Raw genomic sequence first — 67,500 nt, 5'->3', positions numbered from 1 at the left:
AGAGAGGAATGCAGGGGCTCAAGAGAGGGATGCAGAGGCTCAGGTGAGAGATGTAGAGGCACAAGATAGGGATGCAGAGGCTCTTGAGAGTGATGCAGAGGTTCAGGAGAGGGATGCAGAGGCTTAAGCGAGAGATGCAAAGGCTCATGAAAGGGATGCAAAGGCTCATGAGAGGGATGCAAGAGTTCAAAAAAGAGATGCAGTAGCTCAAGAAAGGGATGCAGAGGCTTAAGAGGGTGATGCAGAGGCTCAAGAGAGTGATGCGGAGGCTCAATAGAGGGATGCAGGGGCTCAAAAGAGTGATAGAGAGGTTCAGGAGAGTGATTCAGAGGTTTCCGAGAGTGATGCAAAGGCTAAAGAGAGTGATTCAGAGGCTTACGAGAGTGATGCAGAGGCTTAAAAGAGTGGTGCAGTGGCTCAAGGAAGGGATGCAGAGGCTCAAGAGAGGGATGGAAAGGCTCAAGAGAGGGATATAGAGGCTCAAGAGAGGGATGCAGAGGCTAAAGTGAGTGATGCAGAGGCACAAGAGAAAGATGCAGAGGCACTTGAGAGTGATGCAGAGGCTCAAGAGAGTGATGCAGAGGCTTAAGAGAGTGAGGCAGAGGCTTAGGAGAGGGATGCAGAGGATCAGGAGAGTAATGCAGAGGCTAAAGAAAGTGATGCAGAGGCTCAAGAGAGTGATGCAGAGGCTTGAGAGAGGGATGCAGAGGCTCAAGAGAGTGATTCAGAGGCTTAAGAGAGTGATGCAGGTGCTCAAGGGAGTGATGCAGAGTCTCAAGAGAGTAATGCAGGGACTCAAGAGAGTGATGCAGAGGCTCAAGAGAGTGATTCAGAGGCTTAAGAGAGTGATGCAGAGGCTCAAGAGAGGGATGCAGATGCTCAAGAGAGTGATGCAGAGGCTTAATAGAGGGATGCAGAGGCTCAAGAGAGTGATGCAGAGGCTTAGGAGAAGGATGCAGTGGCTCAAGACAATGATGCGTTACTCTGCGTTACTCTCAAGAGCCTCTGCATCCCTCTCTTGTGCCTCTGCATCCCTCACTTGAGCCTCTGCATCCCTCTCTTAAGCCTCTATATCACTCTCTTAAGCCTCTGCATCACTCTCGTAAGCCTCTGAATCACTCTCTTGAGCCTCTGCATCCCTCTCTTGAACTCCTGCATTCCTCTCATGAGTCTCTGCGTCCCTCTCTTGAGCCTTTGCATCACTCTCTTAAGCCTCTGCATCCCTCTCTTAAGCCTCTGCATCACTCTCAAGAGCCTCTGCATCCCTCTCTTGAGCCTCTGCATCCTTCTCCTGGGCCCCTGCATCCCCTCTCTTGAGCCTTTGCATCCCTCTCTTAAGCCTCTGCATCACTCTCTTAAGCCTCTGCATCACTCTCTTAAGCCTCTGAATAACTCTCTTGAGCCTCTGCATCACTCTCTTGAGCAACTGCATCCCTCTCTCAAGTCTCTGCATCACTCTCTTGAGCCTCTTCATCACCCTCTTAAGCCTCTGCGTTACTCTCTTGAGCCTCTGCATCCCTCCCCTACTACTCAGCCTCACTCTTTTAAGCCTCTGCATCACTCTCTTGAGAGTCTGCATCCCTCTCTTGATCCTCTGCATCAATCACTTCAGCCTCTTCATCCCTCTCTTGAGCCTCTGCAACAATCTCTTCAGCCTCTGCATCACTCTCTTAAGCCTCTGAATCCCTCTCTTGAGGCCTCTGCATAACTCTCTCGAGCCTCTGCTAAACTCTCTTGATTCCCTGCATCACTCTCGTAAGCCTCTGAATCACTCTCTTGAGCCTCTGCATCCCTCTCTTAGGCCTCTGCATCCCTCTCTTAAGCCTCTGCATCACTCCCTTACGCCTCTGCATCACTCTCCTCAGCCTCTGCATCACTCTCCTAAGCCTCTGCTTCCCTCTCTTGATCCTCTGCATCACTCTCTTGAGCTTCTGCATCACTCTCTTGATCGTCTGCATCACTCTCTTGAGCCTATGCATCACTCTCTTGAGCCTCTCTATCACTCTCTTGAGCCTCTGCATCACTTTCTTGAGCCTTTGCATCACTCTCTTAAACCTCTGCATCCCTCTCTTGATTCTCTGCATCACTCTCCTGAGCCTTTACATCATTCTCTTGAGCCTCTGCATCACTCTCTTGAGCCTCTGCATCACACTCTTAAGCCTCTGCCTTTCTCTCTTGAGCCTCTGCATCACTCTCTTGAGCCTCTGCATCCTTCTCTGGAGCCTCAGCATCTCTCTCTTGAGCCTTTTGCAGCACTCTCTTGAGCCTCTGCATTACTCTCTTAAGCCTCTACATCCCTCTTCTGACCCTCTGCATCCCTCTCCTAAGCCTCTGTATCACTCTCTTGAGCCTATGTATCACCCTCTTTAGCCTCTGCATCACTCTCTTGAGCCTCTACATCCCTTTTCTGAGCCTCTGCATCCTTCTCTTAAGCCTCTGCATCACTCTCTTGAGCCTATGCATCACTCTCTTGAGCCTCTGCATCACTCTCTTGAACCTCTGTATCCCTTTCTTAAGCCTTGCAACACTCTCCTCAGCCTCTGCATCAATCTCTTAAGCCTCTGCATCTCTCTCTTGATCATCTGCATTACTCTCGTAAGCCTCTGTATCACTCTTTTGAGACTCTGCATCATTCTCTTCCGCCTCTGCATCCCTCTCTTAAGCCTCTGCATCATTCTCTTCAGCCTCTGCATCCTTCTCTTAAGCCTCTGCATCATTCTCTTCAGCCTCTGCATTCCTCTCTTAAGCCTCTGCATCACTCTTATAAGCATCTGCATCACTCTCGTAAGCCTCTGAATCACTCTGTTGAGCCTCTGCATCACTCTCTTGAGCCTCTCTATCACTCTTTTGAGCCTCTGCATCCCTCTCTTAAGCCTCTGCAACACTCTCTTCAGACTCTGCATCACTCTCTTAAGCCTCTGCATCAGTTTTTTGAGCCTTTGCATCACTTTCTTAAGCCTCTGCATCCCTTTCTTGAGCCTTTGCATCACTCTCTTGAACTCCTGCATCCCTCTCATGAGCCTCTGCATCATTCTCCTGAGTCTTTGCATCACTCTCTTAAGCCTCTGCATCCCTCTCCTGATATTCTGCGTCACTCTCAAGAGCCTCTGCATCCCTCTCTTTTGCCTCTGCATCCCTCAATAGAGCCTCTGCATCCGTCTGCTGAGCCCCTGCATCCCTCTCATGAGCCTCTGCATCCCTCTCATGAGCCTCTGCATCACTGTCAAGAGCCTCTGCATCCCTCTCTTGTGTCTCTGCATCCCTCACATGAGCCTCTACATCCCTCTCTTGAGCCTCTGCATCCCTCTCTTGGGCCTCTGCATCCCTCTATTGAGCCTCTGCCTCTTTCTCTTAAGCCTCTGCATCACTCTCTTAAGCCTCTGCATCACTCTCTTGATTCTCTGCATCACTCTCTTGAGCCTCTGCATCATACTCTTGAGCCTCTGCATCCCTCTCTTCAGCCTCTGCATCACTCTTTTTAACCTCTGAATCCCTCTCTTGAGGCCACTGCATCACTCTCTCGAGCCTCTGCATCACTCTCTTGATTCTCTGCATCACTCTCTTGAGCCTCTGCATGCCTCTCTTGATCCTCTGCATCACTCTCTTGAGCCTCTGCATCATTCTCTTGAGCCTTTGCATCCCTCTCTTAAGCCTCTACATCATTCTCTTGATCCTCTGCATCACTCTCTTCAGCTCTCTGCCTTTCTCTCTTGAGCCTCTGCATCACTCTCGTGAGCCTCTGCCTTTCTCTCTTGATCCTCTGTATCACTCTCTTGAGCCTCTGCATCATTCTCTTGAGCCTCTACGTCCCTCTCGTAAGTCTCTACATCATTCTCTTGATCCCCTGCATCACTCTCTTGAGCCTCTGCATCACTCTCTTAAACCTCTGCATCACTCGCTTAAGCCACTGCATCACTCTCGTAAACTTCTGAATCACTCTGTTGAGCCTCTGCATCACTCTCTTGAGCCTCTCCATCACTCTCTTGAGCATCTGCATCCCTCTCTTAAGCCTCTGCATCACTCTCTTGATCCTCTGCATCCCTCTCTTAAGCCTCTGCATCAATCTCTTGAGCCCCTTCATCATTCTCTTGAGCCTCTGCATCCCTCTCTTAAGCCTCAACATCATTCTCTTGTGCCTCTGCACCACTCTCTTGAACCTCTGCATCCCTCTCTTGAGCCTCTGCATCCCTCTCTTAAGCCTCTGCATCACTCTCTTGAGCCATTGCATCATTCTCCTGAGCCTCTGCATCCCTCTCTTAAGCCTCAACATCATTCTCTTGTGCCTCTGGATCACTCTCTTAAGCCTCTGCATTTCTCTCTTCAGACTCTTCATCACTCTCTTGAGCCCTCTGCATCACTCTCATGAGCCTCTTCATCCCTCTTTTGAGCCTCTGCATCCCTCTCTTAAGCCTCGGCATTATTTTCTTCAGCCTCTGCATCCCTCTCTTAAGCCTTTGCATTATTCTCTTCAGCCTCTGCATTCCTCTCCTAAGCCTCTGCATCACTCTCTTGATCCTCTGCATCCCTCTCTTAAGCCTCTGCATCATTCTCTTGAACCCCTGCATCATTCTCTTGAGCCTCTGCATCCCTCTCTTAAGCCTCAACATCATTCTCTTGTGCCTCTGCATCACTCTCTTTAACCTCTGCATCCCTCGCTTGAGCCTCTGCATCCCTCCCGTAAGCCTCTGCATCACTCTCTTGAGCCTTTGCATCATTCTCTTGAGCCTCTGCATCCCTCGCTTAAGCCTCAACATCATTCTCTTGTGCCTCTGCATCACTCTCTTGAACCTCTGCATCACTCTCTTAAGCCTCTGCATTTCTCTCTTCAGCCTCTGCATCACTCTCTTGAGCCTCTGCATCACTGTCTTGAGCCTCTTCATCCCTCTCTTGAACCTCTGCATCCCTCGCTTAAGCCTCAACATCACTCTCTTGAGGCTTTGCATCACTCTCTTGAGCCTCTGCATCCCTCTCTTAAGCCTCTGCAACACTCTCTTCAGCCTCTGCATCCCTCTCTTAAGCCTATGCATCTCTCTCTTGAGCCTCTGCATCCCTCTCTTAAGCCTCTGCAACACTCTCGTCAGCCTCTGCATCACTCTCTTGAGCCTTTGCATCACTCTCTTGAGCCTAATCAATTATGTGTTTGCATAATTTTTATCGTATATTTAATGAATTAATACCAATAAACTGAAAATTCACAGAAACATGGAAAAACAGCAAAATATTGCCTAATTCGATGATATTTTATTTAAATCACATAAAGGAAAAGGGGATGATAAACGTCGAAATATTGCTAAATTCGATGATTTTTAGTACGAAACAAAATGCAAGAAACTTGCATAAAAATGCAACATTTGCGAAATTCTGAGATTTGTAGGCCAAATTTCATATGGTGAGACAACATGAAGTAGTATCGAAATATTGGTAAAAACGAATATATTTACGTAAAATCACACCACATGAAAAACCTGAAAAAAGTCACTATTTTACCATATGTGTTTCCATTACAATTAACTAAAATGTTCGTGATTTTCCGTTTATATAACCGACGGAAGATGTACACGTAAAACCGCTCTAATCCGGGTGAAACGTCGATATATGCAATAAAAACAGAAATTCTCCCCTTTTCATTATCTTATCAAGTATTTTAACGAGAAACAAATAGATGATTGAAAATGAAGTATTTAAGGTTGTTATCTAATCAATTATGTGTTTGTATCATTTTTATCGTATATTTAATGAATTAATAACAATAAACTGGAAATTCACAGAAACGTGGAAAAACAGCAAAATATTGCCAAATTCGATGATATTTTGTTTATACCACATAAAGGAAAAGGGGGATGATAAACGTCAAAATATTACTAAATTCGATGATTTAAAGTACGAAACAAAATGCAAGAAAACTTGCTTAAAATGCAATATTATGCGAAATTCTGAGATATGAAGGCCAAATCACATATCGTGATACTAAATGAAAAAGTATCGAAATATTGTTAAAAATGAATATCTATACGTAATATAAAACTCAAAAAAAAAACGTGAAAAAAGTCACTATTATACCAAATTTGAGGTTTTAACTTCGAATCATAAAGCGAGGTTTCGTATTATTTAGATCCAAGAAAAGGCATATGACAATGTTGTTTCCAATACAAATGATAAAAATCAATGTGTTTTCTTTAGAATGAGCTAAAATGTTCCTGATTTTACATTTATATTACCGATGGAAGACGTACACGTAAAACCGCACAATTCCGGCTAAAACGTCGATATATGCAATAAAATCCGAACTCCTCCCCTTTTAAATATCTTACTCAGTATTTCATCGAGAAACAAATAGATGATTGAAGATGAAGTATTCAAGTTTATTATCAAATCAATTACGTGTTTGCATAATTTTTATCGTATATTTAATGAAATAATACCAAAAAACTGAAAATTCACAAAAACGTGGAAAAACGGCAAAATATTGCCTAATTCGATGATATTTTGTTTAAATCACATAAAGGAAAACGGGATGATAAACGTCAAAATATTGCTAAATTCGATGATGTTTAGTACGAAACAAAATGCAAGAAAACTTGCTTAACATGCAATATTATGCGAAATTCTGAGATTTGAATGCCAAATCACAAATCGTAATACTACATGAAAAAGTATCGAAATATTGGTAAAAATGAATATATTTACGTAATATCAATCTACATGAAAAACGTGAAAAAGTCACTATTATACCAAATTTGAAGATTTTAACTTCGAATCATAACGCGAGGTTTCGTATAATTTAGATCCAAGAAAAGACATATGACAATGTTGTTTCCAATACAAATGATAAAAAACAATGTGTTTTCATTAGAATGAACTAAATTGTTCCTGATTTTCCGTTTATATTACCAATGGAAGATGTACACGTAAAACCGCTCTATTCCGGCTGAAACGTCGTTAAATGCAATAAAAACCGAACTTCTCCCCTTTTCAATATCTTACTCAGTATCATTCTCTTCAGCCTTTGCATTCCACTCTTAAGCCTCTGCATCACTCTCGTAAGCCTCTGAATCACTCTGTTGAGCCTCTGCATCACTCTCTTGAGCCTCTCCATCACTCACTTGAGCTTCTACATCCCTCTCTTAAGCCTATGAAACACTCTCTTCAGCCTCTGCATCACTCTCTTAAGCCTCTGCATCCCTTTTTTGAGCCTCTGCATCACTTTCTTAAGCCTCTGCATCCCTTTCTTGAGCTTTTGCATCACTCTCGTGAATTCCTGCATCACTCTCGTTAATTCCTGCATCCCTCTCATAAGCCTCTGCATCATTCTCCTGAGCCTTTGCATCACTCTCTTAAGCCTCTGCATCCCTCTCTTGAGCCTCTGCGTCACTCTCAAGAGCCTCTGCATCCCTCTCTTGTGCCTCTGCATCCCTCACTTGAGCCTCTGCATCGGTCTGCTGAGCCCCTGCATCCCTCTCTTGAGAATCTGCATCCCTCGCCTGAGCCTCTGCATCCCTCTCTTAAGCCTCTGTATCACTCTCTTAAGCCTCTGCATCACTCTCGTAAGCCTCTGATCACTCTCTTGAGCCTCTGCATCCCTCTCCTGAACTCCTGCATTCCTCTCATGAGTTTCTGCATCCCTCTCTTGAGCCTTTGCATCACTCTCTTAAGCCTCTGCATCCCTCTCTTAAGCCTCTGCATCACTCTCAAGAGCCTCTGCATCCCTCTCTTGTGCCTCTGCATCCCTCACTTGAGCCTCTGCATCCCTCTCTTGAGCCTCTGCATCCTTCTCTTGGGCCCCTGCATCCCCTCTCTTAAGCCTCTGCATCCCTCTCTTAAGCCTCTGTATCACTCTCTTAAGTCTCTGAATAACTCTCTTGAGCCTCTGCATCACTCTCTTGAGCACCTGCATCCCTCTCTCAAGTCTCTGCATCACTCTCTTGAGCCTCTGCATCACTCTCTTAAGCCTCTGAATCACTCTCTTGAGCCTCTGCATCACTCTCTTGAGTCCCTGCATTACTCTCTTGAGACTCTGCATCACTCCCTTGACCACCTGCATCACTCATTTAAGCCTCTGAATCACTCTCTTGATCCTCTGCATCCCTCTCCTAAGCCTCTGCCTCACTTTCTTAAGCCTCTGCATCACTCTCTTGAGCCTCTGCATCACTCTCAAGTGCCTCTGCATCTTTCTCTTGTGCCTCTGCATCACTCACTTTAGCCTCTGCATCCCTCTCTTGAGCCTCCGTATCCCTCTCTTGAGCCTTTCCATCCCTCTCTTGAGCCTATGCATCCCTTCCTTCAGCCACTGCACCACTCTTTTAAGCCTCTCCATCACTCTCGTAAGCCTCTGAATCACTCCCTTAAGCCTTTGCATCACTCTCGGAAACCTCTGAATCACTCTCCTGAGCCTTTCTATCACTCTTTTGAGCCCCTGCATCCCTTTTTTGAGCCTCCGCATCACTCTCTTGAGCCTCTGCATCACCCGCTTAAGCCTCTGCATCCCTTTCTTGAGCTTCTGCATCTCTTTTTTGAACTCCTGCATCCCTCTCATGAGCCTTTGCATCCCTCTCATGAGCCTTTGCATCTCTCGCTTAAGCCTCTGCATCCCTCTCCTGAACCTCTGCATCACTCTCAAGAGCCTCTGCATCCCACTCTTGAGCCCCTGCATCCCTCATTTGAGCCTCTGCATCCCTCTCTTGAGCCTCTGCATCCTTCTCTTAAGCCTCTGCATCACTCTCTTTAGCCTCTGCATCACTTTCGTAAGCCTCTGAATCACTCTCTTGAGCCTCTGCATCACTCTCTTGAGCCTCTACATCCCTCTCCTTAGCCTCAAATTAACTCTCTTCAGCCTCTGCATCACTCTCTTGAACCTCTGCATCACTCGCTTGAGCCTCTGCATCCCTCTCTTAAGCCTCTGCAACACTCTCTTCAGCCTCTGCATCATTCTCTTAAGCCTCTGCATCCCTCTCTTGATCATCTGCATCACTCTCGTAAGCCTCTGCATCACTCTCTTGAGACTCTGCATAACTCTCCTGAGCCTCTGCATCACTCTTGAGCCTCTGCATCCCTCTCATGAGCCTCTTCAACACTTTCTTCAGCCTCTGCATCACTCTCTTAAGCCTCTGAATCCCTCTCTTCAGGTCTCTGCATCACTCTCTCGAGCCTCGAGCCTCAGCATCCCTCTCTTGAGGGATGCTGAGGCTCCAGAGAGAGATGCAGAGGCTCCAGTGAGCGATGTAGAGGCTTAAGAGAGAGATGCAAAGGCTCAGGAGAATGATGCAGAGGCTCAAGAGAGTGATGCAGAGGATCAAAAGAGGGCTGCAGAGGCTCAAGAGAGTGATGCAGAGGCTCAAGAAAGTGATGCAGAGGTTCAAGAGAGTGATGCAGAGGAGCAAGAGAGTGATGCAGAGGCTCAAGAGAGTGATGCAGAGGCTTAAGAGAGTGATGCAGAGGCTCAAGTGAGGGATGCAGAGGCTCAAGAGAGGGATGCAGAGGAGCAAGAGAGTGATGCAGAGGCTCAAGAGAGTGATGCAGAGGCTTAAGAGAGTGATGCAGAGGCTCAAGAGAGGGATGCAGAGGCTGAAGAGAGTGATGCAGAGGATCAAGAGAGTGATGCAGAGGCTGAAGAGAGTGATGCAGAGGATCAAGAGAGGGAAGCAGAGGCTTATGAGAGTGATGCAGAGGCTCTAGAGAGTGATTCAGAGGTTCAAGAGAGTGAGTCAGAGGCTCAAGAGAGAGATGCTGAGGCTCCAGAGAGTGATGCAGAGGCTCAAGAGAGTGATGCAGAGGCTCTAGAGAGTGATTCAGAGGCTCAAGAGAGTGATGCAGAGGCTCAAGAGAGAGATGCTGAGGCTCCAGGGCGTGATGCAGAGGCTCAAGAGAGTGATGCAGAGACTCAAGAGAGTGATGCAGAGGCTAAAGAGAGTGATGCAGAGGCTGAAGAGTGAGATGCAGAGGCATAAGAGAGTGGTGCAGAAGAGTAATGCAGAGGCTCAAGAGAGTGATGCAGAGGCTCAAGAGAGTGATGCAGAGGATAAAGAGAGTGATGCAGAGGCATAAGAGAGAGATGCAGAGGCTTAAGAGAGTGATGCAGAGGCTCAAGAGAGTGATGCAGAGGCTAAAGAGAGTGATGCAGAGACTGAAGAGAGAGATGCAGAGGCTTAAGAGAGTGATGCAGAGGCTCAAGAGAGTAATGCAGAGGCTCCAGAGAGTGATGTAGAGGCTCAACGGACTAAAGGACTAGCAACGGGAGGGAGGAAAAACAGAGGGAAGGGCGACAGTGAGAAGCGTCGGAAGGAATGAGAACGAAGGGATGGATCTGCGGCGTGAGGGAAGACGATGGGAAGGGCGGGATGGGATAGGGGCGGGAGTGGGAAGGGCAGAAGGATGGAGGATGAGAAGGTTTATGAGAGGGAGGAAAAGGGAAGGAGAAGGTGCCAGAACGAGAGGAGGGATTTTGGTAGTAAAATAGGAGAGGGAGTGGGGAGGGTGTTGATAGATGGTTATGATAAATGGATAGAAACATGGAAAATTTATATAGGTATATAGATGGATGGATACATTGATAGCTAAATATATATATTGACGGATAGACGGATGCATAGATGAGTTGATGGACGGAAAGACAGATGACTATATGGATGGATAGAAAGATGAGCTGATGGACGCATTCATAGATAGATAGATGTATATAATGATAAATGGTTGGTTTAATGGGAAGATAGATTGATGGATTGACAGATATAAGTAGACTGATAGATGGATACATTGATGGATACATTTGTGCTAGGTGAACAGTCGAATCAGGATAAAGAATATCTTTCGATTTGCTATTGCATCAACCGGGATTCGATCGGGGACCATTAGGATTATAACCAACGAACTCTCTCCATTTAGACTCTAGGCCTCCAGTTTGTGTGTGTGTGTGTGTGTGTGTGTGTGTGTGTGTGTGTGTGTGTGTGTGTGTGTGTGTGTGTGTGTGTGTGTGTGTGTGTGTGTGTGTGTGTGTGTGTGTGTGTGTGTGTGTGTGTTTGTGTGTGTGTGTGTGTGTGTGTGTGTGTGTGTGTGTGTGTGTGTGTGTGTGTGTGTGTGTGTGTGTGTGTGTGTGTGTGTGTGTGTGTGTGTGTGTGTGTTTGTGTGTGTGTTAGTTAGAGAGAAATAGATGTAGTAGATATAAAAGAGGATAAATACATTTATTTGATAGGCGGGGTCTAAGAGCTAATAACTCGATTCTGCAGATACATATAGTAAATATAATGATAAAACACACACACACACACGCGCACACACACACACACACACACACACACACACACACACACACACACACACACACACACACACACACACACACACACACACACACACACACACACACACACACACACACACACACACACACACACACGTACCGATTTTCAAAAAAGGTGATAGGGAGGAGGCACTTAACTACAGACCCGTATCACTGACAAGAATCCCCTGCAAAATACTTGAAAGAATAATTAGGCTAAGACTTGTTGAACACCTGGAGAGCATTGGGTTTGTAAACAAGCACCAACATGGGTTCTGGACAGGGAAATTATGCCTAACAAACCTTTTAGAATTCTATGATAAAGTAACAAGGATAAGGCAGGACAGAGAAGGCTGGGCAGACTGCATATTTCTTGACTGCCAAAAGGCCTTTGATACAGTACCGCACATGAGACTGCTATACAAACTTGAGAGGCAGGCAGGAGTAAGCGGAAAGGCCCTAGTATGGGTGAAGAACTACCTAACAGGAAGGAGCCAGAGGGTAATGGTAAGGGGCGAGAAGTCGGACTGGCGAACAGTAACAAGTGGAGTACCTCAAGGATCGGTGCTGGGACCAATCCTCTTTTTAATTTACGTAAATGATATGTTTACAGGAGTGGAATCATACATGTCAATGTTTGCGGATGACGCAAAATTAATGAGAAGAGTTGTGACAGACGAGGATTGTAGGATCCTCCAAGAGGACTTAAAAAGGCTGCAGAGATGGTCAAGGAAATGGCTACTGGAGTTTAACACCAGTAAATGTAAAGTTATGGAAATGGGATCAGGTGACAGGAGACCAAAGGGACAGTACACAATGAAGGGGAACAGCCTACCTGTAACGATTCGAGAAAGAGACCTGGGAGTGGATGTGACACCTAATTTAACTCCTGAGGCACATATAAATAGGATAACGACAGCAGCGTACTCTACACTGGCGAAAATTAGAACTTCATTCAGAAACCTAAATGAGGAGGCTTTTAGGGCGCTTTACACTGCCTACGTGAGACCCGTCTTAGAGTATGCCGCGCCATCGTGGAGCCCCCACCTGAAGAAACACATAAAGAAACTGGAGAAGGTTCAGAGGTTTGCGACGAGGCTTGTCCCAGAGTTACGAGGGATGGGATATGAAGAGCGGTTGAAGGAACTGAACCTTACGACACTAGAGAAAAGAAGGGAGAGAGGAGATATGATAGAGACATATAAAATACTCAGGGGAATTGACAAAGTGGAAATAGATGAAATGTTCACACGTAATAATAACAGAACGAGGGGACATGGGTGGAAACTGGAAACTCAGATGAGTCACAGAGATGTTAGGAAGTTTTCTTTTAGCGTGAGAGTAGTGGAAAAATGGAATGCACTTGGGGAACAGGTTGTGGAAGCAAATACTATTCATACTTTTAAAACTAGGTTTGATAGGGAAATGGGACAGGAGTCATTGCTGTAAACAACCGATAGCTGGAAAGGCGGGATCCAAGAGTCAATGCTCGATCCTGCAAGCACAAATAGGTGAGTACAAATAGGTGAGTACACACACAGAGGCGGGACCAAAGAGCCAGAGCTCAACCCCTGCAAACAGAACCAGGTGAGAATACACACACACACACACACACACACACACACACACACACACACACACACACACACACACACACACACACACACACACACACACACACACACACACACACACACACACACACACACACACACGCACACACACACACACATCAGGTGACAAAGATTAAGCAAGAAAGAGAAGGATGGGCGGACTGCATTTTTTTGGACTGTCGGAAAGCCTTTGACACAGTACCCCATAAAAGGTTGATGCATAAGCTGGAGAAACAGGCAGGAGTAACTGGTAGGGCGCTCCAGTGGATAAGGGAGTACCTAAGCAATAGGAAGCAGAGAGTTATAGTGAGGGGTGAGACCTCAGAATGGCGGGAAGTCACCAGTGGAGTCCCACAAGGCTCTGTGCTTGGACCTATCCTGTTTCTGATATACGTAAATGATCTCCCAGAGGGTATAGACTCATTCCTCTCAATGTTTGCTGACGACGCCAAAATTATGAGAAGGATTAAGACAGAGGAGGACAGCTTGAGGCTTCAAGAAGACCTGGGCAAGCTGCAGGAATGGTCGAACAAATGGATGTTAGAGTTTAACCCAAGCAAATGTAATGTAATGAAGATAGGAGTAGGAAGCAGGAGACCAGATACAAGGTATCACTTGGGAGATGAAATACTTCAAGAGTCAGAGAGAGAGAAAGACCTGGGGGTTGATATCACGCCAGACCTGTCCCCTGAAGCTCATATCAATAGGATAACATCAGCAGCATATGCCAGGTTGGCTAACATAAGAACGGCCTTTAGAAACTTGTGTAAGGAATCTTTCAGATCATTATATACCACATATGTCAGACCAATCCTGGAGTATGCGGCTCCAGCATGGAGTCCATATCTAGTCAAGCATAAGAGTAAACTGGAAAAGGTTCAAAGGTTTGCCACCAGACTAGTACCCGAGCTGAGAGGTATGAGCTACGAGGAGAGACTACGGGAATTGAACCTCACTTCGTTGGAAGACAGAAGAGTTAGGGGGGACATGATCACCACATTCAAGATTCTCAAGGGAATCGACAGGGTTGATAAAGATAGGCTATTTAACACAAGGGGCACACGCACTAGGGGACACAGGTGGAAACTGAGTGCCCAAATGAGCCACAGAGATATTAGAAAGAACTTTTTTAGTGTCAGAGTGGTTGACAAATGGAATGCATTAGGAAGCAATGTGGTGGAGGCTGACTCCATACACAGTTTCAAGTGTAGATATGATAGAGCCCAATAGGCTCAGGAACCTGTACACCTGTTGATTGACGGTTGAGAGGCGGGACCAAAGAGCCAGAGCTCAACCCCCACAAGCACAACTAGGTGAGTACAACTAGGTGAGTACATACACACACACACACACACACAGAGGCGGGACCAAAGAGCCAGAGCTCAACCGCTGCAAACAGAACCAGGTGAGAATACACACACACACACACACACACACACACACACACACACACACACACACACACACACACACACACACACACACACACACACACACACACACATACATACACATACACACAGAGGCGGGACCAAACAGCTAGAGCTCAACCCCTGCAAACAGAACCAGGTGAGAATACACACACACACACACACACACACACACACACACACACACACACACACACACACACACACACACACACACACACACACACACACACACACACACACACACACACACACACACTAGTTGATAATGGACTGTTTTGTGTTCGTAACCATGTGTATTATTGTCATGACCGACAGACACGTGAAGCTATATGTGTTTATGTGTACCTGTAATTAAACTGACATGTGTACGGTAATTATCTGTATGTGTCCATTTTAAAAGTACATATTAGTGAATGTTTATTTATGTAAATTGATTGACATATGTACGTATGCGCGCGTTTAGTGTTACTGTAATTTATATGGTTAATATGTATACGTTTGAATGACATAGTTTCCCATTATTGTCACATTTTTTGTTACTGTTTCTCTCTTTATCTCTCTCTTCAGCCTTTGCATCACTCTCTGGAGCCTCTGCATCCCTCTCTTGATCCTCTGCATCACTCCCAAGAGCCTCTGCACCCCTCTCTTGTGCCTTTTTATTCCTCACTTGAGCCTCTGCATCCCTCTCTTCAGCCTCTGCATCACTCTCTTGAACTCCTGCATCCCTCACATGAGCCTCTGCATCCCTCACTTGAGTCTTTGCATCACTCTCTTAAGCCTCTGCATCCCTCTCTTGAGCCTCTGCGTCACTGTCAAGAGCCTCTGCATCCCTCTCTTGTGCCTCTGCATCCCTCACTAGAGCCTCTGCATCCGTCTGCTGACCCCCTGCATCCCTCTCATGAACCTCTGCATCCCTCTCATGAGCCTCTGCATCCCTCTCATGAGCCTTTCCATCACTCTCTTAAGCCTCCTCATCCCTCTCTTGTGCCTCTGCATCCCTCACATGAGCCTCTGCATTCCTCTCTTGAGCCTCTGCATCCCTCTCTTGGGCCTCTGCATCCCTCTATTGAGCCTCTGCCTCCCTCTCTTAAGCCTCTGCAACACTCTCTTAAGCCTCTGCATCACTCTCTTGATTCTCTGCATCACTCTCTTGAGCCTCTGCATCATACTCATGAGCCTCTGCATCCCTCTCTTCAGCCTCTGCATCACTTTTTTAAGCCTCTGAATCCCTCTCTTGAGGCCACTGCATCACTCTCTCGAGCCTCTGCATCACTCTCTTGATCCTCTGCATCACTCTCTTGAGCCTCTGCATAGCTCTCTTAAGCCTCTGCATGCCTCTCTTGATCCTCTGTATAACTCTCTTGAGCCTCTGCATCATTCTCATGAGCCTCTGCATCCCTCTCTTAAGCCTCTACATCATTCTCTTGAGCCTCTGCATCACTCTCTGGAGCCTCTGCATCACTCTCTTAGGCCTCTGCCTTTCTCTCTTGAGCCTCTGCATCACTCTCCTGAGCCTCTGCCTTTCTCTCTTGAGAATCTGCTTCACTCTCTTGAGCCTCTGCATCACTCTCTTGAGCCTCTGCATCATTCTCTTGAGCCTCTGCATCCCTCTTTTAAGCCTCTGCATCACTCTCTTGAGCCTCTGCATCCCTCTATTAAGCCTCTGCATCACTCTCTTGACCCTCTGCATCCCTCTCTTGAGCCTTTGCATCACTCTCTTGAGCCTCTGCATCCCTCTCTTGAGCCTTTTCATCCCGCTCTTGAGCCTTTGCATCATTCTCTTGAGCCTCTGCATCCCTCACTTGAGCCTCTGCATCACTTTCAAGTGCAACTGCATCTTTCTCTTTTGCCTCTGCATCCCTCACTTTAGCCTCTGCATCCCTCTCTTGAGCCTCTGCATCCCTCTCTTGAGCCTTTTCATCCCGCTCTTGAGCCTCTGCATCCCTCTATTGAGCCTCTGCATCTCTCTCTTGAGCCTCTGCATCACTCTCTTAAGCCTCTGCATCACTCTCGTGAACCTCTGAATCATTCTCTTGAGCCTCTGCATCCTTCTCTTAAGCCTCTACACCATTCTCTTGAGCCTCTGCATCCCTCTCTTGAGCGTTTGCATCACTCTCTTGAGCCTCTGCATCATTCTCTTGAGCCTCTGCATCCTTCTCTTGAGCCTCTGCATCACTCTCAAGTGCCTCTGCATCTTTCTCTTTTGCCTCTGCATCCCTCACTTTAGCCTCTGCATCCCTCTCTTGAGCCTCTGCATGCCTCTCTTGAGCCTTTTCATCCCGCTCTTGAGCCTCTGCATCCCTCTATTGAGCCTCTGCATCCCTCTCTTGAGCCTCTGCATCACTCCCTTAAGTCTCTGCATCACTCTCGTAAACCTTTGAATCACACTCTTGAGCCTCTGCTTCCCTTTTTTGAGCCTCTGCATCACTTTCTTAAGCCTCTGCATCACTCTCAAGTGCCTCTGCATCTTTCTCTTTTGCCTCTGCATCCCTCACTTTAGCCTCTGCATCCCTCTCTTGAGCCTCTGCATGCCTCTCTTGAGCCTTTTCATCCCGCTCTTGAGCCTCTGCATCCCTCTATTGAGCCTCTGCATCCCTCTCTTAAGCCTCTGCAACACTCTCTTGAGCCTTTGCATCCCTCTCTTAAGCCTCTGCATCACTCTCTTGAGCCTCTGCATCCCTCTCTTTAACTCCTGCATCCCTCTCATGAGCCTCTGCATCCCTCTCTTAAGCCTCTGCATCACTCTCTTGAGCTTCTGCATCCCTCTCTTGAACTCCTGCATCCCTCTCATGAGCCTCTGCATTCCTCTTTTGAGCCTCTGCATCACTTTCTTAGCCTCTGCATCCCTCTCATGTGCCTCTGCATCCCTCTCATGTGCCTCTGCATCTCTCTCTTGAGCCTTTGCATCACTCGCTTAAGCCTCTGCATCCCTCTCTTGACCTTCTGCATCACTCTCAAGAGCCTCTGCATCCCTCTCTTGTGCCTCTGCATTCCTCACTTGAGCCTCTGCATCCCTCTCTTGAGCCCCTGCATCCCTCTCTTGAGCCTCTGCATCCCTCTCTTGAGCCTCTGCATCCCTCTCTTAAGCCTCTGCATCACTCTCTTAAGCCTCAGCATCACTCTCGTAAGCCTCTGAATCTTTCTCCTGAGCCTTTGCATCCCTCTCTTGAGCTCTGCATCACTCTCTTCAGCCTCTGCATCCCTCTCTTGAGCCTCAGCATCACTCTCATGAGCCTCTGCATCACTCTCTTGAGCCTCTACATCCCTCTTCTGAGCCTCTGCATCCCTCTCTTAAGCCTCTGCATCACTCTCTTGAGCCTATGCATCACTCGCTTGAGCCTCTGCATCCCTCTTTTAAGCCTCTGCAACACTCTCTTCAGCCTCTGCATCACTCTGTTAAGCCTCTGCATCCCTCTCCTGATCATCTGAATTACTTTCGTAAGCCTCTGCATCACTCTCTTGAGCCTCTGCATAACTCTCTTCTGCATCTGCATCACTCTCTTGAGCCTCAACATCACTCTCTTGAGCCTCTGCATCACTCTCTTCAGCCTCTGCATCACTCTCTTATGCCTCTGCATCCCTCTCTTGATCCTCTGCATCACTCTCTTGAGCCTCTGCATCATTCTCTTGAGAATCTGCATCCCTCTCTTAACCCTCTACATCATTCTCTTGAGCCTCTGCATCACTCTCTTGAGCCTCTGCCTCACTCTCTTAACCCTCTGCATCTCTCTCTTCAGCCTTTGCATCACTCTCTGGAGCCTCTGCATCCCTCTCTTGATCCTCTGCATCACTCCCAAGAGCCTCTGCACCCCTCTCTTGTGCCTTTTTATTCCTCACTTGAGCCTCTGCATCCCTCTCTTGAGCCTCTGCATCACTCTCTTGAACTCCTGCATCCCTCACATGAGCTTCTGCATCCCTCACTTGAGTCTTTGCATCACTCTCTTAAGCCTCTGCATCCCTCTCTTGAGCCTCTGCGTCACTGTCAAGAGCCTCTGCATCCCTCTCTTGTGCCTCTGCATCCCTCACTAGAGCCTCTGCATCCGTCTGCTGACCCCCTGCATCCCTCTCATGAACCTCTGCATCCCTCTCATGAGTCTCTGCATCCCTCTCATGAGCCTTTGCATCACTCTCTTAAGCCTCCTCATCCCTCTCTTGGGCCTCTGCATCCCTCACATGAGCCTCTGCATTCCTCTCTTGAGCCTCTGCATCCCTCTCTTGGGCCTCTGCATCCCTCTATTGAGTCTCTGCCTCCCTCTCTTAAGCCTCTGCAACACTCTCTTAAGCCTCTGCATCAATCTCTTGATTCTCTGCATCACTCTCTTGAGCCTCTGCATCCCTCTCTTCAGCCTCTGCATCACTTTTTTAAGCCTCTGAATCCCTCTCTTGAGGCCACTGCATCACTCTCTCGAGCCTCTGCATCACTCTCTTGATCCTCTGCATCACTCTCTTAAGCCTCTGCATCTCTATCTTCAGCCTCTGCATCACTCCTCTGATCCTCTGCATCACTCTCTTGAGCCTCTGCATCATTCTCTTGAGCCTCTGCATCCCTCTCTTAAGCCTCTACATCATTCTCTTGAGCCTCTGCATCCCTCTCTTGAGCCTTTGCATCACTCTCTTGAGCCTCTGCATCATTCTCTTGAGCCTCTGCATCCCTCTCTTGAGCCTCTGCATCACTTTCAAGTGCAACTGCATCTTTCTCTTTTGCCTCTTTTGCTCTATCTCTTTCATATTTTTCAACTGTATTACGACGACCGGCGTACAGATCTTTGGCAGAAACGTAGGCTTCAGCATTTGAGTAGTTATCAGGAAGAAGTGCACCTGCATATTCATTTCTCTTTCATATTTAATTTCTCTCTTTCTCTTTTGCCATCACCGTCTTAAGCCTCTGCGTTACTCTCTTGAGCCTCTGCATCCCTCCCCTACGCCTCTGCCTCACTCTTTTAAGCCTATGCATCACTCTCTTGAGAGTCTGCATGCCTCTCTTGATCCTCTGCATGAATCTCTTCAGCCTCTTCATCCCTCTCTTGAGCCTCTGCAACACTCTCTTCAGCCTCTGCATCACTCTCTTAAGCCTCTGAATCCCTCTCTTGAGGCCTCTGCATAACTCTCTCGAGCCCCTGCAAAAGTCTCTTGATTCCCTGCATCACTCTCGTAAGCCTCTGAATCACTCTCTTGAGCCTCTGCATCCCACTCTTAAGCATCTGCATCCCTCTCTTAAGCCTCTGCATCATTCTCTTAAGCCTCTGCATCACTCTCTAGAGCCTCTGCATCACTCTCCTCAGCCTCTGCATCACTCTCCTAAGCCTCTGCTTCCCCATCTTGATCCTCTGCATAACTCTCTTGAGCCTCTGCATCACTCTCTTGATCGTCTGCATCACTCTCTTGTGCCTTTGCATCCCTCTCTTAAGCCTCTGCATCACTCTCTTGAGCCTCTGCATCCCTCTCTTGAACTCCTGCATCCCTCTCATGAGCCTCTGCATCCCTCTCTTAAGCCTCTGCATCACTCTCTTGAGCTTCTGCATCCCTCTCTTGAACTCCTGCATCCCTCTCATGAGCCTCTGCATTCGTCTTTTGAGCCTCTGCATCACTTTCTTAGCCTCTGCATCCCTCTCATGTGCCTCTGCATCCCTCTCATGTGCCTCTGCATCTCTCTCTTGAGCCTTTGCATCACTCGCTTAAGCCTCTGCATCCCTCTCTTGACCCTCTGCATCACTCTCAAGAGCCTCTGCATCCCTCTCTTGTGCCTCTGCATTCCTCACTTGAGCCTCTGCATCCCTCTCTTGAGCCCCTGCATCCCTCTCTTGAGCCTCTGCATCCCTCTCCTGAGCCTCTGCATCCCTCTCTTAAGCCTCTGCATCACTCTCTTAAGCCTCAGCATCACTCTCGTAAGCCTCTGAATCTTTCTCCTGAGCCTCTGCATCCCTCTCTTGAGCTCTGCATCACTCTCTTCAGCCTCTGCATCCCTCTCTTGAGCCTCAGCATCACTCTCATGAGCCTCTGCATCACTCTCTTGAGCCTCTACATCCCTCTGCTGAGCCTCTGCATCCCTCACTTAAGCCTCTGCATCACTCTCTTGAGCCTATGCATCACTCGCTTGAGCCTCTGCATCCCTCTTTTAAGCCTCTGCAACACTCTCTTCAGCCTCTGCATCACTCTGTTAAGCCTCTGCATCCCTCTCCTGATCATCTGAATTACTCTCGTAAGCCTCTGCATCACTCTCTTGAGCCTCTGCATAACTCTCTTCTGCATCTGCATCACTCTCTTGAGCCTCAACATCACTCTCTTGAGCCTCTGCATCACTCTCTTCAGCCTCTGCATCACTCTCTTATGCCTCTGCATCCCTCTCTTGATCCTCTGCATCACTCTCTTGAGCCTCTGCATCATTCTCTTGAGAATCTGCATCCCTCTCTTAACCCTCTACATCATTCTCTTGAGCCTCTGCATCACTCTCTTGAGCCTCTGCCTCACTCTCTTAACCCTCTGCATCTCTCTCTTCAGCCTTTGCATAACTCTCTGGAGCCTCTGCATCCCTCTCTTGATCCTCTGCATCGCTCCCAAGAGCCTCTGCACCCCACTCTTGTGCCTTTTTATTCCTCACTTGAGCCTCTGCATCCCTCTCTTGAGCCTCTGCATCACTCTCTTGAACTCCTGCATCCCTCACATGAGCCTCTGCATCCCTCACTTGAGTCTTTGCATCACTCTCTTAAGCCTCTGCATCCCTCTCTTGAGCCTCTGCGTCACTGTCAAGAGCCTCTGCATCCCTCTCTTGTGCCTCTGCATCCCTCACTAGAGCCTCTGCATCCGTCTGCTGACCCCCTGCATCCCTCTCATGAACCTCTGCATCCCTCTCATGAGCCTCTGCATCCCTCTCATGAGCCTTTGCATCACTCTCTTAAGCCTCCTCATCCCTCTCTTGTGCCTCTGCATCCCTCACATGAGCCTCTGCATTCCTCTCTTGAGCCTCTGCATCCCTCTCTTGGGCCTCTGCATCCCGCTATTGAGTCTCTGCCTCCCTCTCTTAAGCCTCTGCAACACTCTCTTAAGCCTCTGCATCAATCTCTTGATTCTCTGCATCACTCTCTTGAGCCTCTGCATCCCTCTCTTCAGCCTCTGCATCACTTTTTTAAGCCTCTGAATCCCTCTCTTGTGGCCACTGCATCACTCTCTTGATCCTCTGCATCACTCTCTTAAGCCTCTGCATCTCTATCTTCAGCCTCTGCATCACTCCTCTGATCCTGTGCATCACTCTCTTGAGCCTCTGCATCATTCTCTTGAGCCTCTGCATCCCTCTCTTAAGCCTCTACATCATTCTCTTGAGCCTCTGCATCCCTCTCTTGAGCCTTTGCATCACTCTCTTGAGCCTCTGCATCATTCTCTTGAGCCTCTGCATCCCTCTCTTGAGCCTCTGCATCACTTTCAAGTGCAACTGCATCTTTCTCTTTTGCCTCTTTTGCTCTATCTCTTTCATATTTTTCAACTGTATTACGACGACCGGAGTACAGATCTTTGGCAGAAACGTAGGCTTCAGCATTTGAGTAGTTATCAGGAAGAAGTGCACCTGCATATTCATTTCTCTTTCATATTTAATTTCTCTCTTTCTCTTTTGCCATCACCGTCTTAAGCCTCTGCGTTACTCTCTTGAGCCTCTGCATCCCTCCCCTACGCCTCTGCCTCACTCTTTTAAGCCTATGCATCACTCTCTTGAGAGTCTGCATCCCTCTCTTGATCCTCTGCATGAATCTCTTCAGCCTCTTCATCCCTCTCTTGAGCCTCTGCAACACTCTCTTCAGCCTCTGCATCACTCTCTTAAGCCTCTGAATCCCTCTCTTGAGGCCTCTGCATAACTCTCTCGAGCCTCTGCAAAAGTCTCTTGATTCCCTGCATCACTCTCGTAAGCCTCTGAATCACTCTCTTGAGCCTCTGAATCCCTCTCTTAAGCATCTGCATCCCTCTCTTAAGCCTCTGCATCACTCTCTTAAGCCTCTGCATCACTCTCTAGAGCCTCTGCATCACTCTCCTCAGCCTCTGCATCACTCTCCTAAGCCTCTGCTTCCCCATCTTGATCCTCTGCATAACTCTCTTGAGCCTCTGCATCACTCTCTTGATCGTCTGCATCACTCTCTTGAGCCTATGCATCACTCTCATGAGCCTCTCTATCACTCTCTTGAGCCTCTGCATCACTTTCTTGAGCCTTTGCATCACTCTCTTAAACCTCTGCATCCCTCTCTTGATACTCTGCATCACTCTCCTGAGCCTTTACATCATTCTCTTGAGCCTCTGCATCACTCTCTTGAGCCTCTGCATCACACTCTTAAGCCTCTGCCTTTCTCTCTTGAGTTTCTGCATCACTCTCTTGAGCCTCTGCATTCTTCTCTGGAGCCTCAGCATCTCTCTCTTGAACCTTTTGCAGCACTCTCTTGAGTCTCTGCATCACTCTCTTGAGCCTCTACATCCCTCTTCTAAGCATCTGCATCCCTCTCGTAAGCCTCTGCATCACTCTCTTGAGCCTATGCATCACTCTCTTGAGCCTCTGCATCACTCTCTTGTGCCTCTACATCCCTTTTCTAAGCCTCTGCATCCTTCTCTTAAGCCTCTGCATCACTCTCTTGAGCCTATACATCACTCTCTTGAGCCTCTGCATCACTCTCTTGAGCCTCTGCATCATTCTCTTGAGCCTCTGCATCCCTCTCTTAAGCCTCAACATCATTCTCTTGTGCCTCTGCATCACTCTCTTGAACCTCTGCATCCCACTCTTGAGCCTCTGCATCCCTCTCTTAAGCCTCTGCATCACTCTCTTGAGCCTTTGCATCATTCTCCTGAGCCTCTGCATCCCTCTCTTAAGCCTCAAAATCATTCTCTTGGGCCTCTGGATCACTATCATGAACCTCTGCATCACTCTCTTAAGCCTCTGCATTTCTCTCTTCAGCCTCTGCATCACTCTCTTGAACCTCTGTATCACTCTCTTGAGCCTCTTCATCCCTCTCTTGAGCCTCTGCATCCCTCTCTTAAGCCTCTGCATTATTTTCTTCAGCCTCTGCATTTCTCTCATGAGCCTTTGCATCACTCTCTTAAGCCTCTTCATCCCTCTCTTGAGCCTCTGCATCAGTGTCAAGAGCCTCTGCATCCCTCTCTTGTGCCTCTGCTTCCCTCACATGAGCCTCTGCATCCCTCTCTTGAGCCTCTGCATCCCTCTTTTGGGCCTCTGCATCCCTCTATTGAGCCTCTGCCTCCTTCTCTTAAGCCTCTGCATCACTCTCTTAAGCCTCTGCATCACTCTCTTGATTCTCTGCATCATTCTCTTGAGCCTCTGCATTATACTCTTGAGCCTCTGCATCCCTCTCTTCAGCCTCTGCATCACTCTTTTTAACCTCTGAATCCCTCTCTTGAGGCCACTGCATCACTCTCTTGATCCTCTGCATCACTCTCTTGAGCCTCTGCATAGCTCTCTTAAGCCTCTGCATGCCTCTCTTGATCCTCTGCATCACTCTCTTGAGCCTCTGCATCATTCTCTTGAGCCTTTGCATCCCTCTCTTAAGCCTCTACATCATTCTCTTGAGCCTCTAGATCACTCTCTTCAGCTTCTGCATCACTCTCTTAATCCTCTGCCTTTCTCTCTTGAGCCTCTGCATCACTCTCGTGAGCCTCTGCCTTTCTCTCTTGATTCTCTGCATCACTCTCTTGAGCCTCTGCATCATTCTCTTGAGCCTCTAAATCCCTCTCGTAAGTCTCTACATCATTCTCTTGAGCCCCTGCATCACTCTTTTGAGCCTCTGCATCACTCTCTTAAGCCTCTACATCATTCTCTTAAGCCTCTGCATCCCTCTCTTGAGCCTTTGCATCACTCTCTTAAGCCTCTGCATCCCTCTCTTAAGCTTCTACATCATTCTCTTGAGCCTTTGCATCACTCTCTTGAGCCTGAGCCTCTGCGTCACTCTCAAGAACCTCTGCATCCCTCTCTTGTGCCTATGCTTCCCTCACTTGAGCCTCTGCATCCCTCTCTTGAGCCCCTGCATCCCTCTCTTGAGCCTCTGCATCCCTCTCTTGAGCCTCTGCATCCCTCTCTTAAACCTCTGCATCACTCGCTTAAGCCTCTGCATCACTCTCGTAAGCTTCTGAATCACTCTGTTGAGCCTCTGCATCACTCTCTTGAGCCTCTCCATCACTCTCTTGAGCCTCTGCATCCCTCTCTTAAGCCTCTGTATCACTCTCTTGATCCTCTGCATCCCTCTCTTAAGCCTCTGCATCAATCTCTTGAGCCCCTGCATCATTTTCTTGAGCCTCTGCATCCCTCTCTTAAGCCTCAACATCATTCTCTTGTGCCTCTGCATCACTCACTTGAACCTCTGCATCCCTCTCTTGAGCCTCTGCATCCCTCTCTTAAGGCTCTGCATCACTCTCTTGAGCCTTTGCATCATTCTCCTGAGCCTCTGCATCCCTCTCTTAAGCCTCAACATCATTCTCTTGTGCCTCTGGATCACTCTCTTGAACCTCTGCATCACTCTCTTAAGCCTCTGCATTTCTCTCTTCATCCTCTGCATCACTCTCATGAGCCTCTGCATCACTCTCTTGAGCCTCGTCTGCATCCCTCTCTTGTGCCTCTGCATCCCTCACTTGAGCCTTCACTTCCCTCTCTTGAGCCTCTGAATTCCTCTCTTGAGCCTCTGCATCCCTCTCTTGAGCTTCTGCATCACATTCTTCAGTCTCTGCATCCCTCTCTTCAGCCTCTGCATCCCTCTCTTGAGCCTCTACATCCCTCTTTTCAGCCTCTGCAACACTCTCTTCCCAGCAAACACAAATCATCTACACAACGTTCGCCTATCTCTTGCCATAGGTGTGGGAATGATTTGCATTGAGAATGGTGCAGGAGAGCCTTTGAGAAACTTTTACTCAAAAAATCCAAACACAAAGGTTTAATTATAAATTGTTTTTCTACAATTATTTTCTTCCAAATGTAAAACAAATAGTTTTTACATGTTTAAATATAAAATTTATGGTGTTTTTTTGTAAAATTCATTAATAAATTGTGAATGATATATATTGGCTGAGTGAAACCTTTATAATCCATTTAGTTATAATTTGAACAGAAAAAAGTATTTTTCCAAATTTTCTAAAAATTGCTCTTTTTAACACAATTTGACTCCTTATACATTCCACTAAACACTATATCATGTTTAAATATATAATTTATGTATTATTCTCTAAAATAATTTATATAAATTATATAAGTTGCTGGAAAGTGGTGTTAAGGATTTTGAAAACATTTTGTTGTGTTAATATGTTCTTATTAACTATGTCTCAAGTTCACAGTTTATCAAACAAGAATATTAACATTCGTCAACTCTTAAAATCTTATATGTTATCTTGCTGGTGCAAAAAAGGGTGAATCTTTAGGAACAGCTATAGTATCTATATATCACAAATGGTGTTTTCCCTAACTCAAACAATGTAGGGTTTATTATTCTACACATATTTCTAATGACTCTTAGATGTTTACATTCTCTGAAGTATAATTGTGAAGGCTGTGTCCATCACTCTCAACACAGATTCTTAAACTCGTCTCTGCAGGTTCAACTATATAATTAGTTTCCATTTTGAATTTCCATGGACATTTGTATCCAAAATGAAACCAATGTGGTTTCCTTCAGCGCCTTCAGCCAGCACATTTGCTCATTCATTTCCACAGATTCCAACAAGGTAGGGGATTTACAGAAATTTGTATATTCATATTGTTATATATTAAAAATATGAATGCAGTTCAATATGATAAGACAAATACATGAGTTTATGATAAATTCGTTTTCTGTGATATACCATTGATATGCTCTTTTTTTCTTTAAACGGCAGACTAAACTAAAGTGCTCACATCAACAGATTTGATGTATAAATGGTCAACGCTCAACAGAGTTAGTATAAATGTATTAGTATAAATCTTACTTGTCTCATTGTTAATTCACATTCAATGTCAACTTGTGGTTTTGATGTGGCACGTTTGGCCAAGACACCCCACCCCATTATGCACCCCATACCCATCTTGTGGGCGGTTGTGGAAAGGGTTACAGAGGCACATAATGGGCTCAGGGACTGAACCCCACAATTCATTTAGCTAAGCAAGTTACAATCTTGATGAGCTAGTTACAAAATTCAATATAAGTCATCACATCAACAATGGGTTCGAGATCGACCTCAAGTACAGGTTCTAAATTAAGCAACTGACATATGTGGAGAGCTAGTATCAAAATTTATATGTTTGTCCTGCAAACCGTCCCCCATCCAGTGGGCAGCGGTGGATAGGTTACAATCACTTAGTTGTTATCTACAGTTAGCAAACTGGGGATATTTGGCTAAAATTTCTGGTAGCAGATCATTTTGAATGAAATATTGACACATCGCTGGAACATTGGTTATAGAATTGTCTCTAAATTCATGTATCTTTTCGCACTCCATCACATAGTGACGGAGGGTGTGCGAATAATTTTGTTGACACAGTTTACATTTGGTCAGGTCTACATCAGCAGATAATGAGAATTCCCAGAGATACTTGTAACCGAGTCTAAGCCGAGCAGTAGTAACATCTAGAAGTCTGCTGATTTTATTGGATGATCCATAGATGTGTGGCTCCTCTTGTATGATATGTATGATAGATGGAATTACTAGTTCCAGTTTCTAGGCAGGCGATGAGTACTCACAATAACCTTAATTAAGCGTCAAAACAAAAATGTGTATACTCTTTTTACTCTCCTGACCTTAGTTCTCGAGCTATGTATTTCATTTTGGTACCAACGTGTTCGCAATAACATTCTCTAGAAGAAAATCAGCAAAAACGGTCACCAAAAGTTATATGAATACCAGCACCCAATAAATACCTACGTAGATGACTCGCCGTGAGTGCCCAAGAGCAACAAAATGTTTTTACTCTTGGGATTGTTATCACTTCCACACTTGTCCTACAGCGTTAATTTTGGTATCAATGTACTCGCAATGAAATTCCCAACACGGTGATATGAATATAAACGTAGAATAATGGTCGCTGCCCACCCGCAAGAGTGTGGGAAGTGGCGGAACTGTTACCCAGTATTGGTGACAAGACGACACATGGGCGATACAGTGCTTTGAAAGTTTATAATTATATCACTGTCCTGACATTATTATTGTATGTACGTCATTCATTTTTGTGCCAATGTTTTCGCAATAGAATGTTCTATGAGCCCGTAGGTAAAAAAGAGCAACAAAGCGTAAGATAGAATAGCACCATATATAAAACAACGCTGGTACATATCAGTGAGCGTCAAACACACACGAAATGTGTGTGTTTGATGGTGGTCAAACGATGTTTGATGTGTTTGATCAGGTGATGTCCTGATCCGCATAATTAAAGTATGAATTATGTTGAGAAAAAATAAGAAAAAAGGGAAAAAACAGGGGTGGGAGAAACATGACAGAAAAAGAGTAAAAATACAATTTGGTCAACAAAACAGCATTGTTTAAAATAAAAGATATGGATTGACATTTTGGGGGTTAGGTTGGTAGGTTACATTGAGTTAATTAGGTAGTACTTAGTGTTTATCTGTTATAGATAGGAGCTGCCTGGTATGGGCCAATAGGCCTTCTGCAGTTACCTTTGTTTTTATGTTTTTGCCCTGTAACCTAAATGGTTAGAGAGGCACATATATGGGCTTAGGGACTGAACCCCACACTACATTTAGCTAAGCTGGTTACAATCTTGATGATATAGTTACAAAATTCTGTATAAGTCGTCACATTATCAATGGGTTCGAGATCAACCACAATTTCCTGAATAGATATAACAAAGGGGATATTAATAGGGTATTAAAATTGTCAACACAAGATAGAACACGAAACAATGGGTATAAATTGGATAAGTTTAGATTTAGGAAAGACTTGGGTAAATACAGGGTCAGTAACAGGGTTGTTGATTTGTGGAATTTTTCTTAACTTATAAATTTATCTTTATTTATCTTAAACTGGTTGGGAGAGGTACAGTTTTTAACATAATTGGGAAGGTCATTCCACATTCGAGGTCTCTTGATTTGTAAAGCATTTCTAGTTTGACTAAGTCGTACTCTTGGAATATCAAATAGGTATTTGTTTCTGGTGTGGTGCTCATGGGATCTTCAACAAATCCAACATTATGTTTGTAAATCAACTATGTATGTATGAAAAAAAAGACTAATACGTTCGGCGAATGACTTTGACTTCAACTTCACTTTGACTTCGTTCATGTCATCGTATTTTCCGTAATATATAAAGGTTATGACAATGCAATTATATTATTGTGTGCAAATAAGTTTGAAATTTCATGTACCCTAAAAATATTAAAATAAAGAATAAGAATAATTAAATAATTGTTGTAGTAAATTGTCACACGTTCATCATACGCAAACGAACACACAGTTTGGAGCGACAGTACAAGACCGCCGCCATTTTAAAACACGGCTTCGAATGTAAGTAATGTTTTTCTCGTACTAACACTGTGTTATACAATAGATTTGGTCTTGAATTCACAAATTTAGTTGTTACATCTGACAGAGTATGTTAGACGGTGTAATGCTGGTCCATGTTAACGTATTTGTGGGCTTGGTTGGTTTAAATGTGGAGGCGAGGCCTGGCAGTGCTGGTGTATGTGGAGGCGAGGCGAGGCCTGGCAGTGCTGGTGTATGTGGAGGCGAGGCCTGGCTGTGCTGGTGAGTATGTGGAGGCGAGGCCTGGCTGTGCTAGTGTGTATGTGGAGGCGAGGCATGTACAACACTCCCCAATAGGAAGAAAACCCACTGGGTTCTAGGCTAGGTTAGGCTTATCTGTAATAATTGAATTAAGCCTAGCAAAGCCTAGAACCTAGTTCAGTAATTTAAAAAATGTTGTAACTTGAAAAATGCCATTCAATACATTACACAATTTAAATATTTTCAGGCAATCAACACAACCCTCATGTTGGCTAACCCTCTCTCATGTTGGTCAATAATTTAATTATTTTTTTATGGAGTAATCTTTGCTGTTGAAATGTAGTCTTTTTGAGACTACATTTCAAATGTAGTGTGTGTGGAGGCGTGTATGTTAGGTATTACCTAATATACACGGTGTAATATATCTATCTGTATGAAATAGATTAAATCCATTTATTTGATATTCAGCTAATAGTTCTGTATTTTCTACATTCATCCATGTTTTGGTAAGTGCAATAATATGTATTGTTTCATTGCAGATTAGAGATTCAAGATAGTTCTAGATTTCCGAAGTACTGAAACGCGCGCCATACAGGCTTGGTGGATCTAGGTGCAAGGTAAAATTATTTACATTTACTTTTGTATTTATGTTTTGTATTTATATGCATATATGCATTTATATGCATTATTCTATAGAATAATAGATCTCGTAATAATTTTGCAAAAATAGTGGCATTTACTATTTTTAAAAGATTATTAAAAAATTTACTGATATGGTGCATTCGGAAGGGCGAAGAGGGAGAACGGCCTGTTGACATAGCTCGGGTGCAGGGGGGGGGGGGGGGGTTGTGTAAAAGCCTGGTTTGTGCCTCGGAGAGGCTATGGGATCCAGTAAGTTCAGTAGAACTTCGGTTTCAACCCTTTTACCCTGTTGTAGCTCAGTCGATTAAGGCAGTGTCTGGGATGCTCCCGGACGCAGGTTCGAATCCTCGTCACGGCCCTTGTGGATTTGTTCATTTGATGCATCACGTTATTGTGATCTGTGTGTGTAATTCTTCACTTGCTACAGCAACAGGAATGTGTGTGTATGTATTTGTGTTGTTGAATATGACCGAAAGTGTAAGATTAATGATTCTAACACAAATCGTCTGAATATTTGTTTTTCTTCACTGTCGAGAGTAGTTAAAAAAATTTACTCGAGTTTATTTTCACACTTTATTTATGGTCCTTAAGTCCCTCTCCTTAATGCTGCTGCTGTTTCTCGCATCTTTGCATCGCTTGTATGTTTGGGGGTTTGGCCTCTTGCTATATATTGATTCCATTTGTGTGTGTTCGGGTCTCAGGCCCTCTCGCAATTTCTGTTGAACAAACCCCTTTTCCTAGTTCTGCATCTCTCCTTTGGTACAAATTTTGTTGTGCTTTTATCATATATTTCACAAAACTTGACATACATTTCATTTACTTCATGTCCTATCAGCAAGTGTTTGTCAAATTCTTTAAGGAAAGTTTATCATCCTGATTGCAGATCTCTAGCGATATTATGTCAACTTCTTGTGGATTCGCAATCATTATTTAATTTACCTTTAGGTGTTCTTTCACCAGCACAGCAACACTGTACCTCTCCCAACCAGTTTAAGATAAAAACTAAGTACTAACTAATTAACTCAATGTAACCTACCTTACCCCCAAAATGACAACCCATGTCTTCTATTTTAAACAATGCTGTTTTGTTGACCAAATTGTATTTTTGTTTTTTTCTGCAATGTTTCCCCCCCCCCCACCACTCTACCACCACATTGAGTTTAGTAGCTCTGTGCACGTCAGGTGCTGTTTAATATACAGACCTACTCCTCCATTTGACCTAGTTTCTCTATCACATCTATATCACTTTGTGCTTTAGCCCTGGTGGAGCTTGGTCCACCAGGCTGTTGTTTGGAGTGGCCCGCAGATCCACATACAGTCTGCATATGATATACAGTCTGTTGATCAATTAAACTACAGTAGTTAGTTTTTATCATCCGAATGCACCAATATGTGTTCATTCTTCCCAGATGAAGGAACTAGGTAATATTCATCATCTGAATGCACCATCTGATGCTTTAACACACTCATGATACACGAGAGGTTTAAAAAACTTTTAAAACTTTTAAAACTTTTTGACCTATGTATTTAAAAGCAATTCTAAAGTTAAAAAGTGTAGCATAGGCCCCTCGCAGAATGTTCTTAATATGATCCTCAGGTTATAGTTTTCTATCTAAAACCACCCCTAGATCTCTTTCTTGATCAGAATTCTTTATAGATCTCAGTGGCTCGATCATAGAAACTGCTCTAAATCCTTGTTGGCCTGGATTGTGGAGGTCATTGGTCTCTATAAAACTAGTAATCTGACTCCTGATCACTCTCAAATAATTTTATTATGTGGGATGTTAGTGCAACTGGTCTATAATTCTTTGCCAATGCTTGTGTTGTGTTGTGTTGTTTTGGTAGTGATGTGCAATGTGTTGTTTTGGTAGTGATTCGTCCAGTTCTGGTAGTAGTGCGGTTGTTGTGTAGTGTAGTACTTGTGTGCTTGTTAATGACTTGTATTCCAGTCTTGTGGGTATCTCCTTTCCCCTACGGGCCAACTGCTTTGTTCTTACCTAGCATTTTGCTTTGTTTGGGTATGAATGTTTGTGTGCCGTATATTTTGCAAAATTTGCCATATATCTCATTATTTACTCCTCTGCCTAGCAACAAGTCTGTCTAATTATACTCATTAACTGTTTTTCAAAGTTCCCCATAGTGTCCTTTATTGAAATCGAGTTCATGAACCGTTTCAATGTTCTTATTTTCTTCTAGATTATATCTTAAAGTATATTTAAATGTTATTGTTATTATTGTTATTAAATGTTATTGTGACATTGCATTGCAATTGAGCTATGTTGTTTACCATACCGTTCATTTCGTGAGTATAAGTATAGATGCCACACTTGTGACAGGTAAAACCATGCCTTTTTTGAAAAACAGCACCGTCTGTTGCACGTAAGAGCAACCCACACTATATTATGTTGCGATATTATTTCAATATTTCCGATTGTATTGATAATTTGAATTTTCATAGATTTCAATTTATTTTCATTTCGATTTAATAATTTTGTGTGACATTGCATTGAAATTGAGCTGTGTTGTTTACCATACTGTTCATTTCATGAGTATAGTTTATTTTTTTATTTTTTTCATTTCATTTTTTTAGCTGTTCTTATTTTTCAGTGATGGGAATATCAGATCATTTGATGTTCCCAATTTTCTGATGGAAGCATCAGACCATTATAGAATGCATCGGATGAGGTAGTTTGGAATGGTGGGGAGGACGAGAGGGGGGTATGGTGGGGAAGACGAGGGGACAGAGGAGAGGGTAATGGTGGGGAGGACGAGGGGACTGGGGAGTTGGGGATGGTGGGGACAGGGGAATGCTGGGGAGGACAAAGGGACAGGTGAATGGGAGATGGTGGGGGAGGAAGAAGGACAGGGGAGGGGAAAATGGTAAGGAGGACGATGGGACAGGGAAGTGGGAATAGTGGGGATGATGTGGGGACAGGGAAGTGGGAAGGACGAGAGGACTGTGGAATGGGGAATAGCAAAGTGAATTATAATTATATATATTAATTAATTCTTATAAATTTCCAGAAGCCTGTATCAACACCCACACTAATGCAACTGAAAGAGATGTTGAGACAAGTATTGCTGATATGTTGAAGAACGCCCCAAACAAACTCGGTGGAAACAGATACAAGGTAAAGTTTGCCAATTTGCTGTAGTCTAATTCAATTTCTTTTTAGTAATCTTCGAGAACATTTATGCTATGAATAAGATAAAATAATGTAACTGATTTTGATTTATTTACTATTTATTATTTATTTACCGTTATTAGTATAATAGATCTCGTAATAATTTTGCAAAAATAATGGCATTTACTATTTTAAAAAGCTCGGGTGCAGGGGGGGGGGTTATGTAAAAGCCTGGTTTGTGCCTCGGAGAGGCTATGGGATCCAGTAAGATCGTCCTTCCTTTCCTCCCTAGAATCTGGATGTAGCAGGTGCTCAATTGTCAAAAGTGAAAAATTGGTTTTGTCTTCCGAATGCACCATTTGTGTAAATTTGCTAATAATCTTTTAAAAATAGTAAATGCCATTATTTTTGCAAAATTATTACGAGATCTATTATACTAATAACGGTTTGATAAAATACAGTAGACTGCCTACTGGATAATAGTTCCAGTCCACCTGTAGACAGGGATCTCACATCAGCTTGTATATTATACAAGGATAAGATTTGATAAATTCAGTTATTTGACTGAACACTGGCTCTGTTTAAATCAGAGATTTAAACATACATAGTCTAACCTAGCTCCATAACTAACAGCCATTAGCCATTAGCCATTAATGCACAGCCATCAGCTGGGCCATAGACCGGCAATTTTGCTTTTTTCCCAAGCCGGTCTGTTTTTTTTCGATGCCTCAGTGGCCCATGCACAGGTCCGTTCAAGGGGATTAAATAGCCGTTCTATGGCCCCAGGGTTTGTATTTTATCAAACTCTTATTAGAATAATAGATCTCGTAATAATTTTGCAAAAATAGTGGCATTTACTATTTTAAAAAGCTCGGGTGCAGGGGGGGGGGGTTATGTAAAAGCCAGGTTTGTGCCTCGGAGAGGCTATGGGATCCAGTAAGATCGTCCTTCCTTTCCTCCCCTAGAATCTGGATGTAGCAGGTGCTCAATTGTCAAAAGTGAAAAATTGGTTTTGTCTTCCGAATGCACCATTTGTGTAAATTTGCTAATAATCTTTTAAAAATAGTAAATGCCATTATTTTTGCAAAATTATTACGAGATCTATTATACTAATAACGGTTTGATAAAATACAGTAGACTGCCTACTGGATAATAGTTCCAGTCCACCTGTAGACAGGGATCTCACATCAGTTTGTATATTATACAAGGATAAGATTTGATTTACTTTTGTATTTATATGCATATATGCATTTATATGCATTATTCTCTAGAATAATAGATCTCGTAATAATTTTGCAAAAATAGTGGCATTTACTATTTTAAAAAGCTCGGGTGCAGGGGGGGGGGGTTTGTGTAAAAGCCTGGTTTGTGCCTCGGAGAGGCTATGGGATCCAGCAAGATCGTCCTTCCTTTCCTCCCTAGAATCTGGATGTAGCAGGTGCTCAATTGTCAAAAGTGAAAAATTGGTTTTGTCTTCCGAATGCACCATTTGTGTAAATTTGCTAATAATCTTTTAAAAATAGTAAATGCCATTATTTTTGCAAAATTATTACGAGATCTATTATACTAATAACGGTTTGATAAAATACAGTAGACTGCCTACTGGATAATAGTTCCAGTCCACCTGTAGACAGGGATCTCACATCAGCTTGTATATTATACAAGGATAAGATTTGATAAATTCAGTTATTTGACTGAACACTGGCTCTGTTTAAATCAGAGATTTAAACATACATAGTCTAACCTAGCTCCATAACTAACAGCCATTAGCCATTCATGCACAGCCATCAGCTGGGCCATAGACCGGCAATTTTGCTTTTTTCCCAAGCCGGTCTGTTTTTTTTCGATGCCTCAGTGGCCCATGCACAGGTCCGTTCAAGGGGATTAAATAACCGTTCTATGGCCCCAGGGTTTGTATTTTATCAAACTCTTATTAGAATAATAGATCTCGTAATAATTTTGCAAAAATAGTAGCATTTACTATTTTAAAAAGCTCGGGTGCAGGGGGGGGGGGTTATGTAAAAGCCTGGTTTGTGCCTCGGAGAGGCTATGGGATCCAGTAAGATCGTCCTTCCTTTCCTCCCTAGAATCTGGATGTAGCAGGTGCTCAATTGTCAAAAGTGAAAAATTGGTTTTGTCTTCCGAATGCACCATTTCTGTAAATTTGCTAATAATCTTTTAAAAATAGTAAATGCCATTATTTTTGCAAAATTATTACGAGATCTATTATACTAATAACGGTTTGATAAAATACAGTAGACTGCCTACTGGATAATAGTTCCAGTCCACCTGTAGACAGGGATCTCACATCAGCTTGTATATTATACAAGGATAAGATTTGATAAATTCAGTTATTTGACTGAACACTGGCTCTGTTTAAATCAGAGATTTAAACATACATAGTCTAACCTAGCTCCATAACTAACAGCCAGTAGCCATTCATGCACAGCCATCAGCTGGGCCATAGACCGGCAATTTTGCTTTTTTCCCAAGCCGGTCTGTTTTTTTTCGATGCCTCAGTGGCCCATGCACAGGTCCGTTCAAGGGGATTAAATAGCCGTTCTATGGCCCCAGGGTTTGTATTTTATCAAACTCTTATTAGAATAATAGATCTCGTAATAATTTTGCAAAAATAGTAGCATTTACTATTTTAAAAAGCTCGGGTGCAGGGGGGGGGGGTTATGTAAAAGCCTGGTTTGTGCCTCGGAGAGGCTATGGGATCCAGTAAGATCGTCCTTCCTTTCCTCCCTAGAATCTGGATGTAGCAGGTGCTCAATTGTCAAAAGTGAAAAATTGGTTTTGTCTTCCGAATGCACCATTTCTGTAAATTTGCTAATAATCTTTTAAAAATAGTAAATGCCATTATTTTTGCAAAATTATTACGAGATCTATTATACTAATAACGGTTTGATAAAATACAGTAGACTGCCTACTGGATAATAGTTCCAGTCCACCTGTAGACAGGGATCTCACATCAGCTTGTATATTATACAAGGATAAGATTTGATAAATTCAGTTATTTGACTGAACACTGGCTCTGTTTAAATCAGAGATTTAAACATACATAGTCTAACCTAGCTCCATAACTAACAGCCATTAGCCATTCATGCACAGCCATCAGCTGGGCCATAGACCGGCAATTTTGCTTTTTTCCCAAGCCGGTCTGTTTTTTTTCGATGCCTCAGTGGCCCATGCACAGGTCCGTTCAAGGGGATTAAATAGCCGTTCTATGGCCCCAGGGTTTGTATTTTATCAAACTCTTATTAGAATAATAGATCTCGTAATAATTTTGCAAAAATAGTGGCATTTACTATTTTAAAAAGCTCGGGTGCAGGGGGGGGGGGGGGTTATGTAAAAGCCAGGTTTGTGCCTCGGAGAGGCTATGGGATCCAGTAAGATCGTCCTTCCTTTCCTCCCTAGAATCTGGATGTAGCAGGTGCTCAATTGTCAAAAGTGAAAAATTGGTTTTGTCTTCCGAATGCACCATTTGTGTAAATTTGCTAATAATCTTTTAAAAATAGTAAATGCCATTATTTTTGCAAAATTATTACGAGATCTATTATACTAATAACGGTTTGATAAAATACAGTAGACTGCCTACTGGATAATAGTTCCAGTCCACCTGTAGACAGGGATCTCACATCAGTTTGTATATTATACAAGGATAAGATTTGATTTACTTTTGTATTTATATGCATATATGCATTTATATGCATTATTCTCTAGAATAATAGATCTCGTAATAATTTTGCAAAAATAGTGGCATTTACTATTTTAAAAAGCTCGGGTGCAGGGGGGGGGGGGTTTGTGTAAAAGCCTGGTTTGTGCCTCGGAGAGGCTATGGGATCCAGTAAGATCGTCCTTCCTTTCCTCCCTAGAATCTGGATGTAGCAGGTGCTCAATTGTCAAAAGTGAAAAATTGGTTTTGTCTTCCGAATGCACCATTTCTGTAAATTTGCTAATAATCTTTTAAAAATAGTAAATGCCATTATTTTTGCAAAATTATTACGAGATCTATTATACTAATAACGGTTTGATAAAATACAGTAGACTGCCTACTGGTTTTACCTGTAATAAGGTTTGATACAGATGATTATGATTATGGTTTTGGCATAATGGAATACATGATGAAGGAATTATCAAAATTGACATTTTTATCAGGGGATATCCTGAATATTGTCAAAATGACGGAAACCCATATGTCAAAAACACATGGAGATATACCAATCCTGGAAGACATTCTTCCATCCCCACTTGAAACTGTTGAGCAGGTGGAAAGTCTGTCACATGAGCTAAAAGTTAACAGTGAATATAAAAAAGAGTATGGTAAGTGTTGCTTAATTCTTTTAGCCTGAGTATGGTAAGTGTTGCTGAATTTTTTTAGCCTTGTACATATGTCTTTTGATTAGTTTTTTTGCAGATGAAGGAAGGTGGGGTGGCACATAATTGATTGTTCAGTGTTATGTTTAAGGTACAAATAAAACAAAAGCAAAAGTTACTCAAATTCGTTGATTTTTGTAATAGTTAAGAAGGAAAATATTTTAATGCTATTTATTTAATACAGTTGGAAATTAGAAAATCTAATGTTGAGATTGAAAGATATATATTATTCTCTATTACCTTACAGCTTATGCATTATTTTAACAGGTCCAGACGCTGTCTCAAATGGGCGGTGCAAGCTGTGGAGACACAGTGAGACGAATGATGAGGAGGATAGGGACCTATGGGGTCTGGTCTCAGTATTCACTCGTTGGGCGCAAGAGGAAACGTGTCTTCAAAACCTTGGATATTTGTAATGTAATAATAAGTACGTAAATTTGACATTTTTTTGGATTATATATATGTCTGCATGTATTATGTATTATACTTGCATGCTTGTTAATGACTTGTATTCTAGTCTTGTGGGTATCTCCTTTCTCCTACGGGCCAAATGCTTTGTTCTTACCTAGCATTTTGCTTTGTTTGGGTATGAATGTTTGTGTACCTTCATTGTATATTTTGCAAAATTTGCCATATATCTCATTACTCCTCTGCCTAGCAACAAGTCTGTCTAATTATACTCAATAACTATTTTTCAAAGTTCCCCATAGTGTCCTTTATTGAAATAGAGTTCATGAACCGTTTCAATATCCTTATTTTCTTCTAGATTATATCTTAAAGTATATTTAAATGTTATTGTGACATTGCATTGCAATTGAGCTGCGTTGTTAACCATTCTGTTCATTTCATGAGTATATTTTATTTTCTATTTTTTCATATCATTTTTTTTATCTGTTTTTATTTTTCAGTGATGGGAATATCAGATCATTTGATGTTCCCATCAGAAAATTGGGAAAGTCAGATCTTTTGATGTTCCCAATTTTCAGATGGAAGCATCAGACCATCATGGAATGCATGGGATGAGGTAGTTTAGAATGGTGGGGAGGACGACAGGGGGGATGGTGGGGAAGACGAGGGAACAGAGGAGAGGGTAATGGTGGGGAGGACGAGGGGACAGGGGAATGGAGAATGCTGGGGAGGACAAAGGGGACGAGGGGACGGAGGAAGACTGGAGAACAGGGGAACACCTAAATAAAAGCCAACAATGTTATTACTCTGTGGCTTCTTGTCTCCTGACAAAAAGAATTATAATTATATATATTAATTAATTCTTATAACTTTCCAGAAGCCTGTATCAACACCCACACTAATGCAACTGAAAGAGATGTTGAGACAAGTATTGCTGATATGTTGAAGAACGCCCCAAACAAACACGGTGGAAACAGATACAAGGTAAAGTTTGCCAATTTGCTGTAGTCTAATTCAATCTCTTTTTAGTAATCTTTGTGAACATTTATGCTATGAATAAGATAAAATAATGTAATTGATTTTGACTAAATATGTAGATATATTTAATTTTCTGAGCACTAATAATGAAAGAAAACCAAAATAAGAGGTGGCTACTATCTCTAATAATGGGCTGGAATAATACAGGATATAATAATATATATATATATATAAATATATATACATATATTTATATATATATATATTTATTTATATAAATATATATATGATATATATATTCTATTCTATTAGTCTATTCTATTCTATAGTTTTATATAGATTCTTGTTTTAGTTTTTTTCTATAATATGGAAAGGGTTTTTAATTAATAAATTAAATATTATATAATAAAATAATGTATTATTGAAAACAATTAGTAACAAACAATATTTCATTACAGGGTGGTGAAGCAAGAATACATGTGCATCACATAGCAGAGTCGGATATGACGAATAATGAAAACAGCGGAGAGCCTGGTGCATGGCATACCGCTGAATCTTCTCTAATGTCTATATAGAAGAATCTTTGTTTCTGTGTGTATATATGTATATATATCATTAATAAAATATATATATATATATAACCTATATATATATATATATATATATATATATATATATATATATATATATATATATATATAACCTATATATATATAACCTATATATATATATATATATTTATATATATATTTATATATATATATATATATATATATATATATATATATATATATATATATATTTATATATATATTTATATATATATATATATATATATATATATATATATATATATATTTATATATATATTTATATATATATATATATTTATATATATATTTATATATATATATATATTTATATATATATATATATTTATATATATATATATATTTATATATATATTTATATTTATATATATATATATATTTATATATATATATTAGGTTAGGTTTGGTAGGGTTGGTTAGTTATCATATATCTACGTATAACTAGCTAGTTTTACCTTTATATATATAATATTTATATATATATATATTATATAAAAAGTTTGTGAGGAAGACCTCTGGTGCCAATGTGGGGACCCATAGCATAGGAGAAGAAAATAAAAAGTATTCAGAGGAGACCTTGTGGTCACTCACTAAACACTAATATTATCTTCTACCACCCCCCATTCTTTTGTATGTACACATATATTTGCTTTATTTGAACTTTGTTACAAAGAGGGAGTTACATATAGGTTACAAAGATGGTTATCATATATATATTATTTATATATATATATTATTTATATATATATATTATTTATATATATATATATTATTTATATATATATATTATTTATATATATATATATTATTTATATATATATATATATATTATTTATATATAAATATATTATTTATATATAAATATATTATTTATATATAAATATATTATTTATATATAAATATATTATTTATATATAAATATATTATTTATATATAAATATATATATATATAATATATATACTATTACACTACATTCTTATGTATTACACTAATATATATATATATATATATATATATATATATATATATATATATATATATATATATTATATAAATTATTTATATATATATTATATATATAATTATATAGGTCATATGTTTTTGTATTTTTGCTGATTTGTTAGTAAATAATAAAAGAAATATAAATTATGTGATTTTTTTACCCTTAAATTGGTTTTAATATTTAAATTGAAAACACTAATATAATATAAAAAATTTATTATTTAAAATATTTAAAATATTTAAATATATTTAAAAATAAATATTTTTTATTTTCAAGAAATTTAACTTTAAACACAAAGATGTGAAAATGGTTCAGATAAGGCTCAAACCTTTCACAAGAGATTCATATTGGTGTATGAATGGATTATGAATGACTCATGTTAGGAGTGTAAGTTGCCACAACATCTCAAATTAGTGTTAGATACATATGTCTTGGTTATAAGTTTTGGAAACCTATTTAAGTCCACACACAATATCGTATCTGATACGATAAAACAAACGTTTCCAATACTTTCAAATACTTTCCAGATATGTTGTGGCAACCTAAAATTGTTTGCTGGGTTCAGCCTCTGCATCACTCTCTTAAGCGTCTTAATCCCTCTCTTGAGCCTCTGAGTTTTTCTCTTGAGCCTCTGCATCACTTTCTCGAGCCTCTGCATCACTCTCCTGATCCTCTGCATCACTCTCTTGAGCCTCTGCATCACTCTCACAAACCTTTGCATAACTCTCTAGAACCTCTGCATCATTCTCTTCGCCCTCTGCATCACTCTCTTAAGCGTCTGCATCACTCTCTAGAGCCTCTGCATCCTTCTCTTGATCCTCAACATCACTCTCTTGAGCCTCAGCATCCCTCTCTTCATCCTCTGCATCACTCTCGTGAGCTTCTGCTTCATTCTCTTGAGCCTCTGCATTCCTCTCTTAAGCCTCTACATCATTCTCTTGAGCCTCTGCATCCCTCTCTTGAGCCTCTGCATCACTCTCCTGTGCCTCTGCATCACTCTCTTGAGCCTCTGCATCACTCTCTTGTGCCTCTGCATCACTCTCTTGAGCCTCTGCATCACTCTCTCGAGCCTCTGCATCACTCTCTTAAGCCTCTCCATCCCTCACTTGAGCCTCTGCATCCCTCTCATGAGCCTCTGCATCCCTCTCTTGAGCCTTTGCATCAATCTCTTAAGCCTCTGCATTCCTCTCTTGAGCCTCTGCATCACTCTTTTGAGTCTCTGCATCACTCTCTTGAGCCTCTGCATCATTCTCTTGAGCCTCTGCATCCCTCTCTTAAGCCTCTACATCATTCACTTGAGCCTCTGCACCACTCTCTTCAGCCTCTGCATCACTCTCTTAAGCCTCTGCATCTCTCTCTTCAGCCTCTGAATCACTCTCTTCAGCCTCTGCATCCCTCTTTTGAGCCTCTGCATCCCTCACTTGAGCCTCCACTTCCCTCTCTTGAGCCTCTGCATCACTCTCTTAAGCCTCTGCATCCCTCTCTTGAGCCTCTGCATCACTCTTTTTAGTCTCTGCATCACTCTCTTAAGCCTCTGCATGATTCTCTTCAGAATCTGCATCCCTCTCTTGAGCCTCTGCAACACTCTCTTCAGCCTCTGCATCACTCTCTTAAGCCTCTGAATACCTATCTTGAGGCCTCTGCATCACTCCCTCGAGCCTCTGCATCACTCTCATGATCCTCTGCATCACTCTCTTGAGCCTCTGCATCACTCTCTTGAGCCTCTGCATCACTCTCTAGAGCCTCTGCATCACTCTCTTCAGCCTCTGCATCACTCTCGTAAGCCTCTGCATCCCTCTCCTGATCATCTGCATCACTCTCGTAAGATTGTGCATCACTCGCTTGAGCCTCTGCATCCCTCTCTTCAGCCTCTGCAACACTCTTCAGCCTCTGCATCACTCTTTTAAGCCTCTGAATCCCTCTCTTGAGGCCTCTGCATCACTCTCTCGAGCCTCTGCATCACTCTCATGATCCTCTGCATCACTCCCTTGAGCCTCTGCTCACTCTCTTGAGCCTCTGCTTCACTCTCAAGAGCCTCTGCATCACTCTCTTCAGCCTCTGCATCACTCTCTTAAGCATCTTAATCCCTCTCTTGAGCCTCTGAATTATTCTCATGAGCCTCTGCATCACTTTCTCGGGCCTCTGCATCACTCTCCTGATCCTCTGCATCACTCTCTTGAGCCTCTGCATTACTCTCTTAAGCCTCTGCATCACTCTCTAGAGCCTCTGCATCATTCTCTTCGCCCTCTGCATCACTCTCTTAAGCGTCTGCATCACTCTCCAGAGCTTCTGCATCATTCTCTTGATCCTCGGCATCACTCTCTTGAGCCTCAGCATCCCTCTCTTCATCCTCGGCATCACTCTCGTGAGCCTCTGCATCATTCTCCTGAGCTCTGCATCCCTCTCTTAAGCCTCTACATCATTCTCTTGAGCCTCTGCATCCCTCTCCTGAGCCTCTGCATCACTCTCTTGAGCCTCTGCATCACTCTCTTGAGCCTCTGCATCACTCTCTGGAGCCTCTGCATCCCTCTCCTGAGCCTCTGCTTCCCTCTCTTGAGCCTTTGCATCACTCTCTTAAGACTCGGCATCCCTCTCTTGAGCCTCTGCATCACTCATTCTCCCTAGCCTCTGCATCCCTCTCTTAAGCCTCAACATCATTCTCTTGTGCCTCTGGATCACACTCTTGAACCTCTGCATCACTCTCTTAAGCCTCTGCATTTCTCTCTTCAGCCTCTGCATCACTCTCTTGAGCCTCTGCATCACTCTCTTGAGCCTCTTCATCCCTCTCTTGAGCCTCTGCATCCCTCTCTTAAGCCTCTGCATCATTTTCTTCAGCCTCTGCATCCCTCTCTTAAGCCTTTGCATCATTCTCTTCAGCCTCTGCATTCCTCTCCTAAGCCTCTGCATCACTCTCTTGATCCTCTGCATCCCTCTCTTAAGCCTCTGCATCATTCTCTTGAGCCCCTGCATCATTCTCTAGAGCCTCTGCATCCCTCTCTTAAGCCTCAACATCATTCGCTTGTGCCTCTGCATCACTCTCTTTAACCTCTGCATCCCTCTCTTGAGCCTCTGCATCCCTCTCGTAAGCCTCTGCATCACTCTCTTGAGCCTCTGCATCACCGTCTTGAGCCTCTGCATCCCTCTCTTAAGCCTCTGCAACACTCTCTTCAGCCTCTGCATCACTCTCTTAAGCTTATGCATCTCTCTCTTGAGCCTCTGCATCCCTCTCTTAAGCCTCTGCATCACTCTCTTGAGCCTTTGCATCACTCTCTTGAGCCTCTGCATCCCTCTCTTAAGCTTCTGCAACACTCTCTTCAGCCTCTGCATCCCTCTCTTGAGCCTCTGCATCCCTCTCTTGAGCCTCTGCATTTCTCTCTTGAGCCTCTGCATCACTGTCTTGAGCCTCTTCATCCCTCTCTTGAGCCTCTGCATCCCTCTCTTACGCCTCTGCATCCCTCTCTTACGCCTCTGCATCACTCTCTTGAGCCTTTGCATCACTCTCTTGAGCCTCTGCATCCCTCTCTTAAGCCTCTGCAACACTCTCTTCAGCCTCTGCATCACTCTCTTAAGCCTATGCATCTCTCTCTTGAGCCTCTGCATCCCTCTCTTAAGCCTCTGCAACACTCTCGTCAGCCTCTGCATCACTCTCTTGAGCCTTTGCATCGCTCTCTTGAGTCTAATCAATTATGTGCTTGCATCATTTTTATCGTATATTTAATGAATTATTACCAATAAACTGAAAATTCACAGAAACATGGAAAAACAGCAAAATATTGCCTAATTCGATGATATTTTATTTAAATCACATAAAGGAAAAGGGGATGATAAACGTCAAAATATTGCTAAATTTGATGATTTTTAGTACGAAACAAAATGCAAAAAACTTGCTTAAAAATGCAACATTTGCGAAATTCTGAGATTTGTAGGCCAAATTTTATATCATGAGACAACATGAAGTAGTATCGAAATATTGGTAAAAATGAATATATTTACGTAAAATCACACCACATGAAAAACCTGAAAAAAGTCACTATTTTACCAAATTTGAGGATTTTAACTTCAAATCATAGAGCGAGGTTTCGTAATATTTAGGTCCAAGAAAAGACATATGACAATGTTGTTTCCAATACAAATGAAAAAAATCAATGTGTTTCCATTACAATTAACTAAAATGTTCGTGATTTTCTGTTTATATTACCGACGGAAGATGTACACGTAAAACCGCTCTAATCCGGCTGAAACGTCGATATATGCAATAAAAACAGAACTGCTCCCCTTTTCAATATCTTATCAAGTATTTTAACGAGAAACAAATAGATGATTGAAAATGAAGTATTTAAGGTTATTATCTAATCAATTATGTGTTTGTATCATTTTATCGTATATTTAATGAATTAATAACAATAAACTGGAAATTCACAAAAACGTGGAAAAACAGCAAAATATTGCCAAATTCGATGATATTTTGTTTATATCACATAAAGGAAAAGGGGGATGATAAACGTCAAAATATTACTAAATTCGATGATTTATAGTACGAAACAAAATGCAAGAAAACTTGCTTAAAATGCAATATTATGCGAAATTCTGAGATTTTAAGGCCAAATCACATATCGTGATACTAAATGAAAAAGTATCGAAATATTGTTAAAATGAATATATTTACGTAATATAATACTAAAAAAAAAAACGTGAAAAAAGTCACTATTATACCAAATTTGAGGTTTTAACTTCGAATCATAAAGCGAGGTTTCGTATTATTTAGATCCAAGAAAAGACATATGACAATGTTGTTTCCAATACAAATGATAAAAATCAATGTGTTTTCTTTAGAATGAACTAAAATGTTCCTGATTTTCCGTTTATATTACCGATGGAAGATGTACACGTAAAACCGCACAATTCCGCCTGAAACGTCGATATATGCAATAAAAACCGAACTTCTCCCCTTTTCAATATCTTACTCAGTATTTCAACGAGAAACAAATAGATGATTGAAGATGAAGTATTCTAGTTTATTATCTAATCAATTACGTGTTTGCATCATTTTTATCGTATATTTAATGAATTAATACCAAAAAAATGAAAATTCACAAAAACGTGGAAAACGGCAAAATATTGCCTAATTCGATGATATTTTCTTTAAATCACATAAAGGAAAACGGGATGATAAACGTCAAAATATTGCTAAATTCGATATGTTTAGTACGAAACAAAATGCAAGAAAACTTGCTTAAAATGCAATATTATGCGAAATTCTGAGATTTGAAGGCCAAATCACAAATTTTAATACTACATGAAAAAGTATCGAAATATTGGTAAAAATGAATATATTTACGTAATATCAAATTACATGAAAAACGTGAAAAAAGTCACTTTTATACCAAATTTGAGGATTTTAACTTCGAATCATAACGCGAGGTTTCGTATAATTTAGATCGAAGAAAAGACATATGACAATGTTGTTTCCAATACAAATGATAAAAAACAATGTGTTTTCATTAGAATGAACTAAATTGTTCCTGATTTACCGTTTATATTACTGATGGAAGATGTACACGTAAAACCGCTCTATTCCGGCTGAAACGTCGTTATATGCAATAAAAACCGAACTTCTCCCCTTTTCAATATCTTACTCGGTATCATTCTCTTCAGCCTCTGCATTCCACTCTTAAGCCTCTGCATCACTCTCGTAAGCCTCTGAATCACTCTGTTGAGCCTCTGCATCACTCTCTTGAGCCTCTCCATCACTCTCTTGAGCTTCTGCATCCCTCTCCTAAGCCTTTGAAACACTCTCTTCAGCCTCTGCATCACTCTCTTAAGCTTCTGCATCCCTTTTTTGAGCCACTGCATCACTTTCTTAAGCCTCTGCATCCCTTTCTTGAGCCTTTGCATCACTCTCGTGAATTCCTGTATCACTCTCGTGAATTCCTGCATCCCTCTCATAAGCCTCTGCATCATTCTCCTGAGCCTTTGCATCACTCTCTTAAGCCTCTGCATCCCTCTCTTGAGCCTCTTCGTCACTCTCAAGAGCCTCTGCATCCCTCTCTTGTGCCTCTGCATCCCTCACTTGAGCCTCTGCATCCGTCTGCTCAGCCCCTGCATCCCTCTCTTGAGAATCTGCGTCCCTCGCTTGAGCCTCTGCATCCCTCTCTTAAGCTTCTGTATCACTCTCTTAAGCCTCTACATCACTCTCGTAAGCCTCTGAATCACTCTCTTGAGCCTCTGCATCCCTCTCTTGAACTCCTGCATTCCTCTCATGAGTCTCTGCATCCCTCTCTTGAGCCTCTGCATCCTTCTCTTGGGCCCCTGCATCCCCTCTCTTGAGCCTCTGCATCCCTTTCTTAAGCCTCTGCTTCACTCTCTTAAGCCTCTGCATCACTCTCTTAAGCCTCTGAATAACTCTCTTGTGCCTCTGCATCACTCTCTTGAGAAACTGCATCCCTCTCTCAAGTCTCTGCATCACTCTCTTGAGCCTCTGCGTCACCCTCTTAAGCCTCTGCGTTACTCTCTTGAGCCTCTGCATCCCTCTCCTACGCCTCTGCCTCACTCTTTTAAGTCTCTGCATCACTCTCTTGAGAGTCTGCATCCCTCTCTTGATCCTTTGCATCAATCTCTTCAGCCTCTTCATCCCTCTCTTGAGCCTCTGCAACACTCTCTTCAGCCTCTGCATCACTCTTAAGCCTCTGACTCCCTCTCTTGAGGCCTCTGCATAACTCTCTCGAGCCTCTGCAAAACTCTCTTGATTCCCTGCATCACTCTCGTAAGCCTCTGAATCACTCTCTTGAGCCTCTGCATCCCTCTCTTAAGCCTCTGCATCCCTCTCTTAAGCCTCTTCATCACTCTCTTAAGCCTCTGCATCACTCTCTAGAGCCTCTGCATCACTCTCCTCAGCCTCTGCATCACTCTCCTAAGCCTCTGCTTCCATCTCTTGATCATCTACATCACTCTCTTGAGCCTCTGCATCACTCTCTTGATCGTCTGCATGACTCTCTTGAGCCTATGCATCACTCTCTTGAGCCTCTCTATCACTCTCTTGAGCCTCTGCATCACTTTTTTGAGCCTTTGCATCACTCTCTTAAACCTCTGCATCCCTCTCTTGATTCTCTGCATCACTCTCCTGAGCCTTTACATCATTCTCTTGAGCCTCTGCATCACTCTCTTGAGCCTCTGCATCACTCTCTTAAGCCTCTGCCTTTCTTTCTTGAACCTCTGCATCACTCTCTTGAGCCTCTGCATCCTTCTCTGGAGCCTCAGCATCTCTCTCTTGAGCCTTTTGCAGCACTCTCTTGAGCCTCTACATCCCTCTTCTGTGCCTCTGCATCCCTCTCTTAAGCCTCTGCATCACTCTCTTGAGCCTATGCATCACTCTCTTGAGCCTCTGCATCACTCTCTTGAGCCTCTACATCCCTCTTCTGAGCCTCTGCATCCCTCTCTTAAGCCTCTGCATCACTCTCTTGAGCCTATGCATCACTCTCTTGAGCCTCTGCATCACTCTCTTATCCCCAAACCACACTCAGATAATTATAGACCCATATCTTTAACATCGTGTGTTTGTAAAGTGCTTGAACGTATTGTTCTTAACCGACTCATGTATCGTATACAGGGGCACCTGTCACCCCAACTGTTTGGATTTATGCCTGGGCTCAGTACACAACACTGTTTTGCTGAGTACTTCGCACATATTGAAGCTTCCCCCCAAACAGTCTTCATCGACCTAGCAGCAGCTTTTGATACAGCAAACAGAGGAATCATACTGGAACAGCTTGCCGAGCTGGGAATACAAGGAAAATTACTGAAATGGATAAAGGGCTATTTGTCTAATCGAACAGCATATGTTTTGTTTAATGGTGTTAAAAGCACAGAGAGCAAACACTTTGAACTGGGAACTCCACAAGGAGGGGTCCTCAGTCCCTTATTGTTCAACGTTCTGATGCATAAACTTATTAAAGATCTTCCAACTAATAATGAAGACACTGTCATTTGTTATGCTGATGATATATGTTTACAGGCTGCCACCGAGCCTAGAAGGCAAGTTCTGCTCGACGCTTTTGCTACTAGAGCTGAGGAATGTGGCCTCCTTATCTCTGTACAGAAAACTCGTGCCCTCATTCCATGTGGTATTCCACCACCCAATTATCATATAGATGGGCGAGCACTTGAGAACTGCGAGTCTTACAGATACCTTGGTGTCCCCATTAACGACCCTGGGTACCTTTCTTCTCTCAAGAGGAGACTTTGGGAGAGATTAAAGCCCTTGCGGGTCCTTGTTGGTGTCAATCATGGGCTTAACGTGAGACTTGCTAGAATGTTTTATGTATCATTTATACGCTCTGTGATTGACTACAATGCTCTACATCTCACACTGTATACTGACAAAGAGCTGAAATCTCTTGAAACCTTGCAAAATGAAGCTATGCGTCTCATCCTTGGGGCTCCAAAGTCCACGAGAATAGTTAACATGAGAGCAGAGTTAAAATTACCTACCATAAGTGAGAGAATCTTGTCTATTAGCACAGTTTTCGGCGTGAAGGCATTGAGTAGATCTAGACAACACATGAAGTTTCAAGCTAAACTTTCTAATATGCTACACTCACCTGAGGTCTATAGAAGAAGAACGAAATCTGATTATGTATATTGGTTCTACAAGGTAGCCAACTCCATCAAAATATTAAATATGTACCCAACTCGACTAATGATTAATCAGCCAATTACTCCATGGGATAACTGGGATCTATCAGTTGATTTTGTAAATGCGCCCAAGAAAGATAGTGTGCACACTACATTGTTAAAACAGTTAACACTGAAAAGCATCACTGAAAGTACTCAGAGTATGGGTAACGATGTTTATCAGTGCTATACCGACGGCTCTGTAGAAGAAGGTGGACGATGTACCGGATGTGCATGTAACATATTTGAACAATCTTCTCTCGTACATACAGCATTGAAGCGCGTCAATGACTGGGCAAGTACAACTCAAACCGAACTTGCAGGCATATACCTTGCCACTGAATTTTTAAAAGACAAAGGCAGTGGACTTATATACTGTGACTCGCAGAGTGCACTCCTGGCATTGAACGCACATAGTAGTGACACCCAGAAAATAGTCAGTGATATTCGAATGAATGTTTTAGCTGCCAAAGAAAACAGATTTGAGATTAAATTCCTATGGATACCATCACATGTTGGCATCTCAAGGCATGACACTGTTGATATGCTTGCTAAGTCAGCTTGCAGAAAACCAGTGGTAGAAATTGATATGGGTGTTTCATTAGCAGTGACAAAGAGAATACTTAAACAAATATCTAATGAAAATCTCACCGACCTAACAAATTCTCAAAGACCTGAAAGTTGTAGCATTAAATATTATGATAGATATCGTGAGGAGACATTCACATATGGGACTAATAGAACAAGAACCCGGCAATGTGATGTTATAGTGGCCAGAATACGCCTGGGATATAGACGTATCTGGCAGCTTTCTCAAAACCCAAATGTCGAGTACACAATGTGTCAACTTTGTGAAAGAGAAAACATGCACTCTCTTGAACATTATATTGTAGAATGTCCCATACTGACTGACTTTCGCCCTCCTGGGCTAAGGTATGCTGAACTCTGTAGTTACTATATGAGTACTGGAACACTTGATGATATATTGGACTTGTATCCAAAATTGACCATGTAATGTATCAATCATACAATGTATGTATGTGATGTAACTATATAACCTGAGCTTGTAAAAGCACCTTCATCACCTTCAGTGATTAAGTGCTTAATTGCACACTAGTTTCTTTATCAGCTACCTCACCCTGTCAGGGTAAATGAGACAAATGTATGTGAATGCATGTATGTGTGTATATATGTATGTGTATGTGTGTGTGTGTATGTATATGTATGGGTATAAAGCAAATATGGAAGCTGATCAGAATTACATTTCACCTTTGTGAATGTACATTAATGACACTATGTAAAAGACACATCTAATACTTTATGTAGGGCGTACGTAAATCTGTGTATCTTTGTATTTACGTATGTAGGTTAGCTTAGCATTTTAAAAGCACCGAATCACCTTCTGTGGTTGAGTGTTCAATAAACCCTTGAACTGTATGTTTAACACTTCTCTAACCCTGTCCATGGAGGACAGAAGAAAATGTATATATGCTGGTTAGCATTGTAAATGTGTGGCCACGTCTGTGGTAGAAAATAATAAAAAAAAAAAAAAAAAAAAAAAAAAAATCACTCTCTTGAGCCTCTGCATCCCTTTCTTAAGCCCTGCAACACTCTCCTCAGCCTCTGCATCAATCTCTTAAGCATCTGCATCTCTCTCTTGATCATCTGCATTACTCTCGTAAGCATCTGCATCACTCTCTTGAGCCTCTGCATCATTCTCTTCAGCCTCTGCATCCCTCTCTTAAGCCTCTGCATCATTCTCTTCAGCCTCTGCATTTTTCTTAAGCCTCTGCATCATTCTCTTCAGCCTCTGCATTCCTCTCTTAAGCCTCTGCATCACTCTTATAAGCATCTGCATCACTCTCGTAAGCCTCTGAATCACTCTGTTGAGCCTCTGCATCACTCTCTTTAGCCTCTCTATCACTCGTTTGAGCCTCTGCATCCCTCTCTTAAGCCTCTGCAACACTCTCTTCAGCCTCTGCATCACTCTCTTAAGCCTCTGCATCCCTTTTTTGAGCCTCTGCATCACTTTCTTAAGCCTCTGCATCCCTTTCTTGAGCCTTTGCATCACTCTCTTGAACTCCTGCATCCCTCTCATGAGCCTCTGCATCATTCTCCTGAGTCTTTGCATCACTCTCTTAAGCCTCTGCATCCCTCTCCTGAGCCTCTGCGTCACTCTCAAGAGCCTCTGCATCCCTCTCTTGTGCATCTGCATCCCTCACTAGAGCCCTGCATCCGTCGTCTGAGCCCCTGCATCCCTCTCATGAGCCTCTGCATCCCTTTCATGAGCCTCTGCATCCCTCTCATGAGCCTTTGCATCACTCTCTTAAGCCTCTTCATCTCTCTCTTCCCAGCAAACACAAATCATCTACACAACGTTCGCCTATCTCTTCCCATAGGTGTGGGAATGATTTGCATTGAGAATGGTGCAGGAGAGCCTTTGAGAAACTTTTACTCAAAAAATCCAAACACAAAGGTTTAATTATAAATTGTTTTTCTACAATTATTTTCTTCCAAATGTAAAACAAATAGTTTTTACATGTTTAAATATAAAATTTATGGTTTTTTTTGTAAAATTCATTAATAAATTGTGAATGATATATATTGGCTGAGTGAAACCTTTAAAATCCATTTAGTTATAATTTGAACAGAAAAAAGTATTTTTCCAAATTTTCTAAAAATCGCTCTTTTTAACACAATTTGACTCCTTATACATTCCACTAAACACTATATCATGTTTAAATATATAATTTATGTATTATTCTCTAAAATAATTTATATAAATTATATAAGTTGCTGGAAAGTGGTGTTAAGGATTCTGAAAACTTTTTGTTGTGTTAATATGTTCTTATTAACTATGTCTCAAGTTCACAGTTTATCAAACAAGAATATTAACATTCGTCAACTCTTAAAATCTTATATGTTATCTTGATGGTGCAAAAAAGGGTGAATCTTTAGGAACAGCTATAGTATCTATATATCACAAATGGTGTTTTCCCTAACTCAAACAATGTAGGGTTTATTATTCTACACATATTTCTAATGACTCTTAGATGTTTACATTCTCTGAAGTATAATTGTGAAGGCTGTGTCCATCACTCTCAACACAGATTCTTAAACTCGTCTCTGCAGGTTCAACTATATAATTAGTTTCCATTTTGAATCTCCATGGACATTTGTATCCAAAATGAAACCAATGTGGTTTCCTTCAGCGCCTTCAGCCAGCACATTTGCTCATTCATTTCCACAGATTCCAACAAGGTAGGGGATTTACAGAAATTTGTATATTCATATTGTTATATATTAAAAATATGAATGCAGTTCAATATGATAAGACAAATACATAAGTTTATGATAAATTCGTTTTCTGTGATATACCATTGATATGCTCTTTTTTTCTTTAAACGGCAGACTAAACTAAAGTGCTCACATCAACAGATTTGATGTATAAATGGTCAACGCTCAACAGAGTTAGTATAAATGTATTAGTATAAATCTTACTTGTCTCATTGTTAATTCACATTCAATGTCAACTTGTGGTTGCATTGTACAAGGCCAACACAGATGATCGAAGGAAACTAACTCTGCTCTAGTTCCATGAAGTTGCTATTTGGTCTTTACTCAATGCATTGTACATGCATTGTACAAGGCCAACACAGATGATCGAAGGAAACTAACTCTGCTCTAGTTCCATGAAGTTGCTATTTGGTCTTTATTGAAATTTGACAAGGCAGAGTGGCCTGCAACAACTACACCATCTCCACATCTAGTTCATGCTCCAGACATAAATCATGACACTGGTCCTGTGTATCCTGCTGCTGACCCGTCAACACCTGGCCCGTCGGGTGTGAGGCGCCCTCTCTTCACGTCTACACCTAGTGCTGAAGCTGAATCTGATGAAGATAATTCATATTCCACATTAGTGTTTGAAAACAATAGTGAGAGCGACGATTCAGACAGTAGTTTATTGCCAACCCAGAGACAACAGCGACGTGTTGTTATAGCAGAGACTCGCCTGAACTATAAATTGAAACATGAGCTGGTAAAAATCCCCAAACGTCGCAGGTGTGAAGTGTGTTCAAAGTCGGGTATCAGGAAGGAAACTGGTATAGCGTGCAAGACATTCGATGTTCCACTTTGCGTCATACCTTGTTACACCACTTATCACAGGAAAAGGGTGTATTGGGTGGACAAGAAATAACCACCTACATCAGCTTCACTCCACCTAGGAACATCTGTTGAGCAACTTCAGGAATCAGTACCTGAAGGAGGTGGAGTGGAGATAAAATGCTCAACTTATTTTACTACAATCGTCTTTGCTTTGGTAAGTACACATAATTGTCTTAGATTGTTTCAGTATTGTAGTCTATTTTCTTAGGAATATTTTGATACCTAAATGAGAACTGTAGCACGAAAACTAAAGTAAGTATACACGAAACAAGAGAAACTTTTTTTGTGGGTGTTGCGGGTGTGAGTTGGAGTGTCAAGAGCGGGTTCCGGTTGTGTGTTTTCCGTCATCTCTACAGCTGTGAATTCCAAGGAATTGTATTTGATATGCATATGTCTGTGTAGGGAATTTTATTCCGAACACTATACAAAAAAAACGGTGTGAAACAAGTATAAACTTGAAAAACATGAGCAAAGTAAAAACTTTTGACGCTCACGGGTACAAACACGCGTAAGATTTTATTCGCAGCAAATTTATTTGACGCTGTGTTGGCCAACTCTACCCATGTTCTTATAGAACTTTCTATTGCGAACACATTGCTATAAAAATGAAATACGTAGCTCCAGAAATAATGTCAGGACAGTGAAATAAGTATAAACATTCAAAGCCCTGCATCACACCAGTGTCGTCCCTGCTGAAATCACGGCTAATGCTTCGCCCAGTTCCCACACTCGTGCGGGTCACCCGATACCATAATTAGACATTGATAGGCATATGTCTGGGTGGGGAATTTTATTGTGAGTTCAGTGATATCAAAATGAGCGCTGTAGGATGACTGTGAGGCTGGCAACAAACGAAAGAGTATGAACATTTACTTCCTGTTTGGGTGTCACGGCGAGTCATCTTCGTGTTTATTTACTTCGTGGTGGGATACCAAATGCTTCGGTGACATTTTATGCATATGATCTTGTAGAGAATTTTATTGCCAACGCATTGATACCAAAATGAAAAACGTAGCTCGAGAATTGAGGTTAGCAGCGTGAAAAGATTATAAACTTTTTTGTGTTTACGCTTGAGCACAACCCGCTTGTTTTTCCAGCTAGTGCCGCGCGCACTAAAGTGTGCATTATACACACCATAATGCACCAGTACACACAATAAGGTACCAGTACACACTATAAGGCACCAGTACACGCCATAAGGCACCAGAACACACACCATAAGGCACCAGAACACACCATAAGGCACCAGTACACACCATAAGGCACCAGTACACACCATAAGGCACCAGTACACACCATAAGGCACCAGTACACACCATACGGCACCAGTACACACCATAAGGCACCAGTACACGATATAAGGAACCAGTACACACTATAAGGCACCAGTATATACCATAAGGCACCAGTACACACCATAAGGCACCATTACACACCATAAGGCACCAGTACACACCATAAGGCACCAGTACACACCATAAAGCACCAGTACACACTATAAGGCACCAGTACACACCATAAGGCACCAGTACACACCATAAGACACCAGTACACACCATAAGGCACCAGTACGCACCATACGGCACCAGAACACACCATAAGGCACCAGTACACACCATAAAGCACCAGTACACACAATAAAGCCCCAGTACACACCATAAGGAACCAGTACACAGCATAAGGCACCAGTATACACAATAAGGTACAAGTACACACCATAAGGCACCAGTACACACCATAATGCACCAGTACACACTATAAGGCACCAGTACACGCCATAATGCACCAGTACACACCATAAGGCACCAGTACACACCATAATGCACCAGTACACATCATATGGCACCAGTACACACCATAAGGCACCAGAACACACACCATAAGGCACCAGTACACACCATAATGCACCAGTACACACCATAATGCACCAGTACACACCATAATGCACCAGTACACACCATAATGCACCAGTACACACCATAAGGCACCAGTACACAATAAGGCACCAGTACACACAATAATGCACCAGTACACACCATAAGGCACCAGTACACTCCATACCGCACCAGTACGCACCATAAGGCACTAGAACACACCATAAGGCACCAGTACACACCATAAAGCACCAGTATACACCATAAGGCCCCAGTACACACCATAAGGTACGAGTACACACTATAAGGCACCAGTACACACCTACAGGTATTTGTTTCTGGTGTGGTGCTCATGGGATCTGTTACAACCTTCTAGGAAACTTTTAGGGTCAGGATTGACATTACAGTGCAGCGTTTTATATATATAAAATACACATGAGAGTATGTGCAGGGACTTAATATCTAACATATTCAGAGATTTGAGTAAGGGGTCCATATATACTGCCCGGTTGCCTGAAATGCTATATGCCTACTATATTGGCTTTAGGTATTGTATGCACTAGCTCTATCTATAAATCCAACATTATGTTTGTAAATCAACTATGTATGTACTTTCCTGAATAAAATTGACTTTACTCTACACTTATATGCTCTGTGGATTTGTTATCCCCTATCGTTTGGGAGAAAAAAAATGACTAATACGTTCGGCGAATGACTTTGACTTCAACTTCACTTTGACTTCGTTCATGTCATCGTATTTTCCGTAATATATAAAGGTTATGACAATGCAATTATATTATTGTGTGCAAATAAGTTGGAAATTTCATGTACCCTAAAAATAGTAAAATAAAGAATAAGAATAATTAAATAATTGTTGTAGTAAATTGTCACACGTTCATTACACGCAAACGAACACACAGTGTGGAGCGTCAGTAGACCAAGGTCCGCGCCATTTTAAAACACGGCTTCGAATGTAAGTAATGTTTTTCTCGTACTAACACTGTGTTATGCAATAGATTAGGTCTTGAATTCACAAATTTAGTTGTTACATCTGACAGAGTATGTTAGACGGTGTAATGCTGGTCCATGTTGACGTATTTGTGGGCTTGGTTGGTTTACATGTGATGGCACACAATATCGGCACCCCACAACATGCTGTTGAAGTTGGAATGCATGGCATAGGCTCCTCACACAATATTCTTTATGTGGTCCTCAGGTGATAGTTTTCTATTTAGAACCACCCCTAGATCTCTTTCTTTATCAGAATTCCTTAAAGATTTCTCACATGGTTTTCCTAATGATAGATTGTGGGCTGTAAGGGACAGGTTTGATGTATGGATTAGTTGATAGAAGTTCCAGTCCACCTGTAGACAGGGATCTCACATCAGCTTGTATATTATACAAGGATAAGATTTGATAAATTCAGTTATTTGACTGAACACTGGCTCTAACCTAGCCTAGCCTATAGTCTAACCTAGCTCCATAACTAACAGCCATTAGCCGGCTCTGTTTAAATCAGAGATTTAAACATACATAGTCTAACCTAGCTCCATAACTAACAGCCATTAGCCATCCATGCACAGCCATCAGCCGGGCCATAGACCGGCTATTTTGCTTTTTTCCCAAGCCGGTCTATGTTTTTTTTCGATGACTCAGTGGCCCATGCACAGGTCCGTTCAAGGGGATTAAATAGCCGTTCTATGGCCCCAGGGTTTGTATTTTATCAAACTCTTATTAGAATAATAGATCTCGTAATAATTTTGCAAAAATAGTGGCATTTACTATTTTAAAAAGCTCGGGTGCAGGGGGGGGGGGGGGGTTGTGTAAAAGCCTGGTTTGTGCCTCGGAGAGGCTATGGGATCCAGTAAGATCGTCCTTCCTTTCCTCCCTAGAATCTGGATGTAGCAAGGTGCTCAATTGTCAAAAGTGAAAAATGGGTTTTGTCTTCCGAATGCACCATATCTGTAAATTTTCTAATAATCTTTTAAAAATAGTAAATGCCATTATTTTTGCAAAATTATTACGAGATCTATTATACTAATAAGGGTTTGATAAAATACAGTAGACTGCCTACTGGATAATAGTTCCAGTCCACCTGTAGACAGGGATCTCACATCAGCTTGTATATTATACAAGGATAAGATTTGATAAATTCAGTTATTTGACTGAACACTGGCTCTGTTTAAATCAGAGATTTAAACATACATAGTCTAACCTAGCTCCATAACTAACAGCCATTAGCCATCCATGCACAGCCATCAGCCGGGCCATAGACCGGCTATTTTGCTTTTTTCCCAAGCCGGTCTATGTTTTTTTTCGATGCCTCAGTGGCCCATGCACAGGTCCGTTCAAGGGGATTAAATAGCCGTTCTATGGCCCCAGGGTTTGTATTTTATCAAACTCTTATTAGAATAATAGATCTTGTAATAATTTTGCAAAAATAGTGGCATTTACTATTTTAAAAAGCTCGGGTGCAGGGGGGGGGGGGTGTAAAAGCCTGGTTTGTGCCTCGGGGAGGCTATGGGATCCAGTAAGATCGTCCTTCCTTTCCTCCCTAGAATCTGGATGTAGCAGGTGCTCAATTGTCAAAAGTGAAAAATTGGGTTTGTCTTCCGAATGCACCATATCTGTAAATTTTTTAATAATCTTTTAAAAATAGTAAATGCCATTATTTTTGCAAAATTATTACGAGATCTATTATACTAATAAGGGTTTGATAAAATACAGTAGACTGCCTACTGGATAATAGTTCCAGTCCACCTGTAGACAGGGATCTCACATCAGCTTGTATATTATACAAAGATAAGATTTGATAAATTCAGTTATTTGACTGAACACTGGCTCTAACCTAGCCTAGCCTATAGTCTAACCTAGCTCCATAACTAACAGCCATTAGCCGGCTCTGTTTAAATCAGAGATTTAAACATACATAGTCTAACCTAGCTCCATAACTAACAGCCATTAGCCATTAGCCATCCATGCACAGCCATCAGCCGGGCCATAGACCGGCTATTTTGCTTTTTTCCCAAGCCGGTCTATGTTTTTTTCGATGCCTCAGTGGCCCATGCACAGGTCCGTTCAAGGGGATTAAATAGCCGTTCTATGGCCCCAGGGTTTGTATTTTATCAAACTCTTATTAGAATAATAGATCTCGTAATAATTTTGCAAAAATAGTGGCATTTACTATTTTTAAAAGATTATTAAAAAAATTACTGATATGGTGCATTCGGAAGACAAACCCAATTTTTCACTTTTGACAATTGAGCTCGGGTGCAGGGGGGGGGGGGGGTTGTGTAAAAGCCTGGTTTGTGCCTCGGAGAGGCTATGGGATCCAGTAAGATCGTCCTTCCTTTCCTCCCTAGAATCTGGATGTAGCAGGTGCTCAATTGTCAAAAGTGAAATTTGAGGATTTGAACCTGCGTCCGGGAGCATCCCAGACACTGCCTAAATCGACTGAGCTACAACAGGGTAAAAGGATCCAGGAAGTTCAGTAGAAGTTTGGTTTCAACCCTTTTACCCTGTCGTAGCTCAGTATATTAAGGCAGTGTCTGGGATGCTCCCGGACACAGGTTTGAATCCTCATCACGGCCCTTGTGGATTTGTTCATTTGATGCATCACGTTATTGTGATCTGTGTGTGATGATGTAAGGGCGAAGAGGGAGAACGGCCTGTTGACATAGCTCGGGTGCAGGGGGGGTTGTGTAAAAGCCTGGTTTGTGCCTCGGAGAGGCTATGGGATCCAGTAAGTTCAGTAGAACTTCGGTTTCAACCCTTTTACCCTGTTGTAGCTCAGTCGATTAAGGCAGTGTCTGGGATGCTCCCGGACGCAGGTTCGAATCCTCGTCACGGCCCTTGTGGATTTGTTCATTTGATGTATCACGTTATTGTGATCTGTGTGTGTAATTCTTCACTTGCTACAGCAACAGGAATGTGTGTGTATGTATTTGTGTTGTTGAATATGACCGAAAGTGTAAGATTAATGATTCTAACACAAATCGTCTGAATATTTGTTTTTCTTCACTGTCGAGAGTAGTTAAAAAAATTTACTCGAGTTTATTTTCACACTTTATTTATGGTCCTTAAGTCCCTCTCCTTAATGCTGCTGCTGTTTCTCGCATCTTTGCATCGCTTGTATGTTTGGGGGTTTGGCCTCTTGCTATATATTGATTCCATTTGTGTGTGTTTGGGTCTCAGGCCCTCTCGCAATTTCTGTTGAACAAACCCCTTTTCCTAGTTCTGCATCTCTCCTTTGGTACAAATTTTGTTGTGCTTTTATCATATATTTCACAAAACTTGACATACATTTCATTTACTTCATGTCCTATCAGCAAGTGTTTGTCAAATTCTTTAAGGAAAGTTTATCATCCTGATTGCAGATCTCTAGCGCTATTATGTCAACTTCTTGTGGATTCGCAATCATTATTTAATTTACCTTTAGGTGTTCTTTCACCAGCACAGCAACACTGTACCTCTCCCAACCAGTTTAAGATAAAAACTAAGTACTAACTAATTAACTCAATGTAACCTACCTTACCCCCAAAATGTCAACCCATGTCTTCTATTTTAAACAATGCTGTTTTGTTGAACAAATTGTATTTTTGTTTTTTTCTGCAATGTTTCCCCCCCCCCCCCCCACCACTCTACCACCACATTGAGTTTAGTAGCTCTGTGCACGTCAGGTGCTGTTTAATATACAGACCTACTCCTCCATTTGACCTAGTTTCTCTATCACATCTATATCACTTTGTGCTTTAGGCCTGGTGGAGCTTGGTCCACCAGGCTGTTCTTTGGAGTGGCCCGCAGATCCACATACAGTCTGCATATGATATACAGTCTGTTGATCAATTAAACTACAGTAGTTAGTTTTTATCATCCGAATGCACCAATATGTGTTCATTCTTCCCAGATGAAGGAACTAGGTAATATTCATCATCTGAATGCACCATCTGAAGCTTTAACACACTCATGATACACGAGAGGTTTAAAAAACTTTTAAAACTTTTACAACTTTTTGACCTATGTATTTAAAAGCAATTCTAAAGTTAAAAAGTGTAGCATAGGCCCCTCGCAGAATGTTCTTAATATGATCCTCAGGTTATAGTTTTCTATCTAAAACCACCCCTAGATCTCTTTCTTGATCAGAATTCTTTATAGATCTCTGTGGCTCGATCATAGAAACTGAGTAAATTCGTTACACTGGACCTTCCAGATCGAATACCATGCTGACAGTCTGATATATCATTCAGTACGTCTGCATCTGAAATTGAGCAATACCGGATTTATTATTTGGTTTTATAAATTTTATACTTATAATCTTAACTTATTTCAGAGACCACGAGTAATCTGGGCTTCGAACTCAACAGAAAAGCCTTCCGTAGACCTGCTTCTTTGCTACATAATAGACAAAATTTAGTAAGTATTGATTTATTATGTGTTTGTTTATTTATTTATTTTTTCTTTATATACAAGAAGGTACATTGGGGGAGAGTACAGTGGCTTGAAGTTATACATTCTTGTAAAGCAACTAGCACTCATAGCGTTTCGGGCAGATCTAAGTATAGACCAAGGAACTTACCATCTTTTTTATTTCTGATGTTAACATTGTGTAACTGTAGATGAATTGCATTTGTTGATTTGCTCCCAAGTAAGATGTCGTAGGTCCTTTCTATGTTTAGTGGGAGTTTGTTGGTTGACATTAATAAGTGGATTTTTTTTTAATTTATTGTTTACATCATTATTTAATATGAGTGGGTTGGAGTCTGAGTAGATGAGGTTAGTGTCATCATTATCTCATATCTCAGTGATTTTGTCGTAATGGTCAAGTAGCTGTACTGTACAAGTAGAGGACATGAGAGATAGCTGTAAGAGGTATTTCAAAATCTTCCTGCTCTAAATCCTTGTTGGCCTGGATTGTGGAGGTCATTGGTCTCTATAAAACTAGTAACCTGACTCCTGATCACTCTCAAATAATTTTATTATGTGGGATGTTAGTGCAACTGGTCTATAATTCTTTGCCAATGCTTGTGTTGTGTTGTTTTGGTAGTGATGTGCAATGTGTTGTTTTGGTAGTGATTCGTCCAGTTCTGGTAGTAGTGCGGTTGTTGTGTAGTGTAGTACTTGTGTGCTTGTTAATGACTTGTATTCCAGTCTTGTGGGTATCTCTTTCCCCTACGGGCCAACTGCTTTGTTCTTACCTAGCATTTTGCTTTGTTTGGGTATGAATGTTTGTGTGCCGTATATTTTGCAAAATTTGCCATATATCTCATTATTTACTCCTCTGCCTAGCAACAAGTCTGTCTAATTATACTCATTAACTGTTTTTCAAAGTTCCCCATAGTGTCCTTTATTGAAATCGAGTTCATGAACCGTTTCAATGTTCTTATTTTCTTCTAGATTATATCTTAAAGTATATTTAAATGTTATTGTTATTATTGTTATTAAATGTTATTGTGACATTGCATTGCAATTGAGCTATGTTGTTTACCATACCGTTCATTTCGTGAGTATAAGTATAGATGCCACACTTGTGACAGGTAAAACCATGCCTTTTTTGAAAAACAGCACCGTCTGTTGCACGTAAGAGCAACCCACACTATATTATGTTGCGATATTATTTCCATATTTCCGATTGCATTGATAATTTGAATTTTCATAGATTTCAATTTATTTTCATTTCGATTTAATAATTTTGTGTGACATTGCATTGAAATTGAGCTGTTTTGTTTACCATACTGTTCATTTCATGAGTATAGTTTATTTTTTTATTTTTTTCATTTCATTTTTTTAGCTGTTCTTATTTTTCAGTGATGGGAATATCAGATCATTTGATGTTCCCAATTTTCTGATGGAAGCATCAGACCATTATAGAATGCATCGGATGAGGTAGTTTGGAATGGTGGGGAGGACGAGAGGGGGGTATGGTGGGGAAGACGAGGGGACAGAGGAGAGGGTAATGGTGGGGAGGACGAGGGGACTGGGGAGTTGGGGATGGTGGGGACAGGGGAATGCTGGGGAGGACAAAGGGACAGGTGAATGGGAGATGGTGGGGGAGGAAGAAGGACAGGGGAGGGGAAAATGGTAAGGAGGACGATGGGACAGGGAAGTGGGAATAGTGGGGATGATGTGGGGGCAGGGAAGTGGGAAGGACGAGAGGACTGTGGAATGGGGAATGGCAAAGTGAATTATAATTATATATATTAATTAATTCTTATAAATTTCCAGAAGCCTGTATCAACACCCACACTAATGCAACTGAAAGAGATGTTGAGACAAGTATTGCTGATATGTTGAAGAACGCCCCAAACAAACTCGGTGGAAACAGATACAAGGTAAAGTTTGCCAATTTGCTGTAGTCTAATTCAATTTCTTTTTAGTAATCTTCGAGAACATTTATACTATGAATAAGATAAAATAATGTAACTGATTTTGAATAATATGTAGATATATTTAATTTTCTGAGCACTAATAATGAAAGAAAACCAAAATAAGAGGTGGCTACTATCTCTAATAATGGGCTGGAATAATGCAGGATATAATAATATATATATATAAATATGACAATGTCAGACAACGGAGGAAGAATGAAACAGGAATTTCCTTAAGTACTTTTGTATATTAAATACATCTTCAGAAGGTCCTTCTGAAGATGTATTTAATATACAAAAGTACTTAAGGAAATTCCTGTTTCATTCTTCCTCCGTGGTCTGACATTGTCACATTCTTAATCACGTGTTTATTTTCGTGATATACACACATATATATAAATATATATATATATATATATATATATATATATATACATATATATATATATATATATATATATATATATATATATATATATTTATATATATATATATTTATTTTTATAAATATATATATGATATATAGATTCTATATAGATTCTATTCTATTATTCTATTCTATTCTATTCTATAGTTTTATATAGATTCTTGTTTTAGTTTTTTTTTCTATAATATGGAAACGGTTTTTAATTAATAAATTAAATATTATATAATAAAATAATGTATTATTGAAAACAATTAGTAACAAACAATATTTCATTACAGGGTGGTGAAGCAAGAAGACATGTGCATCACACAGCAGACTTGGATATGACGAAGAATGAAAATGGCTAATGTCTATATAGAAGAATCTATATGTGTCTATATATAGACACATATAGATTCCTATATATAACCTATATATATATATATATATATATATATATATATATATATATATGTGTATATATATTATAATATATATATATATATATATATATATATATGTGTGTATATATATTATAATATATATATATATATATATATATATATATATATATATATATATATATATGTGTGTATATATATTATAATATATATATATATATATATATATATATATATATATATATATATATATATATATATATATATATATATATATATATATATATATATATATTATATATATATATATATTATATATATATATATATATATATATATATATATATATATATATATATATATATATATATTTATATATATATATATATATATATATATATATATATATATATATATATATATATATATATATATATATATATATATTAGTATATTTTGGTAGCAGTCTTTCCTGTAGACATATATTATTAAATATGACCGAAAAAGTAAGATTAATAATTCTAACACGAATTTTCTCAATCTTTCGTACATTACGCTTCACTGTTGGAGGTAAATCAAAAATCACTTCTCCAAAATTCATTTTTATTTCTAGTCTGACGCGACACGGGCGCGTTTCGTAAAACTTATTACATTTTCAAAGACTTCACAAATACACAACTGATTAGAACTTGCGTTTCCCTGATTTTATATCTACATTTGAGTGAGGTGGGAAGGGTGATGTGGCATTACATTTGAGTGAGGTGGGAAGGGTGATGTGGCATTAACACAAGACAGAACACTAGGGGATATTAATAGGGTATTAAAAGTATCAACACAAGACAGAACAGAAACAATGGGTATTGAATAGAAGTGTTTGTAGAAAGCCTATTGGTCCATATTTCTTGATGCTTCTATATTGGAGCGGAGTCTTGAGGTGGGTAGAATATAGTTGTGCAATAATTGGCTGTTGATTGCTGGTGTTGACTTCTTGATGTGTAGTGCCTCGCAAACGTCAAGCCGCCTGCTATCGCTGTATCTATCGATGATTTCTGTGTTGTTTACTAGGATTTCTCTGGCGATGGTTTGGTTATGGGAAGAGATTATATGTTCCTTAATGGAGCCCTGTTGTTTATGCATCGTTAAACGCCTAGAAAGAGATGTTGTTGTCTTGTCTATATACTGGTTTTTTGGAGCTTACAGTCCCCAAGTGGGCATTTGAAGGCATAGACGACGTTAGTCTCTTTTAAAGCGTTCTGTTTTGTGTCTGGAGAGTTTCTCATGAGTAGGCTGGCCGTTTTTCTGGTTTTATAGTAAATCGTCAGTTGTATCCTCTGATTTTTGTCTGTAGGGATAACGTTTCTATTAACAATACCTTTCAGGACCCTTTCCTCTGTTTTATGAGCTGTGGAAAAGAAGTTCCTGTAAAATAGTCTAATAGGGGGTATAGGTGTTGTGTTAGTTGTCTCTTCGGAGGTTGCATGGCTTTTCACTTTCCTTCTTATGATGTCTTCGATGAAACCATTGGAGAAGCCGTTATTGACTAGGACCTGCCTTACCCTACAGAGTTCTTCGTCGACTTGCTTCCATTCTGAGCTGTGGCTGAGAGCACGGTCGACGTATGCGTTAACAACACTCCTCTTGTACCTGTCAGGGCAGTCGCTGTTGGCATTTAGGCACATTCCTATGTTTGTTTCCTTTGTGTAGACTGCAGTGTGGAAACCTCCGCCCTTTTCCATGACTGTTACATCTAGAAAAGGCAGCTTCCCATCCTTTTCCGTCTCGTAAGTGAAACGCAGCACGGAACTCTGCTCAAATGCCTCCTTCAGCTCCTGCAGATGTCTGACATCAGGTACCTGTGTAAAAATGTCGTCAACATACCTGCAGTATATGGCCGGTTTCAAGTTCATGTCGACTAAGACTTTTTGCTCGATGGTACCCATGTAGAAGTTTGCGAACAGGACACCTAGGGGAGAACCCATGGCGACCCCATCTACTTGCTTATACATGTGCCCATCCGGGCTCAAGAAGGGTGCCTCTTTAGTACAAGCTTGGAGTAGTTTCCTCAGAATACTTTCTGGCATGTCAAGAGGAGTACAGGCTGGATCACGATACACTCTGTCGGCTATCATTCCGATTGTCTCGTCCACAGGTACGTTGGTAAACAGCGATTCTACGTCCAACGAGGCTCTTATCCCTGTGGCCCGTGCGCCCCGCAGTAAGTCCACAAATTCCTTTGGAGACTTCAGGCTGAAGGCGCAAGGAACATAAGGAGTCAGCAGGCCGTTGAGTCGCTTCGCCAGTCTGTACGTGGGTGTGGGTATCTGGCTAATGATTGGCCGAAGTGGGTTTCCAGGTTTCCAGGCGAATTAAAAGCAAAGGTCAACAAACTGATCGAAACTGTGAACGCCAAGAAATCCGGACTCCACCTGCCAAAGATCATTGGGGAATATAAACCTGGATATGCGTATGGAAATGTCAAGACGCACAAGCCTGGAAACCCACTTCGGCCAATCATTAGCCAGATACCCACACCCACGTACAGACTGGCGAAGCGACTCAACGGCCTGCTGACTCCTTATGTTCCTTGCGCCTTCAGCCTGAAGTCTCCAAAGGAATTTGTGGACTTACTGCGGGGCGCACGGGCCACAGGGATAAGAGCCTCGTTGGACGTAGAATCGCTGTTTACCAACGTACCTGTGGACGAGACAATCGGAATGATAGCCGACAGAGTGTATCGTGATCCAGCCTGTACTCCTCTTGACATGCCAGAAAGTATTCTGAGGAAACTACTCCAAGCTTGTACTAAAGAGGCACCCTTCTTGAGCCCGGATGGGCACATGTATAAGCAAGTAGATGGGGTCGCCATGGGTTCTCCCCTAGGTGTCCTGTTCGCAAACTTCTACATGGGTACCATCGAGCAAAAAGTCTTAGTCGACATGAACTTGAAACCGGCCATATACTGCAGGTATGTTGACGACATTTTTACACAGGTACCTGATGTCAGACATCTGCAGGAGCTGAAGGAGGCATTTGAGCAGAGTTCCGTGCTGCGTTTCACTTACGAGACGGAAAAGGATGGGAAGCTGCCTTTTCTAGATGTAACAGTCATGGAAAAGGGCGGAGGTTTCCACACTGCAGTCTACACAAAGGAAACAAACATAGGAATGTGCCTAAATGCCAACAGCGACTGCCCTGACAGGTACAAGAGGAGTGTTGTTAACGCATACGTCGACCGTGCTCTCAGCCACAGCTCAGAATGGAAACAAGTCGACGAAGAACTCTGTAGGGTAAGGCAGGTCCTAGTCAATAACGGCTTCTCCAATGGTTTCATCGAAGACATCATAAGAAGGAAAGTGAAAAGCCATGCAACCTCTGAAGAGACAACTAACACAACACCTATACCCCCTATTAGACTATTTTACAGGAACTTCTTTTCCACAGCTCATAAAACAGAGGAAAGGGTCCTGAAAGATATTGTTAATAGAAACGTTATCCCTACAGACAAAAATCAGAGGATACAACTGACGATTTACTATAAAACCAGAAAAACGGCCAGCCTACTCATGAGAAACTCTCCAGACACAAAACAGAACGCTTTAAAAGAGACTAACGTCGTCTATGCCTTCAAATGCCCACTTGGGGACTGTAAGCTCCAAAAAACCCAGTATATAGGCAAGACAACAACATCTCTTTCTAGGCGTTTAACGATGCATAAACAACAGGGCTCCATTAAGGAACATATAATCTCTTCCCATAACCAAACCATCGCCAGAGAAATCCTAGTAAACAACACAGAAATCATCGATAGATACAGCGATAGCAGGCGGCTTGACGTTTGCGAGGCACTACACATCAAGAAGTCAACACCAGCAATCAACAGCCAATTATTGCACAACTATATTCTACCCACCTCAAGACTCCGCTCCAATATAGAAGCATCAAGAAATATGGACCAATAGGCTTTCTACAAACACTTCTATTCAATACCCATTGTTTCTGTTCTGTCTTGTGTTGATACTTTTAATACCCTATTAATATCCCCTAGTGTTCTGTCTTGTGTTAATGCCACATCACCCTTCCCACCTCACTCAAATGTAATGCCACATCACCCTTCCCACCTCACTCAAATGTAGATATAAAATCAGGGAAACGCAAGTTCTAATCAGTTGTGTATTTGTGAAGTCTTTGAAAATGTAATAAGTTTTACGAAACGCGCCCGTGTCGCGTCAGACTAGAAATAAAAATGAATTTTGGAGAAGTGATTTTTGATTTACCTCCAACAGTGAAGCGTAATGTACGAAAGATTGAGAAAATTCGTGTTAGAATTATTAATCTTACTTTTTCGGTCATATTTAATAATATATATATATATATATATATATATATATATATATATATATATTTATATATATATATATATATATATATATATATATATATATATATATATATATATGTTTATATATAT

At 41.6% G+C, this 67,500-nt stretch overlaps 1 long non-coding RNA gene across 1 annotated transcript; it reads left to right on the top strand.

Moving 5' to 3' along the window:
- The first annotated feature begins 29,538 nt into the window (after positions 1 to 29,538).
- LOC138352511 (uncharacterized) lies at positions 29,539 to 38,539 on the top strand. The gene is made up of 4 exons (XR_011222808.1): positions 29,539 to 29,616; positions 32,666 to 32,772; positions 37,414 to 37,573; positions 38,432 to 38,539. It is a non-coding gene; the product is annotated as an uncharacterized lncRNA (long non-coding RNA).
- The last annotated feature ends 28,961 nt before the right edge of the window (positions 38,540 to 67,500 follow it).

Source organism: Procambarus clarkii, chromosome 54, assembly GCF_040958095.1.
Source record: "Procambarus clarkii isolate CNS0578487 chromosome 54, FALCON_Pclarkii_2.0, whole genome shotgun sequence".
Classification (NCBI taxonomy): Eukaryota; Metazoa; Arthropoda; class Malacostraca; order Decapoda; family Cambaridae; genus Procambarus; species Procambarus clarkii.
The sequence above is the reverse complement of the archived record's forward strand: the minus strand, read 5'-3'. Positions and strand labels throughout refer to the sequence as shown.